This window comes from Dermacentor andersoni, chromosome 1 (genome assembly GCF_023375885.2).
Source record: "Dermacentor andersoni chromosome 1, qqDerAnde1_hic_scaffold, whole genome shotgun sequence".
Lineage (NCBI taxonomy): Eukaryota > Metazoa > Arthropoda > Arachnida > Ixodida > Ixodidae > Dermacentor > Dermacentor andersoni.
The window spans coordinates 230,070,550-230,142,638 of NC_092814.1; the positions used below are offsets into that span (position 1 = coordinate 230,070,550).

Sequence of the window (72,089 nt, forward strand, 5' to 3'; positions counted from 1 at the left end):
GCCTCCATACTTGTATCTCGTGGACCGGGGTTGTCGGTTAAAGCCACGTGAGGGACTAAAACTGTGCCGCCGGCGATTCTCGCGCAAAATTCCTCTGCAACGTCTATCTCACGGTGTTTTTGATAGAGAGCAAGGGCGTTAAAAGGGTGTCGTTGCTGGGGTCTTGAGCAAAGACCCCGTAGGGCACGCTCCACGCGGGACAATGGCTTGCGGGGGTCTAGTGACTCGCAAAAGCATTTCCATCTTTGATCCGCTAGCTTATCCATTCGGCGTTTTATCTTCTTTTGCATGTGCCGAGCTTCTCTGAGGTCAAGAATTGACTTTGTGCGCCTGTACCTCCTTTTAGCACGGCGACGTATTGTACGAAGGCTTTCCAATTCAATGTCATTATCTGTACGCTTTGACGAATGTGTGAAGCAACGCGTGCAATCTTGCATTGCGTCTGCAATTATGTCTTCTAATCTGCATGCGATATGATTCTTGCAGGTGTCTTCTACACGAGCTAGAAAGACTGACCAGTCGATTTGGCGAGATACATCCGGTAATGCGGTGTCTAGTCCATCGATTCTCACATAGGTCGGAGTATGATCACTTCCATGGGTTTCAATATCAGTGAACCACTGCACGCTCGAAGTCAGGCAACGTGACACCAAAGTCAAGTCAAGGCAGCTGCTGTACTTTGTTCCTCGCAGAACTGTCGGACTTCCGTCATTTAGAAGCGACAGGTTGTGGCCTGATGCAAAGGATATTAGTGACCTGCCCCTCTAATTTATCCTGGAGCTTCCCCATATATGGTGGTGAGCTTTGACGTCCCCTGTTATTATCCAAGGACCGAGAGTAGCAGCCATAATATCTTCTAGTCTTTTGCTGTCAAACTGACTTGTTTGGGATAGGTAGACGCCAATAATAGTAAAAGACAGCCTATTCTTTTTCACACTAACACAGACGTATTGGTTACCGTCGTGTGGTGCTACGGGTTGCGAAAAATACGTTAGGTCCTTGCGAATGTAAACCAGAACCTTACTATTACGGACACATGTGGTTGAAACAAAAGGTTCATATCCTGATAGTCTTATGGAGGTTGATAAGTTCGGTTCACAGATCACCAGTATAGGAAAGTGGTAGTCAAACATGAACTGTCGAAAATCCGAAATACGTGACCTCAGGCCTCTCGCATTCCATTGGAATATGGAGGCACTTGTGACATCATCCCGGAAGGATCGCTGTTGCTGTCGATGAGCCATGGTTCTGCTGTGGAAGTTCTCAAGCACTGGACTTCTGAAGGCTCGCTAGAACCGGATTGATGGCATCCAGCACTTGCAACGCACTGCGAGCTGTTGGTGTCTGTAGCTTGTCCAGAAGAACACGAATAGCACTCACCAGAGAGCTGATAATGACAACAATTTGTTGATCTTGGTCCGTCAGTTTATCAGGAACAGTCGAAGTGTCCCTTGCTGTAGAAGTCTGATTTCGCTCAGTAGGAACATGTAACCTAGGGAGTTCATGCCAAGCGTCAGCAGCTCGGCTGTTCGTTGCACCTTTGTCCTTTGAGCTGACTGCGTTTGGCCTGGGCGGAAGAGTGGGTGGTAATGTACGTGGCTGGCGCTCTGCAGAGGCTTTGGAGGTTCGTGATTGACGTCGGCGACGCGATTGTCGCCGCCTAATACATGTTGCTGCTTCTCGGTGAGACGAGTGGTCTCTAACCATTTTCTTCAATATTGCCATTTCCTTGCGAATTAAAGGGCATTCCTTCGAGGATGTATCGTGAGGGCCGCTGCAGTTCGTGCACTTCAGCACACTGGCCTCGCACGTGTTAGTGGTGTGGGGCCCAGTGCAGCGAGAATAGACGGTAGTGTTCTTGCACACACTACTCACATGCCCAAACTTCATGCACTTCCAGCACTGCAGCGGTTTTGGTATGAAGGGGCGAACTGTGTGTCGGAAGTAGCCCACTTGTACATGCGATGGTAGGGATTCGCCTTTAAATATCATTTTGACACACCGTGACGTGCCAAGACGAAACGCGCTTGTGATGGTGTTTTCTGTAGCTGGCTTGATTACGATCGACAGTGGTCTCGTCAACATCGTAAATTACGCCAATACTGACTTGTTTGCCCAGCGGAATATGAGGGCGGACTTTCATCCCGTCAAGTTCCGTGACACTGTGCAAAGAATCCAACGTAGCCGCGTGTTCTACGTCAATCGCTAGGACGTTCTTACGGGTGTTCACTCTGATGTCTTTGATTTCATTCGGAACCAGTGCCTCTAGATGTGAAGACACGGCATGCCTGTTGAGGCGTCTCAGGTTGTCAGTAGCGAGAACTGGCGTGAACAGGATGGTGAGCTCCTCGGTATCCCGCGAAGATCTCACGGTGGACTCACTCAAATTCGATGATGCGCTGAGAAATCTTCGCTTTGCTTTACGACTCCGCACCAGCTCGAAGGTGTCGCCGCAAGAATCTTCACTGCTGACATAGTACTGCATGGTGTCGTCACTGTCAGTGTCGCTCTCGGTGCCGTTGGGCTTCATGGAGGCTGCCGCCACGGGCACTGCCGAGTCTGGCGGACGCGCGTGAGACTCCATCCCCATCGCAGTTGAGGAAACAGCAGTTCACTGGCAAACTCTAAGAAATCCACAAAATAAGTAGAGCACGTTATCTAGTGAGGCGAGTCTAGCAGTGCTATTGGCGGAATTAGAGGGCAGTAAATGGCATATAATAGGGCTCAGTGAAGTTAGGAGGCCAAAATAAGCATATACAGTGCTAAAAAGCGGCAACGTCCTGTGCTACCGGGGCTTAGCGGAGAGACGAGAACTAGGAGTCGGATTCCTGATTAATAAGAATATAGCTGGTAACATACAGGAATTCTATAGCATTAACGAGTGGGTGGGAGGTCTTGTGAAACTTAATAAGAGGTAGAAAATGAAGGTTGTCGGAAATGAGCAGGAAGTCGAAAGCTTCTATGAAGACGTGCATTCGGCGATGGGTAGAGTGAAAACAAAACACACTATACTGATGGGCGACTTTAATGCCAAGGTAGGCAAGAAGCAGGCTGGAGACAAGGCAATCGGGGAATATGGCATAGGCACTAGGAACAGCAGGGGAGAGTTATTAGTAGAGCTTGCGGAACAGAATAATATGCGGATAATGAATACCTTCTTCCGCAAGCGGGATAGCCGAAAGTGGACGTGGAGGAGTCCGAACGGCGAGACTAGAAATGAAATAGACTTCATACTCTGCGCTAACCCTGGCATCATACAAGATGTGGACGTGCTCAGCAAGGTGCGCTGCAGTGACCATAGGATGGTAAGAACTCGTATTAGCCTAGACCTGAGGAGGGAACAGAAGAAACTGGTACATAAGAAGCCGATCAATGAGTTAGCGGTAAGAGGGAAAATAGAGGAATTCCAGATCAAGCTACAGAACAGGTATTCCGTCTTAACTCACGAAGAGGACCTTAGTGTTGAAGCAATGAACGACAATCTTGTGGGCATCATTAAGGAGTGTGAAATAGAAGTCGGTGGTAACTCCGTTAGACAGAATACCAGTAAGCTATCGCAGGAGACGAAAGATCTGATCAAGAAACGCCAATGTATGAAAGCCTCTAACCCTACAGCTAGAATAGAACTGGCAGAACTTTCGAAGTTAACCAACAAGCATAAGACAGCTGACACAAGGAAATATAATATGGATAGAATTGAACGTGCTCTCAGGAACGGTGGAAGCCTAAAAGCAGTCAAGAAACTAGGAATTGGCAAGAATCAGATGTATGCGTTAAGAGACAAAGCCGGCAATAACATTACTAATATCGATAAGATAGTTCAAGTGGCTGAGGAGTTCTATAGAGACTTATACAGTACCAGTGGCACCCACGACGATAATGGAAGAGAGAATAGTCTAGAGGAATTCGAAATCCCACAGGTAACGCCGGAAGAAGTAAAGAAAGTCTTGGGAGCTATGCAAAGGGGGAAGGCAGCTGGGGAGAATCAGGTAACAGCAGATTTGTTGAAGGATGGTGGGAACATTGTTCTAGAAAGACTGGCCACCCTATATACACAATACCTCATGACCTCGAGCGTACCGGAATCTTGGAAGAACGCTAACATAATCCTAATCCATAAGAAAGGGGACGCCAAAGACTTGAAAAATTATAGACCGATCAGCTTACTGTCAGTTGCCTACAAACTATTTACTAAGGTAATCGCAAATAGAATCAGGAACACCTTAGACTTCTGTCAAGCAAAGACCAGGCAGGATTCCGTAAAGGCTACTCAACAATAGACCTTATTCACACTATCAATCAGGTGATAGAGAAATGTGCGGAATATAACCAACCGTTATATATAGCTTTCATTGATTACGAGAAAGCGTTTGATTCTGTCGAAACCTCAGCAGTCACGGAGGCATTACGGAATCAGGGTTTAGACGAGCCGTATGTAAAAATACTGAAAGATATCTATAGCGGCTCCACAGCCACCGTAGTCCTCCATAAAGAAAGCAACAAAATCCCAATAAAGAAAGGCGTCAGACAGGGAGATACGATCTCTCCAATGCTATTCACAGCGTGTTTACAGGAGGTATTCAGAGACCTGGATTGGGAAGAATTGGGGATAAAAGTTAATGGAGAATACCTTAGTAACTTGCGATTCGCTGATGATATTGCCTTGCTTAGTAACTCAGGGGACCAATTGCAATGCATGCTCACTGACCTGGAGAGGCAAAGCAGAAGAGTGGGTCTAAAAATTAATCTGCAGAAAACTAAAGTAATGTTTAACAGTCTCGGAAGTGAACAGCAATTTACAATAGGTAACGAGGCACTGGGAGTAGTAAGGGAATACATCTACTTGGGGCAGGTAGGGACCGCAGATCCGGATCATGAGACGGAAATAATCAGAAGAATAAGAATGGGCTGGGGTGCGTTTGGCAGGCATTCTCAGATTATGAACAACAGGTTGCCATTATCCCTTAAGAGAAAAGTGTATAATAGCTGTGTCTTACCAGTACTCACGTACGGGGCAGAAACCTGGAGGCTTATGAAAAGGGTTCTACTTAAATTGAGGACGACGCAACGAGCTATGGAAATAAGAATGATGGGTGTAACGTTAAGGGATAAGAAAAGAGCAGATTGGGTGAGGAAACAAACGCGAGTCAATGACATCTTAGTTGAAATCAAGAAAAAGAAATGCGCATGGGCATGACATGTAATGAGGAGGGAAGATAACCGATGGTCATTAAGGGTTACGGACTGGATTCCAAGGGAAGGGAAGCGTAGCAGGGGGCGGCAGAAAGGTGGGTGGATGAGATTAAGAAGTTTGCAGGGACGACATGGCCACAATTAGTACATGACCGGGGTTGTAGGAGAAGTATGGGAGAGGCCTTTGCCCTGCAGTGGGCGTAACCAGGCTGGTGCTGCTGCTGATGATGATGATGACGTAGAGCTGGAAGACTCGGCGTTCTGCCTGAAAGGTACTTCATCTTCGTTCTATTCATAAACGGTACGGACTGCAATCGATACCAGTGATCTACCGCTTATCACACGTCATTGAAGTATCAAAACATTTATTCGAGTAATAAAACACAGACCTTAATAACACAAGTCCAACAAAACAATATTCGGCGAATTTTGTAAAACAATAACATGTTAACGATGTTTGTCTGTTATTATATGTACATTTATGGACCAAATATTTAGCCGCGTTGAGCGCCCCTAGCAGGAAAAGTACGAGTTAAAGTATACGACCATATTACAGTAGCTCCAGATAAGTGCTTCATACTGGAAGGCGCCGCGGTTGATTTTTCGGCCTCTGTGGCGATCGCTGGAACTTGAGAGTTTGCGGGGCCTGGTTGCATCTTATTCGTCGCCGTCGACCATGGGCTCCGGCGACGGCGTCTGCGGGTCTCTGACAACGCGAAACGCAGAGCGAGCGGCTGCAGCTCACTGTGCCGTCTATAGTGAATTGCCCGCCAGTCAGAGGCCAAGCACCTGCACAGGCTGCCATACCTGTTGCGACGGTGGTACAATGGCACGGTGGTGCAGCGGTTAGCGCGCTCGGCTTCGGAGAGGTCGCAGTGGCGGTGGGGCAGAGGGTCGATTCCTCACCATGGTTACTTTTTTTTAGGGCGCTACTCTTAGGCACCCATTCCTTCTATGAGCGTCGGCGGGCCTCGGCGCCGCTTCTAACGGCGCGAACGAGCACAGCGAGAGATGTAAGAGCGAACGCGGAGCGCAGTGGGGATGAAAGGTGTCGATGCGAAGAGAGCGCGAGAAGGAAAGCGGAGGAGTAGAGTATGGCGAAAGGTGAGCAGAAAACCGTAGGGCTGCGCAAGATGGGCTTTGCAGCGACGACCACTACGAGATGGCGCCAGAGTAGCGCACCATCGTCTATTCACCTTTGGCATGTGGCGAGTGCGTCGGCTGATACCATTTATTTATTTATTTACAATACTGGGCCGAAGGTGGCAATCTCTTACGAGACCAAAGCAGGAGGGCGTTATCACTACAATGCAATGAACACTACGTACCTGTATTTTGACAGGCGGCATAAAAAAACAGCACACATTTTGAAACTGAAAATAATAACGCTAGTTACATGCAAACAGGACGGAGGACCAATTTATGCACCACAATAGATACACACACCTAGAAAGCAGCCCAGTGGCTCTTTGCTACGAAGCAGAATACAGAAAAAAATGAAAGATACCAAAGACTAGTTACTAAACATATTTACAATTTTCGAGGTGAAATCCCGAAAGGATTCTATGTTAGTAATGGATAGGTCTAAACGATTCCATTCAGTGATTGTCAGCGGGAAGAAAGAATACTTGAAGCAATCGTTGTTATAAGCGTATTCTCTTAGGGTGTATGCATGTTTGTGTTTCTTAGTGTTCGAGATTTTGCAAGAAAGATTTATTTTATTTGGACGCATCGATCAGTCTGCGCCTGTGCAGGACTTGGTGCATAAACCTCAGACGTGCCAGTTTTGCTCTTGCCTCGAGCGTTGGCAGTACGGAAGATGCTGAAAGGTTAGCAGGCGACTCGGTTCGCTGATACTTGTTATGAATATACCTGACGGCCTTCCTTTGTATACCTGTTCAACTTTGGCTGAAAAGTGACAGTATTCGGAAACCATACAGTGTTAGCATACTCCAAGATTGGGCGCACGAATGTTGTGAGGTTAAGAGCTTAGTATGTATCGGTGCGAATGGTAGGCGCCTTCGTAGGAGAAACAGTTTAAGCAGAGCCGCTTCTGTGACGTTGTTAATTTGCTTATCTCATCTCAGATCCGAAGTCACGGTGACACCGAGATATTTCTGCTGTGTAACTCTTTGGAATGGTGTGTTAATTGTGTAAGTAAAGCCGGATGGTTCTTTTTTCCTTGTTATCGTCATACAGAATGTTTTTGATATGTTGATACACAAATCACTGCATGAGCGGAGGTCTGTCTGCGGCGGCTGCTGAGAATCCCGCCCACGCGTCACCCACTCCCAGCCTCTCGCGATCTCCCGATTCGAATGGCAGTCGCGCCACTCTACGCTCCGTTTGGAATGTGCTGCACGAGACGAATTGTTCGCGCCATTCAATATATCGAGAAAAGAAAATACGTATAGAGCTACGTTCAAGTTTCGCGTTAGGAAGTATCGTAATCGTTGGGGAATTTTTTTTTTTTTTTTTTGTTAGGTGAAGATGACGTAATTTGTGTGCCGTTTTTCTGCCACGGCTTTGTGTTGCCAGCGGGGTCGCATGATGAGCCAAATAATGCTCTCACATAAAAAAAAAAAAGTCACCGTTTTCGGTTACGTCTATTCGTAACGTTGACGCTCGCAAATATACCGCGACGGCAATTTCTGTCGGCGACGTCATCGGCTCTAAGCATTCACTGACGCTGTGGTGCTGGTTTGACGTCGTCGCGTCGGTCGGGAGACGCCTTCCACTCGAATTACAGGCCTGCCCAGACATTTACTGCGTGGCGGGGTGACGAGCGACGCACAGCGGCCTCGAACGAAGAACCAGGCACCTATGGACAAAGGGCACATGCTCCCTCGAAAGCGAAGCCGCGTCCGAAGCGAAAGCTCATTCTTGTTTCCGTCACGCGCGCGCATTTTACTGTTTGTAGGCGAGCCGCGTGCTGCCTCCCTCCCCGAGGCGCAGTCGCCTTTTCGGTCCTTTTTCGAGACCCCATGTCGAGGATGCTGGCCGACCGGAGCCCATAACTCGAAAGATACAAATACGCGGCACTATGACGACGAGAGCCGAACTTGTACCACAAAGACCGCTGCAAAAACTGGCGTGCCTAAGCTGAAATTCAGGATTTCAGAAACCTGAAAAGAATTCGCATGCTTGAGGTATACGGTGAAAGCAACAACAGCAGCAGTATCTGAGGCGATGAAAGGCGAAGCCCGTGAACAAGCACGCGCAAAAGAAACACAAAAAGAACCCCCAGGCCAAAAGGTAATCGGGCGCACAAAATTCGGTTTCGGAGCTACGAAGAAAAACCACGCCAAGAGTAAGCGCCAAATGTGAAAGGGGAAAATGTGAACCGTTCTCTGGACGTCTTTCGAGCGAATGCTCTCAGCGTCCGGGAAAGCGGGCGGGCGCGCATCGTAGCGCGTCGAGAGTGGACCGCGGTTATGGGACACCAAGGGGTCGCCGGCTCGAGCGTCCACTGCCGCAGACACGCGGAGCCCCGAATGTGAGAGACAACGGCGGACCGGAAAGAGCGAGAAGACAGACAGGCGAGCGAACGAAGGAAATAGCCTCAACGGTCGAGGCGTCGCGTCACGTCGTCGTTGTTTGACTTCGTTTTACGCCCTTCGATCTCGTAAAACAAACGCCCACGCCACGCGGGTGCAATACGGAAACGACCACACGGACACGAAGAGAAACGATGTCGAGAAAGCCTGGCGAGGAAGGATTTCGGCAAATCGAACGAAATGGAATAAAGCCCAGGGCGCGTACTGCGGGGAACAAGGGAGGGCGAAGGGCGCAAACCACGTGGAGGCCGCGCGAAAAGACAAAGGGAGTGCCGTGCAAGGAAGGGAAGTGCGCGTTCGGGGGCCCGGAGACAAAGTGGCGTAACCGGGCTCTCCAAGAGGGAGCCGGCAGTTTGGGCCCGTTTTACTGCGTCGGCGAACCCCGCGGATGGCGGACAGGCCTTTCCGGCGTCGTCCGTGCTTTCCCGGCCTATTTACGAGCTTCGTAAACCGGGCTCTCCCGCCGGCCGCCGCCGGGTCGCGAGGACAATGGCTACACAAGACACACAGCGCACGCACGCACGCCAGCACGCGCGGTCCCCGCCGCAGATAACAGCGATACCGCCGCCACTCTCGCTCCGTACGTTTCACTCGGCCGCGGAGACGATGCGGAAAAACGGCCTTCCAGGAGACGCAGACACGTAACGCGACAAGCACTATACGGCCGGCGTGGGGCTTTGTGCGCTGGCTGAGCTTGTTTGTTCCTCCTCCACCTTCCTTACCTTGCGCTCAACCATCCGCAGCTTGTCTTCTTTCTTGCACCTTCCGACCCCGCAACAACAACGAGCGGTGCCAGTGGTTCTCCGCAACGAGCGCTGGCGGTCGCTGGACGCGGCCGAGGAAACGGTTGTTTATGGGCGCTGCTCCGCGGCAGGCGCTTCGTTCCGGCCCGTTTGAGGCAATCCTCGAGAGATGCAGATTTATTCGCTACATTTATGCTTCTGTCCGTTTCTCTCCCGCCTCTCTGCTCCACCTACACTTTCTTTCCTTCTTCTTTTTCTCCAGCACGCCGTCGACACCGTCGTCTCCGCCGTACATTCTCCCGCTCAAAAAATAAAAAAAAGAAGGCTGGGTTGCTTTTTGTAACCCTGTCCCTTATGCTCTATTTGATTTTTGGCTCGCGTCATGCCGTCCCCGGTATCTTAGTTTTCTGCACAACGCGCTGCTACTCGTGTTGCTTCAGTTTCGTTTGTTTTCACGCGAAACTAGAATGCATGCTTGCAATAACGCCATACTCTCTCTCGTTACCGTAACTCTTACTCTTTCCTCCCATCCCCGCCTCCTGGCGGGATAAAATGACGGGCCGTGGTACAGAAAGGTTTGCATCATCGCTTTGGGTGTCAAGTCTTATAGCCGCCTTGAAAATGCCACGTTTCATTGCTTGTTCACCCGGAAACCCTTTCACCGCGCGGTTATTCTTGCGTGGTTGACCACCGAGTTAAGCTAGTGATGCATGTGCTCCGGGTACTTCAGCAGTGCTCGCCTGGAGTAGCCCTACGAAACACAGCGTTTCAGCTCTCCCAGATGCTGCACGTCGCTGACAACCGGTTAGTTTCTCGCGCAACTCGCGATCTGCTGTTTCCCTAAGATATTTTTTTTTCATATATCACCCGAAACAGTGCACAAGGAACAGCTTGCCAATGTCCGACTTTGTTCTTGAGGATCAGTGATCTATGAGTACAAACACCAAATATGATTTCCTATGAACTTATGGTATATATATATATATATATATATATATCACGAAGTCCTGCTACAAACCTTAAATTGTCCTCCTAGTATGTACACTGTGCATGTTTGAATAACCTTCAATAACTATAGCCATACCGAGTTGCAGATGGGCCAACAGTAATCCCATTAGGAACGGTTACGCGCAGTTCCGGTAGAAACACCCTTTAGATTTTTTTGCGAAGTATATATTAGTGTCGTGTTTATCTTAACGCCAAGGACACTTTTTACGCTTAACAAGTGATAGGCCCCGCTGCATAAGCTCCGTTGTCAGCTTTCTGGGGCAATGCGGCTGCCGCTGCGCGCAACATCGGAGGTTCACTGCTGTTGACACTTGCATTAACAGCTAAAGTTGCTGCACCGACTAAGTTATCTAGCATGAACGACATTTCTAACTACTATGTGAGACCCTTATATTATTACTTACAGCAGGAACAAATGAAATACGGATAGAGAGAGACGAACACGTTTTTGCCCTTATACCCTTATATACAGCCAAGATTTAAAAACGGGAGGTGCAGAAAACGACGTATCGACGTGCTCTTGGAGTAGAATGTAAATGTATCGATATAGGCACGCCCCCGTACATCTCCATCTAGAGAGTTCCTGCACCGTCCGGATGATGCAAGTCGGCTGGCGGTACACATGCTATCCGTCGCAGAAAAATGCCGTGACGCGCTTTTTGAATCCTGGTCGCGCACATGATCGCGTGTCACTCTATAATACTCGAATCATTGCTCAAATCTTGAGGGGCAACCCGGATGTGGTCGTATATATTATACTGACCACATGGAGCTCTCTGTCTCTCCAATGCAAGGCGGAGAATGGGAACATTTGTATAGGTCCTCCGCCAGGCACATTATAACGGATGAGACATTTGAACGCATTGATTCTTTCTCTACGCAGACGGGCACATCTACAAGCAGGAAGAACGCGCCGAGAGGTGATGCGTGTAGTTTTTAAAAAAAGCCTTCGAGAGCGCGCTCTCAGTTTTGCCCGCGCTTGCGTGTATGTATGAGCGTGCGTGCGTGCGTGGCGCACTGGCAATAGCGCCGGCTTCATAAAGCCACGCTGGCGTGTCCCTTCACGGCAGCCGCGTGCGAGCGCGGAAAGGGGCCATTAATTTCCCCAACAGCGGAGAATCGCACAAGAAAAGCCCGCTGAGCTCGCTGTCCAAAGAGGAGGCACCCTGGGGGACGCCCCGGTGAGATATTCGGCCCGCACACCTGGCCCTCCCCGCGAGCGCTGCGAGCCCCTTTGCGTGGCCCGCAAAGCAGACCGTGCGCTTAGAGAGAGATAGCAACTTCCTCCGCAAATGAAGTGTGCGGCTGATGGCGCAGAGATTGCTTCCCCCCCGAGTGGCCTTGCCAGCGAGGATGTCGTGCGAGAATTTCTTGTTTCTACCTCTTTGTTTTCGTTTCCACTGCGCCTTGTTGCTTATTTTTGTGAGATTGATCACTATCAACACGTTTATCGTGAGCACTCGGCAAAATGGCTATATGCGTGATCACTGCAGACAAAACAGAGTAGAATGCCACAAGCACAACAACGTCTCGCGTTTCCGTTATTTTTTTTTATTATTTTTTAACAAGATTAAATGGCCTTTGCTTAGCAACTAGAGAAATAACCGAGAGAGCCTAACAGAGGCCACGTCGTTCTTGAACATTCCATTTCCTTGGTAAATGTAACGAAAACAAAACAATAAGAAAAGAAAAACGAGTAACAAGAAACTTGTAGTTGCCGGTGGGGTAGAGATCGCTTACAATTACCTATTGCTCAAGTTTAAGCGTTATGCTGTGAGCGCAATTTCTTTGCACTGTTTCTGTTACACTCTCGAATATTCCAAACCATAAGAGTGGGAAGCTGAAACCCTCGCCGCTCGGATCTCGTAACAACCCCGCCTCTGGCTATGCCACTGTGCATTGTATTGCATTCTTTTTTTTTTTTTTTTTTTGGGGGGGGGGGGGGGGTTATGGCTCTCGTTCAGGTAATGACACTATTGTTGTCGAGATAAGAAATCATATAGAAAGATGGAGGAAGAAAATGTGTTTTCGCTCCTTTCATTTTTCAGAATGTTGGTTGTAATCACACATCGATCCCTAATGTGCTCTCACGTCGGGTGCCACGTTTGTTTTTGCCTGAAAACGCAGCACGCCATGCTGAAAGCCGTAGCTATGACATTACAGGTTTGAAGTATCAGTATCAAACTCATATTTGTCCTATTTTAGCACTTGTCAAGCAAGGACTGAAGCAAAATGTAACACATATGAGACGGTGGTATAGGGACGCGGCAAGGGTGCTATAGCACCCTTGACGCGTTATATATATATATATATATATATATATATATATATATATATATATATATATATATATATATATATATATATATATGTGTGTGTGTGTATATATATAATGCAGTTCTGAATATACCACGAGAAACCCTTATGGAGTCGCAAACTCGAAAAAATAAAAAAAAAAAACTGAAAATTATGGGGTTCCCAAACACTGCGGAAATCTGTTCAAGCGAAGTTTCCTCGTGTTTGCGGGAAACGATTTTTTCTTTAGCGACAATTTGCGAGTTTAGCCTGCACGGCAAACTTGGAGATATTTCACCAGAAAGGGCCTCGCACAAAAAACTTGTGACGCTCCGACTCCGCGTACACGCCTGACAGACGCTAGAGTCTATCTGACAAATAAAAATATGAAAAAAAAAGAATGCAAGAAACTCCGATACCATTCAATTGATACACTCGTGTTTCAAACCATTCTACGCTGCCTCTCGACAACTGCGGTGCTTCACGCTTCATGGGCGAAGCGTATAACTGAGCCCACCAGGCTGACCACCACTACCGCACGGCAAACGGCGATCCTTCATCACCTGTCGTGACCTGTTATGACCAGCAGGCAGCAGGCAGCACCCGGAAGGTGGAGAAGGCGAAGAGGTACTTTAATTTAATACGTTCAAGAGACCTGTTTTTTCGTGACCGTAAAACACGAAAACACAAAACAGCTTTGATGGTCTGATGTAATACCAAGAGGCAAATCTTAGGACCTAGAATAAAAGAGAAATTAAAAGAAAGAACGAAAGAAAGAAAGAAAGAAGGAAGGAAAGGAAGAAAGAAAGAAAGAAAGCAAGAAAGAGAGAAAGGAAGAACGAAAGAAAGATAGAAAGAAAGAAAGAAAGAAAGAAAGAAAGAAAGAAAGAAAGAAAGAAAGAAAGTCTGACAATATATGTGCGAAATTTTACAGTAAGTACTGTTGAATTTGGACTTCAGCAAGGCGATGGGCCAGCGGCTTTATTAATGTTCATGAGGGTAATTTGCATAGAGGGCTCCCCCCCTCCCCCCGCGAAAAAAGGAGAGAGAGAGAGAGAGCAGTGCGTAAATGCACGAGCGTTCTCACGGCGCCGGCGCGCACGTACATGCTGGCTTGCTTGTAAGTGCTCAGGAAAGCGCACAATAGGGCACTTGCATATTCACGGCACCACATCATTCAACGCCTAATTCGTACTCAACTAGACTAAAAAATGCCTTGCGAACACGGCGATCCAGACAAAGCCTTCATTCACGTGCTGCGCCGCCGGCTTTTGCACGTGCTGTAACGCGCAGTAAATTCCGCAGAGCTCAAAGGCTCTTCATGACCTGGAGCGAGCCATTTGCGGCCAGCGAACAAGTGCTGTTGGCCACGGGTCACGAGGCCTTTGTTTTGGGCACAACTGGAGCTGCGCGCCAGATGGGCAGCCGTATTGTTCGCACTTGCGCGCAGCCGAGCATCCCCTCAGCTCGTGCGCGAACGTTATGTGTAAATTAAGCTTCGCATCGTGGCTCCTCTCCTGAAGAATAGATATTCGCGGAAAGCGCATATTACGGTTCTCGGCACTCCTTGGAACCCATTCGGACAAAGCCTCCCCCGTACAGCGGTGCCTCAACACTTTTGTATACTTTAAATAAAGAACAAGGGCCGAATTCACCAAGATTCTCCTTCGTAAAGGACCTTAGCCAATGGCCGTCCACTTTCGCTAATTCTATATCCAGCATCATGATTGACTGCTAGGAATACGCGCTGATACGAACAATTCTGTAGACTACATAGAAGCTTGTCGTGAATCCCAGCCCACGTGTCTACACGTGGGTTGGGATCTACAGGTATACAGTGCCCTCTACAGGTATACAGTGCCCTCCCGTCCTACACGAGAAGTTCGAGACATACATTGGTAGATGCCGCGATAACTACGAGGGGCGAGATCATGAAAACCTTTAATGCTCCTTCTCTGTTTTGATCTGCCTGCCATAAATATTCAGATGCAAAGTTGGCGCCTCAGTCCAGGCTCCCGGGGCTGATTTCCCAAAGCTTTTCGTTCGTAAGTGCTCTTTGCAATTGGCCGGCGGCCTTCATTTATAATATCTGCAGCATCAGAATATGCTGCAATTTTCCTCATAAAACACTTTTAGGTCAAGAAGTTTTTTATGAATGCGGGCCTCCGGCTGCCGATGCGCAATGGTTGAAAAGGTACGTTATGTTGAGTGCTCCGCCAATCAGTCGTGAGAAAAAAAAAAGATACAAGGAAAGGGAAAGGGCATTTGAATGCTGCCATTTCATAAGAGTGTCACACTGCTTTAATCGTGCCGTTACCTCCTTAGTGGCATGTAAGCTGTAAGTCGACATCGCATGCCATTTAGCATTTCCGTATAGCATTGTCCCCAGCACGCGAGCGCAGGATTCCTTACGTAAGGCGGAAAGGATCCCGTACCAACGTAAAGGCGCAACGCTCATTAACGTGTCTTTCTATGTGCTTACTATGTGTTCTAAGCACCGGTTAAGAGAGAGAGAGGGGGCGCAACCGCCCATTCCTCGTCATCGACAGCGCCACGGTCGTCGCTGGGTTCAAAGGCAGGGTCTACCTATACCAGAACGCCATAAGACAAAGCTAAGCCGAAATCGAGAGCATAAGTGTCAGCTATCTATCAGTCCGCGACCGCATATAATGGCAGCCGACGGCGTTTTCCGTTAAAGCGAACAGACAAATGAGACATTCGGCGCATAGTTCTGAGAAGCACTTCGGGCGGAGGAGCAGGCGCCTGCGCGGCAATAAAGAACACGGCGTAATAACCCGAGCTCTCTATGATTGCCCCGTCGCCGCTGCGGCAGGAAAGAACAAAAGAGACGGATGGAACTACGGGGGTATGTGCATGTACGTGCGTTGGGTGGGAGGGTGGTGCTGTAGAAAAAGCAACAACTCAAATCCAGACAGCGAAGACGCGAAGAGAAAAGGCAGATGGCCGCGACACCTGTGCCATAAATCACGCCTCCCGAAATGACGGTGCCCAGCACTCGGACCCGGCGTGTAGACGATGCGCGGCAGTCCACCCCCTTGTCAGGGACGGACAGCTTAAATTACACGGCGCGAGATCTCTTCCCCTGCCGGCTCTCTGTTTTATTAATAATAAACCGTTAATGATCCGAACGAGGAGAGGCGCTGGCGAACGCACGCCATGAGGAAAGCGGAGACGCATATACGGCCGGTGCGGCGTGCGAGATCGCGACAAGACGATATCGCTCGCCGCCCGATTTTTACGTCCACGGGCGGGACGTGTAAAGTCCCTCGGTCGGCACATACGTAATTGGGCGTGCGTGGAGCTGCAAATGGTCGCGAGGCGCCGGCGCGAGGGCCGGCGTGCAGAGGAAGACCGCGCGCGCCCCATGAACCGCGCCGGGCGCGGGGTGCTGGCACCGAGCCATGATTAACGGCAATGCCGGTGCGACCCCGCAGGGAAGAGTGAGACTTCAGGTATGTGAAACGCCCTATAGCACGCTTGCTGTGGCAGCTTCTGTGCTTTGCCGCTTTCTGCTCGGCTGCTGTCATTTCTGTTTGTTCAGACACTTGAAAAAAGAAAAAGGTTGACAAAATAGCACACACACACACATATATATATATATATATATATATATATATATATATATATATATATATTAGCAAATGAGGGTTCCTGCGGGACTGTTTGACGGCGACAATTCATTCCTTGCAGCGCTAAAAGCCATACTTGCTGACTGAATTTCGCTTGCGTCTCAGTCCGAATCGACGGATGTTCGCCGTGGGCGCTGGAATTTGACGATCGCTTGACAACATCATGATCAGTGAAGGTGTTTGCGAGTGATAACTTTCGCACGGAGACGCCTTAGAATCTATTCAAAAACGTTCTTCTTAGTGGCAGTGCTGCGTGGGAAATATACCCTGCTCATCAACAATCACCAAAGTTCAGTGAACCTGCACCGACTTCGAAAATTGTCGCCTGATGCAAGAGCATACCAGAAGAAGGAAGCCAAACAGCGATTCATCTGTTGGCGAGTACTTGGAATTAATGAGATAATCTAAAAGAGTAATGCTGCCGGTCACGCTTCATTGAGGTAAGCAAGCGTTGGTTTAAAAAGGTCAAACACGTGTTAATACATGTTTGAAGCAGCTGACCGTGATAATTATATACACGCATATCTGCCGAGGTATTATGCACTTGACGTATGGTTTCTTCCTTTAGGAATTTCATACTTACCGGCCATATTGCACGCTATCGTTTCTATTCCGTTATGCTAAGCGCTAGACAACGTTTTTTCTTTCTTCATTTCGCTTTCCTTTTACACTGGAACATAGAAGAATTTGAAATAAATGACCTTACTTCTGTTGTCGCATTGGTGTCCAGTACACAAGAAGAGTGTCTTTCCTCTCGAGCACGTAGGAAATAATGCCAAATCAATTAGTAAAGATACCAACAGCCAGCACTTAGATGGTCTTCCGTTCAAAGAGAAGCCTTTTTGTTGAAAGTCCAGAGTCAGTCCGTGTCTAGCGCCTTTTCCTTCTGTGCGCGTCCTTTGTGCTTTGCTGGTACCCCTTTTTCAAGTTCGAGAAGCCTTTCCATCGTTCACAGACGACAGGACACGAATTGCCCACGAAGCGATCCATTCATACTTTGTGGTGTAGCAGAACAACCAAACTACGCTGGGAAGAAGCAGAGAAGTGCGAAACCTATTAGACGCCGGAAAGCATGTTTTCTTCGCAGAACCTTGTAAACTTCGCGGGACACGTGTCATTTTCGCTTTCTTTTTCAAGTGAAAGCCTTCAAAATCCATGAAGACATTTGCAGTCGGGCACTCCAACGAGAGAAGGCGAGAAACTAGGGAACCACAAGCGGCACTTGTGCAGCTCGGCAGGCTTCTCACTCAGCGGACAAAAAGGGGGAAGCGGCTGCAGGCTCCCCTGCAGGAGCACGCATGCAAGAGCTTCGTTACCGCGAACACTGCGGGGTAATGGATGGCGAGCAGAGGCGGCCGCAGCGCCGGCCCTCCCATCTTTCCGCAGAGACGCCGCGAACGACGGGCCCCATCAGCGCGGTCGCGGGGAGCGGCGAAAACCGCAATCGCGCAGCGGCGGCACCTGCTTCCAAGTGAGCGCCGCGCGTGCGTCGATGGGAAAGAAGACAGGGTCCGCGTGTTTGCCGACCAGAAACAATGACCGCGGGACAGCGCCATAAATTATTCAGCACCGATGCCTATCCGTTCGCTCAGCCAGCAGTGACATGCGCGGGACGCTCGCGCACGCACGCACACAACAGTCGAGCGGCGGCATGATGAAGTGGCCCCGTATGCCAATTAGGCGGCACGGCCATCTCCCGGCCTCGGCCAGCGCGCACCCCGACGGCGCGAGCATTGTGGCGGGCCGCTGTAAAGCGAGCCGGACCTAGCAGAAACGCCGAGTCACTTTGATCGATGGAGATCGAGTGGTGCCCAGTCACCTTCTGCCGCCATCTTCTGCTCCATCTCTCTGGCTGCTGCCAACTTGCTTTCTTTCACCGGCCTTCTCCTTGGGCTGCGGAGGGCCCTTCTTCGGGGGGAGGCGTTCTCTCCCGTTTCTGCCCTCGCCCCCTGCACGTCACGCTGTCCAAGCCGGCTTCTGCAGCCGGCAGCCTGTAATCACGATGAATATATGCGAGCAGGACGATGGAAAGCTTCGCGCGCTTCCTTTGTGTCCGCTCCAAGCAACGCGTACGACAACTCAGCTAGAGGATCAAGAAGCAGAAAAACGCGCCAGAAAGAGCAGAAGCTGGAGCGAAAGAAAACGAAAGGGAAGCGGTCCGCTCCATCGCCCATGCAGCGCGGCGCAGAGGCGTCAGGACCAGTGGGTTTTCTCGCCATGATGGAACGGAGGGCGGGCGCCCGCTCAGCCTTGAAGGTCCGCTGAAATGTCGGTCTCGAGGTGCAGCGCGCGCTGGGCTGCTGCCGTACATTCATCACGCTCCTTCATTTCTTGCCCTTTTTTTTTGTCTCCCCTCTGAGAGGCGGCGACGGCGCACGCCGCCGGCCCGAAGTTCGCGTGCAGTGGCCGCGTCATTCGTGAAAAGGCTTCGCGCGATCCCGCCTCGGGACAGGTCGACAGGCATCCATAAGGCGGGCTTCCCCCCTATTACGTGCGACAGCGTTTCTGACAACTCTCTGGAACGAGGAGAGATTGAGCCTGCGCTCCATGACGGCGCTTCATTCCGCTGTGTGGGCGTTCGAAGTCCGCGCCCGGCGCACTCGGAGAGCATTTCAGCGAGAGCGCTGGGACAAAACTTGACAGCCGTCAAGGATGGTGCGCATGTTTGCACACAGCATCGCAGATGCTTCCCTAAATAAATTCGCGCAGGTTTCCCTGTCGTGTCACCACTGGTCAACGCCCAGTGTCTTATGTTCGGTGTTTACGCGAGGACTCTGCATCTATAGACAAGGACGTGGCCTTGCTTGCTGCTACAAACGTATAACCTGCGTTGTTCCACAAGAAAATGATGCCTTGCACTCCGTATAACACATTCGCTCCGATGTAGACAGCAGATAAACTGCTCTCAAGAAATGCGAGCACAAGACGTATCCTTAGCAGGCAGGAGATCCGATTTCTTAGGACAAGCCTGAAATCCCGAGTTGACGACGGCGATTTTATGAGGGCAACTGCTGAAAACAGTAGCAAATTGAGACAAGAAAGAAAGTTACATTCTACTTCAGAGAGCGCACAACGTGGTGCGCCTGCGTCTTCGGCCACTAATATTTATATCTTATGTTCCCAGCTTTTTGTACCGTTAATGAGCCCTCCTATGAGCCGTCCGATTCAAAGCAAACGCTGATGATATGCATGAGGAATGCCTCACTCACACAAACTAAAGGGAAGAAACAGCGATCCGGCGTATGAAAATATCCGCTCATTCAGCGTGGTTTGTTTGGTCCGTTTTTTTTTTTTATTCTCCTCTTGCATTTTATTCTGTCTTTATGTAAGTGGTTGAACGCTGCAGCGAGGTCCCCGAGTTTTCACCTCGAGCCGCGCATTCATCTCCCTCTTCGTCAAGAAACGCGCAACCATCAATCTAACTATTCAACCTGTCCACTTCTCTCGGGAATCGACGCAATTTGAAAGTTGCGTGCGCAATTCCCAGCGCAAAGCAGGCGGCGCAGGGAAGGCGGGCTCGACTCCACGGCACCTTCGTTCCCAAGAGGTTGCATCGCGCACAAAAGAGAGCGGGACTGGATAAAAAAAAATAAGGGATACAAAAAAAGTAAACATATGGAAACAGATGAACCCAAAGCAGAAACGAACGCCACGCCACCTTTATAGGCCCGTATATGTGCCGGGAAAAAGGCGATGCGCTCGTGTGTGCGTATACGTATGCCGTATACCACCCGAGAAATAGAAACCCCACTCTCGTTTCCCCACGAGGAACGAGATCAATCCTGCAGTTTACAGCGCACCGCCGCGCGCACTCAAAGATAGATGAACTGACAGTCGAAAAGATGAATGTAAATAGATGGAGGCGCGCCGCTACGGATACATCTATCCATATGCGCGCCTGAGGATGGAGCGTGCGCGCGTGCTCGCTCACTCGCTCGCTCAGTCTGGCAAAAGCGAGACGCACTGCAGCCGCATGGGCGAAGAGAGATATGCAACGGCGAAAGAAAGCATCGTGTGATTGATCGCCGAGCCCGAGCCGCTGCTTGGCCTGGGAGAGAGAAGGGAGCCCCAGTATTAAGCGCTGACAAATGATCTGGTTTTCGGCAGTGGCCCCATTTTCCAGCGCGCTGATGCTTCGTCTCTGAGAGTCGACGAAGGAAGAAAGCGATTCCCGACGCTGCCGGTTGAGCGGGCGCGCGATCGCCCCGGCGTTTTCTTCTGTCTGCCGCGGAGAGATCGCAGCGTTGGAACTTCATGGCTCTGCGACCGATGCATTGATTGTTATCTTGGCTTTTTTTTCTGTTATTTTGTTTCCTCTTCACTTGCGGGCTCCGCTATTGAAAAACAGTCGCCGGGACAGACAGTGAACGGGGAAGTGCGCGTCGTTTTAAGAGGAGGACCTAAATACCCGATGACAGTGGCCGTGAGAGAAAGGATTCCCGGGCTGCAGAAAAGAAGAAAAAGCCGAAGGGAAACAAGAACCATGTTTTTTTTTTCTCTAGTTTTCCGTAGTAGTTTTAGTACTACGGAATTTTAGTAGTTCGTTAGGAACTTGACGCTGCTTGGGTGACTATGTGGCATGGCTTCATCCTTTCCCAAAGGCACTCAATTATAGTATACGATCAAATTTATACCTATTAGGATGAATCCTTAAACGCCCTCCGAGTTCTTCCTCTGCCAGCTGTAATGCCCATTTTCCGACAGATGTTGCACTAGTTATAATAAAGGTGATTTTGGCCATGAGTATACCCAAAGAGATAAGGCCCGCTGTTGGGAGAAGGAATGACGATGTAATGTTAAAATGCCTAGGCTCTGATCCGTGCGGGTGCAATATTTAGTCGTGCGCGGAGACCGTAGGCCACAGTAATACCGAAGTCGCCACTACGGCGTCTCTCATAGCCCCTGTGCTAGGATTGATGCATTAAACCTCACGAATAAATCATGAAAGAAGAGAAGAAGAGCAGGCACACTGCACTCTTAAGCAAACTTACACGCTTTGGGTCGTATCTTGCCACACAACGATAATCGTCATCTGTCTTGCCCGCATTTACTTTCTTTAACGCTGCGAGCCCGGTACTTCCTTGTCACGAACGACCTGCGCGTTATCAGCATTACAGTGCATTCTCGACAGGAAAGTAGCGAGCGCAGCGTTTTCAAGAAAGGAAACGCAAGCAAGAGAGATGACGATTGTTGTTGTGTGGCAAATATACACCCCAAAGGGTGTACATTTGTTTAACAGTGCGAGCGCACGAAATCTTCATAACAGCATTGCATTATACACATCGTATATAAGCGCCACCAAGATGCTACAATGGACGTGTTGTGCGCGTGTGTTGCGCGCGTGCGTATGTGACACGCAACCCGCGCTGCTGAAACTGAAGCCTATTTCCAGAAACAAGTGAACATGGTGCCTTCTATTTGGAAACTTGCCCGTGTACCTTCACATTGGACTCAGTGTTGCGTATATTCCAGTGTCCTCAACGTGCGGCACATCAGCCGACTAGCAGCTTTAGGTGCTTCTATTCCCTGTAAGCGAGCGTTGATACATCATTTGAATAAGTATTTGTCGCACTAACTACGCCGTGGATAAAAATTATGCTTGCGTTTGATTGAAAAAGCATTAGGAATTGTGCAAATTGGCTGACGCCCTCGGTTACACTGACCGAGGGCGTCAGCTCTCGTTGTCATGCTCTTGTCATGCTCTCGTTGCACGCATGAAGAAAGCCTTTGTCTTAAAAAAACGTGAAGAAGATTGCGGACACAAACCAAGAAAAAAAAATTCCTGATTATTTTCATAGCCGCGAGCACCTAAGCTCAGATGGAAGAAAGAAGCTGCAAGAGACTGAACGCATACTTGCAAGATTCAGCCTCTTGCAAGATGCAAGAGGTTGAACGTATACCGATGAGTATACGTACTTCCGCGTAAACCTAAGTGAATTACTAAGCCGCCGTGTCGGAGGCATATCATTTTCAACAGACGTTTAGCTTGAACAAAACCAGATGAGCAAGTGCAGGGCACTTAGGACTGTTATCGCTTAGGTAAGTTCAGCGCTTCGGTCATTCTCACATACAAGTGCTGCATGTTAAAAAAAAAAGGCGGGATTTTACGTGCCAAAACCACTTTCTGATTATGAGGCACGCCGTAGTGAAGGACTCCGCAAATTTCGACCACCTGGGGTTCTTTAACGTGCACCTAAATCTAAGTACACGGGTGTTTTCACCACATAGGAATGCCGCTGCCGTGGCCGGGATTCGATCCCGCGACCTAGTGCTCAGCAGCCCAACACCATAGCCACTGAGCAACCACGGCGGGTATGTTAAAATGTTCTGTTCACTCTTTGCAATAGTGCTTATTTAACAAGGAGCAGTGTTGTTGTTTATTATAACAAGGAGGAGTGTTGGCCGTCTCGTAAAACTCGACATAATGTAAATTTCTTGAGGCGTGGGTGCTTGAACTGCTTTTCTTTTAATTTTCAGTTCGGTTTTATGGCTAAGTTTTGCTATTGGATTCGCAAGTTCCCTTAATTAAGGCACTGCTTTCGCCCAGTGTCGACACCTGCAGTGTCGTCGTTCTTGCGCCGTACAGCTAGGTCGCCGCCTAAAGAAAGACATTCTGCAGCCATTCCCCTTCCGCCTATACATTTGGGGGGCCGCCAATATTTCAGACGTTCCGTCCCGCAGCCTACGCGATGGCTGAGCGGAGGTAGCGGATATATATGCGCCTAGGCGGTCAAGACTGATCATCGGGCGCAGTCTGCGAAGTGGTGGGGGAGTAATCCCCCTGCATCTCTTCTACTTTCCTTGGAGCGGTCCTCCCATCGTATATATACCTGTCGTGATCGTTTCTCGGAGACGCGCGGCCAAACCGCGGTCTCCGCTCTAAACGTTGGCAAATCAGTCACGAGTCGTGACTTGCGGCGGCGGCCGCCACAGGGGTGGCCGCCGCCTTTTGGCAGAAAAAGTTTCACCGACGTTTATTACCTGTACGCACCGTTTGAGCCCTTCTCGAATAGAGAGCGAGTATGAGCGGCTCAAGGGCTTGCTGCAGGAATCAATCATTATTTACCGCGGCAGCTCCGCTTTCCCGAAGAAACGGTGCGTGCTCCTTCCCCATACTGTTTTGTTTTATCCCTGAGCCCATGGTGCAGGGATCACACACCTCTCCAAGTCACTTTCATGTTGAGTAGGTGCTGTTTACGCACTTTTTTTCTTCTTTCCGAGAAAGGGGATTGAACCAAAGATGGGCAGCCGTGCTCATTGCCCCTAGAAAAGGAACGGGGCGCAGTTTATCTGTATCTTATACGTGCTCGATCTTCAGTTAGGCTTGAGCGTAGCTATAAGACTGAACGATGACAATAATAGTGATTGCACGATGAAGCTCCCCGTCCCAAAACTTCACAGTGAGATAGTAGACACATAAGTCCGCGACTTCGCCATAATTGTGAAGTCACAATGCCACATACTATCAGCAACAGAAATTTGGATGGTATACCTTTTAGTCAGAATAAATGATATCACTCAAGAATAAATTGATCCCTCTGAACAAATGCAGACTTTTCGACGTCATAACAGGCCTAAACTATTACCGTCATTCACCTGTCGTTGACCTTGCTGTCATTTATCCTGCTGGTATATGTCTTTTGCGTTTCTTTTTCAAGAGAACCTAAACAAAGCCAAAGGCAACACTGTTGCCACAGCGCCGGCGCTGTGGCAACACCACAGCGCCGGCTGAGCTGGAGGAAGTAGCCCAGCCGTCGGGATACTGTGGTTGTAATTACTGTCCCTTCGATAGAAATAGATGAGCCTCAGTTGTTGTAGTGCAGACTTCTTATGAATTCATGGAGTCGGTGCACTTGATAGGCAATTACTGAAGATAGAGAGAGAGAGAGGCAACGGAAAGACAGGGAGGTTAACCAAAGATTATCTTCTGTTGGCCAGCACGGAAGAAAAGACGTTATGCAAACATGGTGAGAGCCCGATGTCGGTGTGAGTCCACGGTGTAAGCCCAACGTAACAAAAAAAAAATGTGTGCGAGGAAACAGTGGCAGAGAATGATCTGTGTGGTCTTCTTTTAGGTATATGCCTGCGAGATCATGGTAAAGCGAGTGGGCACGACGTCGCACATTTACTCGCATGATCTCAACGGCGATGTTGGTTGTAACCGAGTTTACCTCAGCCATAACTATAACTGAGGAACTACTATCTTCTGCCGTTGGCGCACTGTGTAGCCAACCAGGACAGATTCGAATGGCCCGAGCATGGATGCTGTCGAATGTAAGCAGGTTCATCCAATGCAGTTCCAGATGGTCGGTCGGGTCGGGGTGGTTGCTTGGTTTACGGCTCAACCAACCACTATGGGGGAGAGGTGAATTGGGTGGTAGCACAAAAAAACAGAAGAGAAAACTAGAAATAAATTTTATAAATAAAGAGATGCTAATAAACTTATAATCGTATTCATTAATGAAATATGTTCCGGCGCCCATACTGTTAATTTCGTGTTTATGTCTTCATCTTCTTTACCGCTCTAAACATGCTTCATAATGTCATTCCACACGTATCGGATATCACAGGCAGGATGCACTACATGAAGCTAGCAAAAAGTGCCGATTACAACTGCAGCAAGATCTATAGTGTGCTTCTGGTGCCTTTCCGCCAAGTAATTTCAGCGTATTGCAAATTGTCCTCGGGTTCCTTCTTCATGTACTTCACATGGAAACTACTAAAGAGATCTCTATCGAATACGATCCTTAAGAATGTCTGATATTTCTTGTACGGTATGGCTGGGCCAATGATAAATATGACGTACGGTGTTATCGCCTTCTCAGTCAACGCGATGAGTGTTTTCTTCTTTTATCGTGAGTTGCCAGGAGGAATAATGTGAGTATAAACTTAAATTAAAGCATGCAATACAATTTTACGTAGATACCGCAGGAGTGACATATAGGATGTGTTGTACATTAGCGATGGCTCATAATCGCCAAGTTGGTCAGTTTACCTGCCTATTGGTGGATAGTTTGGCCGCAGTAAATGTTTGTAGTAGATGATGCGCATTTACTTCCTAATGTTCGGACATTTGCTCGTGGTTTGCGGACAGCAGACCTCAGGTACAAGTCATGGCGAATGCAGGAATCACCACAACCATAATGAGGTCTTTATAGAGAGACACCCTCCACCTGGGCAAGACTTCGGGGAAGGATGCAGACACGATGGCGATGAGTGCCCGCATAGCTCGTCGAAGGAGAGATTTTAACGCGACAGCGTTAAGGAGCTCGTGTCGCAGAAAAGCCGGTGTTCGTCGGTGTCGGCGTCAGTGGCGTTGGCCGTGAGCGATAAATCCCAGAAGGCGCTTCATAAATAAAAAAACATCGTGCAAGATGGGCTGGTGGGAATCGAACCAGGGTCTCCGGAGTGTGAGACGGAGACGCTACCACTCAGCCAAGAGTTCGTTCCTTCAAAAGGGGACAAAATCGCCTCTAGTGAACGCGGTGTTGCCTTAGAAACTTGCCGTAGAAAGTTATACTGCGGTGTATATCGGTAATTATGACCATGTAATTTACAGAAGTCGCAGTTTCACGAGTAGCGAAGTACGTTTCCGCTACATTTCATCTGCGCTCTGCGCACACACAGAGCCATCTTGCGGCAAACACATAAGACCCCCTCCTCGCAATCTACGGCGCTGCCCCGACACGTGGCGCGCTACTCGCCCCATGATCGCGTCCACCTTCATGGCGCGTCGGGGCCCGGCTATCTGTGCCGATCGCGACGTTTGGCTGGTGTAGCGCGTTTGAGTAGGCGGTGCGAACTGGGTGCGATAACGCTCTCGCGTTCCACTCTTGAAGGCGAAGCTTAAGCGTCCTCCAATTTTTTAACAACTATAGGGTGGAGCAAAGATCACAGAGAAGGGATAATTGGAGGGATTGGAAGTACCGAGCACTAGTGACCATTTCGGTATGCCAGGTCATTATATAAAGGCCATAACTATGTACCTGCACCGAGTGGACTGTGATGTTAACACGGATATTTATTAGTCCTATGGATCTGCTCACAAATGCGCAGCATTTTGGCACCGCATTTAAGGTGATTAACTGCGCTGAGTGAGTGAGTGAGCATATATGTGAACCTCGTTGACGAACTGCAACTTGACAACAGGCTTTAGTCGTATTGTGTACAGTCAGCAGCTGAAGTATAACGGTTCTCGAAAGTGTTAGCTATAGGGGTATCTTAGGTTCCAGTATGTGTTGGGCTAAACAAAGTTATTTCTCATTTTAACCTCCGCGCCCATGTATACCATGCGCTGTCCCCTTGGCACGGCGTGAACCGGTTAAATACGTCGGCATCACACTTTCTTTATCAAGTGATATCTCCAAGCCTTGATTGAGAACGTAGAACGATGTCAGGGCGTCTGCCTTTTCAAGCTGTCTACACAATTGACGTCTTGCCGCGCCCGACGATCAAACGCAGACGTCGTTGTCGTACACAAATACTTGGGGCATGCTTGGTATGTAGTGAACACGTCCAGTGAGCGCAAGGTTGAATATCGTTGTACTCATAACTTCTAGCTGAGCAACTCTTTGAGTACTGTAATTGCACTGAGGAGTTGCACTATCTTGCGTAAGCACGCAGGAAGGTCTCATGTATAAGAAACTGCGGACCCAGTGGTATATATCTCTAACACATCTAACGTACTAAAGGTAGACAAGCTTTACGTGAGACGTCGTCATGAGCTCTCTGAAACTCAGAAAGGTGGCACTAGGCAATCGTTTGCAAAGATCTAATGTTGGGCGTATACATAGGTCACCAAATGAATAACGTATGGATGGATGGATGGACACAACTTTCTTGTACGTCCGGCAAGGTTTAACGCGACCCGAGCACAGGTCTCCCATGGGGAAACGTCAAGGCCCTGCCTCAACGCCACCTCATGGGCCTGCTGGACTGCCCACGTCTGGATTCCGAGGTCTGAGCTGCGCAGAGCGGCGGCCCACCTCGACGACAGGGTCCCCGGAGCAACTGCCATCCTTCCTATAACTACATTGCACTCCCACAGCATGTGTTTGAGTGTTGCTGGTCCTTTCTGGCACAATTTGCACGTGTCGTCCTGATGCTTATCTGGGAAGATACGTTTCAGACGTAATGGATTAGCGAAGGTGTTCGTCTGGAGTTGTCTCCAGGCGACGGCCTGCCTCCTGTTCAATTTAGGACTCGGCGGTGGGTAATTTACAAAGAAACGGCCCCAACCTAAGCCAGCCATAGCCTACGGGTAGACTCTGAATTATTCATCGTAATGCTATGTCTCTGACGCCGTCGGTCACGACGTATCTACGGTATTGCGCCGCTAGTCATTTGCAAGAGACTCTTGCATGCTCGAAACGGTTGCTGCGTTTAAACAGCACAGGTTGTGCAAGAAAACTTCACACAAGCTGCTGGACAAATTATAATGTTACGTGTGGAAAGACACACACGAAATATGCTATTTACACGCTATTTACACTGGAGCCAGGCAGCCAGGCTGACACTCGCTCGTGCCAAGGGCACCGACCAACTTCTTCTTCGTTCTCGCGGCGGCTCGTCTATTGAGCATCGCTCAATGATATCGTAATATTACCCCCCGGCGGCTAAAGCACCGTCACGGTGCTGTTAAATATCCAAGGTGCATGGAGAGTTGTAAGGATTGAGTCGGGCAACGTGGACAATGTCACTGGTTGTCACAGCGGAGGACGTAGTGGGCGTGGCTAGAACGATTTCATAGGTGACATCGGTCACTTTGCGTATCACGCGATATGGGCCTGTGTAACAGGAAAGCAGTTTTTCACAAAGGCCGACTTTACGCGATGGTGACCAAAGCAACACGAGGGCGTCGGACACAATATGGATATCACGGTGACGGAGGGCGTAGCGTTGTTTCTGCTTGTCTTGAGACATTTGTAGACGAGCGCGCGCAAGTTGGCGAGCATGGTCAGCATAAGCGATTGCATCACGGGCACAATCGCTAGTTGAAGCTGTGGCAGATGGAAGCACAGTGTCCAGTGGTAGCGTCGGTTCGCGGCCATACAAGAGGTAAAACGGGGAAAAGCCAGCAGTTTCGAGACGGGAAGAGTTGTATGCAAAGGTAATGTAAGGTAGAGCCTGGTCCCAGTCACGGTGGTCGTCTGAAACGTATTTGGATAGCATGTCTGCAAGGGTGCTGTTCAAACGCTCAGTGAGGCCGTTCGTTTGGGGGTGGTAGGAGGTGGTAAATTTATGCTGTATTGAGCAGGCACGCATGATGTCGTCAATGACTTTGGCCAAAAAGGTGCGGCCGCGGTCTGTAAGCAATTGACGCGGAGCACCATGCATCAAAATTATATCATGTAGGAGGAAGTCCGCAACATCAGTTGCACAACTGGTCGGAAGAGCACGGGTTATGGCGTAGCGGGTCGCGTAGTCCGCCGCGACTGCAACCCACTTGTTTCCTGATGTAGATTCCGGAAATGGGCCGAGAAGGTCCAAGCCGACACGATGGAAGGGCTCGGCAGGGATGTCGAGCGGCTGCAGGTAACCAGCGGGGAGCTGGGAAGGCTTCTTGCGTCGTTGGCAAAGTTCACAAGCGGCGACGTAACGTCCTACGGAACGGGCAAGGCCCGGCCAAAAAAAAACGGCGATGTACACGGTCATAGGTTTGAGATACGCCGAGGTGTCCTGCCGTTGGTGCGTCGTGAAGCTCTTCTAGAACGGTGGAGCGGAGGTGTTTAGGTACTACAAGCAGGAACTCAGAGCCATCCGGATGAAGGTTACGACGGTACAGAGTACCGTCGCGGAGGACGAAGAGGCGTAGAGCAGCATCGGCCGGAGAGCGTTCAAAACGGTCGATGAGTGCTCTGATGTAGGCGTCACGGTGTTGCTCGTCGGCGAAATGAAGCAGCTGGGATACGAGAATACGCAAGAAGCACTGGCAATATTGGAGGAGTCAGAATCGTCAACAGGGTAACGCGAGAAACCGTCAGCGTCTTGGTGCAGGCGGCCAGACTTGTACACCACGGAATATGAAAATTCCTGTAGCCTCAAAGCCCCTCGACCAAGCCGGCCTGTAGGATCTTTTAGCGATGAGGGCCAGCAGAGAGCATGATGGTCAGTGACTACGGAAAAAGGGCGACTGTAAAGGTAAGGACGGAACTTCGCAACCGCCCAGACAACAGCAAGGCATTCGCGTTCTGTAATGGAATAGTTGCGCTCCGATGGTGCTAGAAGGCGGCTCGCATAAGCAATAACGCGATCCTTGCCACGCTGGCGCTGGGCTAAGACGGCACCTACGCCATGATCACTGGCATCTGTACGTAATTCTGTAGGGGCATCAGGGTCGAAGTGGGCGAGAATGGGTGGTGAGGTTAGAAGAGTGACGAGACGAGAGAAGGCGGCGGCTTCTGCAGTACCCCACGAGAATTGTACGCCTTTCTTCAAAAGATTAGTTAGGGGCCTAGCAATTGTCGCAAAATCTGGAACAAAACGACGAGAGTACGAGCACAGCCCTACAAAACTTCGAACGTCTGCGGCTGTCTTTGGAACCGGAAACTCTCGGACAGCGCGAGTTTTGTCGGGATCAGGCTGTACTCCGGAAGCGTCAACGAGATGGCCCAGAAGAGTAATTTGTCGGTGGCCGAAACGACATTTGGACGAGTTAAGTTGCAGCTTCGCCTTTCGAAATACATCAAGTATAGTTGTGAGACGCTCAAGGTGAGTGTCGAACGTTGGCGAGAAGACGATGACGTCGTCGAGGTAGCAGAGGCATGTGGACCATTTGAAACCTTGGAGCAAGGAGTCCATCATACGCTCAAAGGTGGCAGGGGCGTTGCATAATCCAAATGGCATTACTTTAAATTGGTATAGGCCATCCCCGGTCAGCGATCCCCGTCCTCACCACGGAACTCCGAAGTGGTCGGCACACCGAGCTTGTCACCATGCCTCCCGGTGACGAGCCCGCCTCTGCAACGGCTTCGGCTTGTCCGACTGCTCCAATCGTCACGGTTGCCCCACATCGTGACCCAGGTGTGTTCTCTGGCCTGGAGGGACAGGATGTCGACGACTGGGTCAATCTCTATGAACATGCCAGCGCTAATATCAGGTGGGACCCAACGATTATGCTCGCCAATGTCATATTTTATCTCGGCGGCACCCTACGCGTGTGGCACCAAACGCATGATGACGAAATAACCAGTTGGGACAGTTTCAAAGAAAAGCTACGGGAACTGTTCGGCGACCCCATTGGGCGCAAGGCTGCCGCGAGAAAGGCTCTTGCGTCTCGTGTTCAGTCATCTACAGAGCCATACGTTTCCTACATCCTCGACGTCTTGGCTCTATGCCGTAAAGCTGACGATAATATCTCCGAAGCAGATAAAGTGGCACATGTGCTAAAAGGCATCGCCGACGACGCTTCGAATTTGCTTGTTTTCGGCAACGTCTCGACTATCGACGCCATTATAAAAGAATGCCGTCGCCTTGAACAGGCTAAGAGCCACCGTATCTCACACCACATTGCGCGGCTACCCAACACTGCTGCTTCGTCGACATGTGAGGGTCGACCGCGTCAGACCACCACCTGTGACGACGTCACCCGTATTGTTCGCCGCGAACTCGTGGCCGCCTGTTCGCCAGCCTTCTCCACGACGCCTCCCGATCCGCCAGCAACCACCATTGCGATGATTCAGGCCGTCGTCAGACAGGAATTTGAAAACACGGGTCTGAACACCGTGTGTTCCACGTCTCGACCCAGCCTTCCCCAGTTATCTAGCGGCCCTCCTCGTCCCCGGCAGTCCTTTTCTGCTACATCTCGCCGCAACCCGTCCGAATGGCGTACCTCTGATGACAGGCCGATCTGCTTCCACTGCTGTCGCATCGGCCACGTCGCCCGTCACTGCCGCAACCGATGGCCTCCACCTCCTCGGACTTACGCCGCCACTTATAGACCGTTTCATCGGGCGAGGAGGATAGGGCGCGCGGAGAGCCTTTCCTCCTCTCTGGCTTGGGCGATCCGGCGCGGCGCTGCTTGAAAGTATTGCTGTCGCGTGCTCCGGAACGATTTCGAGATGTTTTAGATCGTACTTTGTGAAATTTACGCCATGTTCGTTCATATAAGGTCCTCAGGGAAGCCTTTCGGTGCATCGGTAACAACTATAGGCGGAATTATGTCTTGGGGCGCAAAAATGTGACGCGCATAATGAGCCGCGGTGTACGCGCATAATCAGTCGCTGTGCGTGTATGGGTTCTTTACTATTTTGCTTATATCGATTTTAAATCAATAAAGGAAACCAGCGTGTCTGTATTACCATCATTAAATGGTAAATCAGCTCACTGTCTGATCGATTGGCGTAGGGAGTAAAACATGAGAGCGCGTGCTGTGCACGGCCAACCTAAGGCAACCATGAAATATCTGAGCGGCAAGCGCTATCAAATATTTGTGATACACTGGCATCGTTCTCACACATTTCAAGTCTAGTATGCTTGAAATTACCATATGTCTACGCTAGCCTTGCTGCATGAGGCCCATGGCGCTGCTCAACACGGCGATCACTACGGTTGGTGAGCCAGCACGATACATATATAAGCTGTGTGCTTCGGCATTGCCTTTTTGGCCTGTATACAGCCATAATATATGAGAGGGCTCGCATAAAAAGAATGCGATGGTTATTTTTGAGCGCAAAATTTCCGTAACAAGTGTCAGTGCGTCGTAGAGAAATGAACGAACACAACCGAAAAAGAAAAATTCGGTTATCATCCTCTTTCTCTAAAAAGCAAGAGAAAACAGGCTAACGCCACACAACGTTTATAAATATATACCTGCTGATGCCGTATGCTTGGACCATGCGCTATACAGAACAAAGATATCTGTAATCCAGCACCTACTACTGCTTAGGACGCTCGCGCAGTTCGTAAACGGTCGCTTTACTGGACAAGCTTAATACAGACTGTAAGGTATGCTGCTATTACTAGCCAAAACTATTTTATTCATGGGTGGAAACCTCATCCATCCAACCAAGTAGTCACGCAATGTAACCTGCAGCGAACACTTTGAACGCTTGTCAAAGTATAACAGCACAGCTCCTATCGTAGCAGAACGATCGCCGCGTATGTTTCATGGCTCTTAAACCGCAGCTTAGAAATAAAGGATAATACTGCAATAAGGTAACATTAGTGATTGGAACATTCAGAAATACACAATTGATCTCCGAGGCTGATTGTAGGCTCAAATATGCGCGCTCACATCGCGCTGGGTCTTCCGTCCACCTCAACGCCAGCAGAAATTCCGGCCATGACGCCTTAAACCACTTCAGCACGTCTCACTGAACCGTTTACCACGTAGAAGACGCACGTCATACTCAACAGACCGCACGACCGCGAAAACAAACGCCAAAACCTACCGCCGAGCGTACACCTCCCATGCAAAAGACCGCTTTCACCCAAGCCAGTATGGCGCTGCTCATAGGCGGCGCCACTGCGTTCACAATATGGCGGCGCCTACGAAAAAACGGTCTATACCCCGCACCTCCACCAGAAATATTAGGTGTGGAAAGACACAGACGAAAGATGCTATTTACACGCTATTTACACTGGAGCCAGGCAGCCAGGCTGACACGCACTCGTGCCAAGGGCACCGACCAACTTCCTCGTTCTCGCGGCGGCTCGTCTCTTGAGCATCGCTCAATGATATCGTAATAATATATATATATAAGTACCCATACATACTTGAAAAGCACTGCCGTGGCAGTCGTGTGATGCAGTGGACATAGTGCCTTGCTGCCACCATGCAAAGGTTCGCAGGTTCAGCAGGTCCCGGTACTCTACGAATATTACTTATTTAATTGTAAAATATTTGTCATTTGGTTCAACATGCGTTACGGGGTTCGCAAACATGAGAGAAGCACGACGCGCGTGCGTTAAGCATTTCGCTCTTGTAAGCCTGTCAAACCCCCTAAAGGCTGTTGACCTCGTAAGGGTGCTTGTATCGACATCTTACCATTGCTCTACTGGCGACATTCATTGAGTCTATATACGGATTTTACTAGAGTGAGAGAGATAAAGAAGAAAGGCAGGGAGGTTGGACAGATGTGAGTTCCCGGTTTGCTACCCTGCACGGAAAAAGAGCGCAAAGAGGGAGAACCAAACACATTATGCAGATACAAAGTATTTCTTGGACTCTATGTGAAGCAAAGATTTAAGGCGCAGCTCTAGGCGCCCGTTCCTACGGCGAGCGTCGGCGTCGGCGGGGTCGACGGCGTAACCGAGCGAACGAGCACAGCGAAAGATGAAAGAGCGAACGCAGAGCGGGATATGAAGCACTTGAGCCGCGAACGGCGGAGACGTTACGTGCTCGCGGGAAACTGGTGTCATGCGGACCCGCACAACCGCTCGATGCGTACTCGTAACAGGTTTCAGCCCGACCACTCGTTTGCAACTATAGTCTGCCCGCTTCAGCTCTAGCTCTCAATTGTTTGGTTTGCTTGGTTTGGTCTCGTTCGCGCTTGGTTCGATTGACGCGAATTGTGTAGTGCTTTCTGGATACGACGCGGCACCAGAGATTGAACTGGAACCTTCGACGAGTGATGTATAAAAGCCGACGCGCTTGACCCGCAGGTCACATTTTTGACGATCGCCGACTGTGCTACATATCTTTCTCAAATTCTTTGTCTCACTTTATTGCGAAATAAAAACACGTATTGAGCTGCGCTTAAATTTCGCATTAGGGACTATCGTAATCGTCGTCAATTTTTGTAAAGCGGGTAATCAAATGCTACATAAACCATTTAGTAAAAAACTAGCTAAAATAACTGGCACAGTAGGTCGTGTTAGATATAATGTAACTTCAAGAATAAAACTACTTGCGTATGATTTAGTGTTCTACTCGTATCTAAATTATTATAACTTGTATGGGGAACACCAGCATATTATAACTTGCACAGAATTCCCTTGATTCAAAAAAGACGTGTTCATTCCATTTACGATGCAGCATATGGCTCACCAAGCGCTGATCTTTTCGGAAAATGCCGAATGATTAGCGCACATAACTTGTAGAGATATCGGCTAAGTGTAAAATATAAACTTAAGACGCAAAGAAACATTTATAATCTGGAATGTCTGGTACACTTCGAGCAAAATATACTGAATTACCCAACAAGACATGGGTTTTAGGGCCTTGGGTTTTACGTACACCTCATCTGAATTTTAGCAAATAGTGTCTGCGCTTTACATTGCTTTCGCTTATTAACAACTATCATGCTAACAACTTTGATACTTTTGCTTCCAAGTGTCGCGAGCTACTCGAAATGTATACATTATTTTAAATATTACATATTAATAATGTTATTGTCTCATGAAATAACGTACTTTGCCCATCGATTTTGCTTCTGCTCGTTCAAGCTATATTTTACTGCTTGTGTAAGCTGACCGTGTGTTAATTGTGTGCGCTGTATCACGCTGATGCCAAAATGTATTTCATTAAGGGCTGGGGGCTCGTCAAGCTCAACTGCAGCTTTTATCTGCAGTCGTACCACCAGTTTGTTGTACGTGGTGGCAAATGAACTCAGTTCATTTCTACAAATTTGCCGGTTTCATGCCTGTGGCGATAAAGGAAACTGGCGCGCGCGTACGCGAATGTGCGTTCTCGTGCACTCGTGCGTCGCATTGTGACCCACGCGGCGAGCATCTCAGACATCTAGCTCGTGTTGGCGTGCTACAAGCATACGTGCGATCGTGGCCTCATGGTTAGAGCATCCGGCTGCTGTGCCATCATCAGGATCGTAATTAACTTTTTTTTTTAAGTGTGAGCAGTTCAGCAAGACGCCAGCAGCACTCTGCGGCGCCACGGTTAAGCGGGAGACACATGGTGCGATTTTCTGTGCGATCTGTCGTGCGGCGCGTCGTGTGCGACTTGCCGCATGCGGCGATTCGGGACACATGGTACGAATGACCGAGCGGCGGGTAGCTCCGCCCAGAACCGGCGCCCCTGCGTGGAAGCTCGGAATGCTGCGTAACTTCGAACGGAAAGTGAAAGCAAACGTATTTGCACAGCTCTCTTGTTTGAAACAAACGATGACAATATAAACACGCCTATGCAAGCACTGTAGACGTGTTTCCACAAGGCCGCGTCAGCAGTAACGGCTCCTTTGACAGCCGCCGATGGCTATAGGAGCCGGCAGGCACAGCTCGCTCGGCCATCGAATCCGACACCGGTGGCGCTTGTGACACGATCGCTTGCAGCTCGTATAACGAAGTGTCTATGTTAGTCGCCACAACGTGTACACAGTTATCGTACGCTTAATTTGCAGCACATTTGATTTCATTGGCGCCGACGGAAGCGAACGAGCATGCCAGGCGAGCTTGCGATCGCTGGGAGACTGTAGGCCTAGCTCGCCGGCCGGCTATCCGAGGACGAGGGCCCATGCCGATGCGTCTGCAGCACGTAATAAAGCGCCTAAATTCATCAGCACAATCAATGCCTGAACATTTATGTTTCTCTTAAGTGAAAATACGGTTAGTTTTCTCGGTGCCGTTAGTAGCGATGAGTAAGCACGCCAGTCAGGCGAGCCGCTTCGTATAGACGATTGCTGGCGCATCTGCGCTGACCGCGTCCGATTGCAAATCGCGCTAAGTATTTACTATATCGCACAACGTTTTATAACATGCACTCTTTCGAGGCCACTTTATTCTATCAGTTATTTCGTGTCAGAAACAAATTGCAGCTTATTTATTATGTGCCGCCGTCAACGGCGAAAAAGGCCTTCGTTTCGACCAGGGAGAAAAAAAACAGACATGATCGGAGCGGCGAGGCGCTTGCTCGCCGGCCCCGCCCCGTCGGGTCTACGTGGCCGTGACGTTCGCGCTACCCGCGCTGTCATTGGCTGCGGCCGCCCGACCGATGCGGCAGTCGCACGACAATATTCAGCGAGTTGGTCGCATGCGGGGCGTGCGATTCGGCGCCGCGTGCGGCGGATTTGGTTGAAAACCTGTTGAGTGCGGCTGCCGATGCGAATGGTCGTACGACCGATCGCACCCAAAATCGCACCATGTGTCTCCCGCTTTATGAGAGTCCAGGAGAGTTCGCAAAGAAAGCTTCGCTTTAATAGAACACAAGGCATTAGAGGCGTTGATACGTGTCGACAGATTACAAGAAGCGCAGTAGCGCCTGCACGGCCTTCTGATGCGATGATAAGTCCCGTCGATTCGGCATAACTCTTTCTTCCGACAGAGGTCGGTCCTCCAACTGGTTGAGCCCGGCGGAAAGCGATTGTCTCTATACGCTGTGCTGCGGGCACTGACACAGATCATGACGTATTGTTTCCTCATCGTCGCAGTGGTCACAGGCTGCGGTGTCGCCCGTCCCTATGCGGAACGCCCAACCATAGCCTACACAAAAGGCGCGGGTCTCTTCGGGGAAGTCTTCATGAAAATAGAAGGCTTAAGGTAGCATCCAGGGAACATAAACAAGTATACCTGAAGTGTGGGTCATTCTATGTAGATGTGATGCATTGGTGTGCAAGCACGTGGAGCTTGCTTGAAGCGTCTGTCCATAGAAAGCGGCATTGATAGGCGGCGGTCTTCTGCATGGGCTAAACGTGTAGTTTGAGCGGTTCGTTCATTGCCGATAACACCACAGTGACTTGGCAGCCATTGAAGAATGACTTTGTGTCCTCTCTCGGTCAGGAGGTGCCTGCGTAATTTGCAAACACCAGCTATCCATGTGCACCGCGCCGCAAAGCTGACAGTAAACACTGCAGTGCGGCCTTCAAGTCGCAGAAAATCCACCATTTGTGTGTCGGTTAGTCATTAATAAAGCGAAATGCGACGCAATGCGCTGAAAGTTCTGCTGCTGTCAATATTGTCAAGTAAGAAATTTTTAACTTGACAGTGGTCCCCTCAAAATACCTGTTGTCCGAAAAAAAAACACATATCTCATCGCCGGCTCTTAAAGAGCTTACAACATTGCCCTTCTTACATGAGAAGTACCGAGACTACACAAGCACATATACACCGACGGCTCCGTGCTGTCTAGCAGTCTACCGTAGCTGTCGCCATAAGGATCTCAAAATGTTTGCAGTGCATCTGATGAGACGGTAGGGTTGCATGGAGGCCTATACTTGTAGAGCACATATTCAGCGCCAGACTCTCCGCACTGCTTGTAGTGCGTTGAGAATCGAAATCGTTGACGTTGCCTCGCAAGGAAGTGTTCGCAAACCTAGAACAGCTCTGCAATGCGAGATATAGGTTTTCGGCGGCCCAATGAATGGCAGGAAGTCATCCGTAGTTGAGACGCCAGCTGATCCCCATGGCGCTGCACCTTCTCCGTTGCGCTGCTGAGCTCGAAGGCGTCGGTTCGATCCGGGTCGCAGCGGCCGCATTTTGATGGGGAAACGCTGATGGGGAAACGCTGATGGGGAAATGCGGAAACGCTCGCGTACCTGGATAAAGGTGCACGTTATAGAACTCCAGGTGGTGAGAATTATTCCGGAGTTCCGAACCATGGCATGCTTCATAACAAGATCATGGTTTTAACAAGTAATACCCTAGAACTTAATTTTAGTAATTTTAATCTTCTGCATGACTCTGTCAACTCTGAAGCGATAGACGTTCTGTCTATATGTCCGTTCCACGCGCTAACGAATCGCTTGAAGGCTCTCTAGAACGATGACAAAGTGTGTGCACCTACATGTTTGCAATAGTGACTTTGTGGTGTCCTGCAGGGTACATTTGATGGCGTCCTGGAGGCCACATCATAAACCATCTCGATGTCGATCTTCTGTCATGTGCTGAATTGACGGTATATCAACAGGTCTAGTGGCACATGGTAACCTAAAATTACGCAGTGCTTCTAACCTCAGGTAAGTTGGCGGTGGGTATTTCCATGCATGGAAATGCCCCTCGGCAATCGCACCTTCAGAAAATACAGAGCAAAACAACTGCCAAGTTTAGGCAGCTGCAAGTCTGTATGCCGAACTATGTAGAGAGATGAGGCTCTCAATGCTTAGATTTATAGATTTATTTATTCAGCTACCTCACAGGTTCCCGAAGGAGTATCGCGTGAGGGGAGGATACAGCGAAATAGCAAAAAGAAAGGAGTACAAAGAAATTATACATTTTTAGCGAGTAAACATGAAAGAACAAATATCTTACAATATAAATAACGCGATAAATGAAACAAAACGACTGTGTGAAGTAGCAAAAAAGGAGTACCAAGAAATTGTGCTGTTACACGCTGACGAAGAAGGTGTTTTCAGCTTGGTCGGAAGTAGACGACGCTCTGGGCTTCGCGCGCTGTCTACCATCTTGTCAGCTGCTACCATCATTGTAAATATCCTGTAAATATACGTCTGACTGTTTTTAACCCCGTAAGATTTTTGGTGGAGGATGCGGGATCATTATCAAGACGGATTTACGCAGCGGGCGCTCCTTGGCTGCATCTACAATACCAGCATAAGGCGAGGATGCTTCGGGCCCGTCGGCACCCATGCCCACCGTCATTCTAGCAGAACCACGCGACAAAGGAAGCTTTTCTGGCACCCACGACACTGATGTTGAAGACTAGCTTCAACTATATGAGCGGGTAAGCTCCGGCAACCACTGGGATCAGACCATCATGCTCGCTAATTTGATATTTCACCTCGCGGGCACGGCACGCGTCTGGTTTCAGACCCACGAGGAGGAACTTACCAGCTGGGACATTTGTAAACAAAAGCTCAAGGATTTGTTTGGCAAGCCTGTTGGACGTCAGCGCGCCGCCCAAAAAGACCTCGCTTCGCGTGTCCAGACGTGCACTGAATCCTACCTCACGTACATCCAGGACGTGCTCGCTCTGTGCCGCAAAGTGGATCCAAAGATGTCCGAACCTTATAAAGTTACACATGTCATTAAGGGCATAGCAGATGATGCCTTCCACCTCCTTGTGTTCAAGAATTCTTCAACTGTGCAAGCCATTATTACCGAATGCCAGCGGTTTAAAGAAGCAAAGAGTCGCCGCATTGCCCAGCCTTTCCAACACGGCTGCTACGTCCACCTGCGAAGACCTCCGCAGTCCGGCCACGCCCAATCCATCTGATGACATCCTACATATCATCCGACGTGAAATAGAAGCCGCATCTCCTGTCACAACCCCAACCAATAGCCCCGACAATTGCCAGGCGACCGTATCACTGATACAGTCCGTCCTGCGCCAAGAATTGGCCAACATTGGCTTGACCAACGTCTGCTCAGTTAATCGGCCTGACTACACTCTGTCCAGACTGTTATACGCACCCGCAGCCTGACTGCCCCAACGCAGTATCGCAACCCGGCCGAATGGCGCACTCCAGACGACAAGCCTATATGCTTCACTTGTGACCGTATCGGCCATATTTCACGTCAATGCCGGTCTTCGTGGAATTCAATCCCCTGGCCCTACCTCCCATCCCACGGCCCTCACGCCTCGGTTCCCCCCGCAAACGCAGCCAGTAAATTCTGGCGACACTTCTCTTCCTACCCGCTCTAGCCGCTCTCCTTCGCCACGTCGCCGCTTCTCCCGATCGCCCCCATTTCGTCGATCAGCGTCCCCTAGCTCCTTCCAGCGCACCCTTCTGGAAAACTAACGGGTGCAGCACCTGTAGGTGATGCTGCCAAACCGACCCGACGCAAAAATCCTCTTCTGACGTTGCCCACAGAAGGGAACTTCATTAAACTGAACGTGGATGGTGTACCTGTTACGGCTCTGATTGACACTGGCGCGCACTTATATGTGATGAATGCTCAGCTTCGGAATCGTCTCAAGAATGTCCTCACTCTTGCCCCGTCGCTCGTGGTTTGAGTCACCGATGGTCGAACACCAGCCGTTATTGGCATGTGTCCCGCTCGCGTGAGTGTCGCCGGACACCATACTTCTGTTTTATTTTATGTTCTAGAGCACTGGGGAAAGGGGGGTGGGCTCACGACCTCATCCTGGGCCTTGACTTTCAAGTCTACACATTCCGCTTTGATGGAGTGTTCTGCTGCTGTTGTGCAACTCGCTCTACCTGCTTCTATTGACCCTCCCTATAGTGCTTCGATACTGCTATGTTCCACAGAGCATATTCACCTCCCTCACCGTGCCGTTACCTACATAGGTGTCTTCCCCGTTCAACCTATAGCAGACGGTGACTACATCATATCCCCTAATCCGGATGTCCTGCTCTCGAATAACGTCGCTTTTCCTCACACCGTCATTACCATTTCGGACAACACGTCCTACCTTCCGCTTGTGAACTTTGGACTTTGTACGCAAGTACTCCCGCGCGGAATATCCCTGGCGCAAATAACGCCGGCCAGAGACTACGACATTTCGGCTTGTAACAACTTGTGACTTGGGCAACTTGTAACAGCTCCTCGTGCTCAACTCTTGCTTCGCCCCCTTTCCTTCAGACTTGAATGCCCTAACGAAAATGATTGCTCCCGATCTCTCGCCCCAGCGTGCTCAAGAATTACGTTGCCTCCTTGCCTCATACTGGGACATATTCCACCTTGGAGAGCGCCCTCTAGGACAAACATTTGTCGTAAAACATCAAATAAACACCGGTGATGCGAGCCCCATCCATCGGCGACCCTACCGCGTCTCGCCTACTGAGCGACACATCATCCAAACATGAAGTTGACAAGATGCTTTCTCGAGATATCATTGAACCTTCTTACAGCCCATGGGCATCCCCTGTTGTACTAGTTAAAAAGAAGGACAATAGTTGGCGATTTTGCGTGGATTATCGACACCTGAACAAGGTAACAAAGAGGGACGTCTATCCGCTACCACGCATTGACGATGCCCTGGATTGCCTGCATGGAGCACAATATTTTTCGTCCATCGACCTTCGCCCCGGCTACTGGCAAATTGCCGTCGATGACATGGACCACGAGAAGACAGCTTTTATTACTCCCGATGGCTTGTATCAGTTCAGAGTGATGCCTTTCGGTTTATGTAATGCCCCGGCCACATTTGAACGAATGATGGACGCCCTCCTACACGGTTTCAAGTGGTCCATCTGCCTCGGTTACCTGGACGACGTGATCGTTTTTTCTCCGACTTTTGCGAGACACCTCGAACGCCTATCGACGATCCTATGTGTTTTCCGTCAGGCGGGGATGCAACTAAATTCGTCCAAGTGCCACTTCGGTCGTCGTGAAATTTCTGTGCTCGGGCATCTCGTCGATTCTTCTGGCGTACGCCCTGATCACGATAAAATACGGACAGTAAAGGACTTTCCCGTGCCAACATGTGCCAAGGATGTTCGCATCTTCTTGGGCCTTTGCTCCTACTTCCGTCAGTTTGTCCGAAATTTTACGAACGTTGCGCGCCCTCTCCTCAAGAAAGGCGCTGCATTCATTTGGGGCCCTGAGCAAGCTGGTGCTTTCACCGAGCTGATTGGGCTGCTTACGTCCCCGCCAATTCTCGCTCACTTTGGTGCGTCAGCTCCAACAGAAGACCGTACCGATGCCAGTGGCCACAGTATTGGAGGTATCTTGGCACAGAAACAACAAGGGCGAGAACGTGTTATTGCCTACGCCAGCCGCATTCTTTCCTCTGCTGAGCGCAAATATTATATCACCGAACGCCAGGGTCTGGTTCTCGTTTGGGCAGTGGGTAAATCCGCCCCTATTTGTACGGCCACCAATTCACATACATCACTTATCACCACGCTCTGTATTGGCTTTCGTCCCTCAAAGATCCTTCAGGGCGCCTTGGCCGCTGGGCTCTGCCTTCAAGAATACAACTATCCAGTTGTATACAAAACTGGCCGGTTACATCAAGATGCGGACTGCTTGTCGCGCTATCCTGTCGACCCTCCAGACGTTGCTGCGGCCGGAATACCTGTCGCCGTTCTCTCACTGGGTGCTTTTCGCGATATTTGAGCCGAACAACGTCGGGACATCTCCTTACAAGACCTTATTCAACGGCTCACTTCAACGACGCCTGATCCTTCCCTTCGCATGCTTGAACTTCAAGATGGTATATTGTACCGCTCTAACATGGGCCCGGACGGCCCTCACCGACTCTTCATTGTGCCTGAGCATCTGCGTCAGATTGTTCTCGCCCAGCTTCATGATGTACAGACTGCAGGTCACCTTGGCGTGTCATGGACTTATGACCGCGTTCGTCGGCGCTTCTTTTGGCCTGGTCTATACCGTGACGTCTGCCGTTATGTCGCTGCGTGTGACCTTTGTCAACGACACAAAAAGCCGACCACACTCCCTGCTGGTCGCCTTCAACCAGTTGACGTACCATCAGAACCCTTCTTGCGTGTAGGTGTTCATCTCTTAGGCCCTTTTCCTACGTCTGCTTCGGGAAACAAGTGGACTACGCCACCCGATATGCAATCACACGGGCTCTTCCGACAAGCTGTGCAACCGATGTCGCCGACTTCCTCCTAGAGAACGTCATCCTTCACCACGGCGCCCCTCGACAGCTCCTCACCGACTGAAGCCGCTACTTTCTTTCTAAAGTTGTCAATGGCATTCTACACTAGTGCGCGACTAAACACAAACTTGCTGCTGCTTACCACCCACAAACGAACGGTCTAACCGAGCGTCTTAACCGCACCTTTACTGACATGCTGTCCATGTATGTCTCCGCTGACCATCGTGACTGGGATGTTGTGCTGCTGTTCGTTACCTTCGCCTATAATTCGTCTCGCCGTGATACCGCAGACTTCTCTCCAATCTTCCTCTTGTTTGGCCGCGACCCTACGCTGCATTTCGACACCGTTCTGCCTGCTAGTCTGAATTCCACATCCGAGTACGCCCGTGAAGCCATACTCAAAGCACAAGAAGCACGCCATATTGCCCGACGTCGACTTGTGGAGTCGCAGGACAATCAGCGGTGCTTATATGACGCCCGCCATCGTGACGTCCATTACACACCGGGCGCCCTGGTTCTCCTTTGGTCGCCGTCGCGACGCGTTGGCCTCTCGGAGAATTTACTTTCATGCTACTCTGGCCCTTACCGTGTCTTGCGTCAAGTAACTGACGTCACGTACGAAATCACCCCTCTTGAGCCAATCGTGGCTCAGCATCGCTCCGATGTGGTCCACGTCGCGCGTCTTAAGTTGACGAAGCTGACGAAGAAGATGTTTGCAACTTGGTGGGAAGAAGACGATGCTCTGGGCTTCGCGCGCTGTCTACTGTCTTATCAGCTGCTACAATCATTGTACATGTCCTGTAAATATACGTCTGAACGTTTTTAACCCCTTAACAATACAAATGGTTGCTGGTGAAGATGAAAGAACAAGTCTCTAACAATGTTAACGCAATACAAAAAACACTATACAACTTCGCTAAAGGTGCGCAATAAGGTTAGTTGTGATGAGATATGGAAATAATACGCATAAGCGTGCTTTGAAGGATACAGGGTCAAGAATGTCAACTATGTCGTTCTATACCTATTCTTACCTATTAGTGTTCTCAAGTTCATACCTATTAGTGAGAGACCATGACGTTTCGACCTCTCCAATGAAACTGCGCTTTCCTGAAAGAACCGCTGGGCGTAAAGTGCGTCGCAATTTATCCCCAGGAGAGGCGTCGTGACGTCACCATACCCTGAAGTCCACTCTAGTCGAATGTACTTGAAGGAGACATGCAGGCTTTCAGAGGTATAAACAAGAGCTTCTTTTTTTTTTTTTCAGTGGGGCATACATACTCATTGTAACCTTAAGGTGGTAAGCTGATGAACAAACACAAGAGCACGGCGTATGCTCACGGCAATGAAGAGTACATGGCTCTGAGTATGTCTGGCACTCTGTCTCCGTTAAACATAATGTCGTCAGAGGTATACGCAAGGACTAAGGTCGCGAGGAAGAGCGAAAACCTTGTACTCATGCGCCTTGTAAATACACTGTTGGTTTCAGCGGAACAGGATGGTGATTCGAATAGAGGCGCATATCTTTGGAAGAGAATTCACTTTCCCCTACATACAAAAGCCTGAAGCGCAGATGCCGGACCAGAGAGCATCATCCGCCCACGCATGCAGCGTCCCGAAGGGTCCTCGAGGCTGTTGCATATCGAGTCGTGTGGGAAGCGAGGAGCCGCCGCTGATGCGCGGAAGCGGAGCGCCGGCCGGTATAGGCGGTGAGCCTGACGTAAGAGCTTCGGGATTACACTGTCCGGAACAACGGTCCCGCCGCCCTGATCCGTACTGGCTCACACGTGGCAGAGACACGTGCTTGCTTCCCTATACTTTCTCGCAGAACGAGCGTCATTGGCGAACGACACGGGTCGGATCACTCGCAGGATTAAACCGACACGCGGAAAAGAGCGCACGCGCTTGCTAATCTTGCCGTTAATGCTTTTCTATCGCTGTGTTTCTCGTATCGTAACAAAGGGACGACGGGGTGACGCAAAGTGGACTCTTGTCTCCTACCGAAACAGCTGTTGAACGTACATATCTTGCAAAGCATATGCCCAGTGCCAAGGATTATGCGTGAGCTGTTAATAAAGTAACGGTAGTGTCGAGTACTTGCAACAACGTGTGTCGCCGGAAGGAATATAATGAAGCATACATGGCGTATGAGAGCCACTGTTGAACATGGAAGCGCGCGTGGCTATAGAATGCATTAATGGATTTTTGATCATATGGTAACTCTATCGGAGTACAAAGCATTATGAATGTTAGTCGAATACGCCAAGCTTCCTGTAACTGATGTTCATCAACAAACTGGCTCGGGTAAACTGCAATGACTGTAATCAGCATGCCATGCTTGTGTGGTGGCGTGTGAAACAGTTTGATGTTGATTGAACGCTATAGCCACCTGGCAGTCTTGTCTTCTGCTATATAAGCCCTTGTTTTCGCAGCAGTACAGAGAAGAATAGAGTAGACGGAGCATGTTCTATCTCAATCTCTCCACAGCAACCTACGTAGCGCAAAACAGAGATTGTCCTGAAAATTATTCTATGCACGCTATAACGACATGGGTATATGTGACCTCATATATTTACACACCACGTAGATGAACGAAGTTATTTTCTTTCTGCCCACTGATATAAATGATGATACTTTCCTCCCAGTGATAGAATAAGTAACAGTAAGCTACGCTATAGTAAGCCACGCGCAAGCCACGAGCGGGTGCATGCACAACACGACCCAGAGTGGGGCTAAGCCCGCTTCTTTCGTCTATCTACTGTGGGCGGGAACAATACTCGCCAAACATTACTTAACTGCAGCTCGGAGTGCGAGTGTGTAGCGTGACGGGGTAACAAAGCTGAATAACAACGTTCCCTGCGGCCTTTTCACATTCTGCATAGTTTGAATTTCGGTATTCCCGTGTCACGAGAAACGCGATCGACCCCAAGCCTTGTCCGCGAACGCTGAGCGCAAAGCTGAAGCGAAGAAGAAAAGTCGGAGGGGGAAAAAAAGAGGAAGCAGCAAATTCACCATAAAGACGGACGTCGTGGTGGAGCGGCGGGCCTCAATTTAGCAAAAATTGCGAGCGAAAAGCGCGCGTAGCAAACGCGCCAAACACCAGCAGGCGTTCTACTACAGGCGCAGGATTCCGACGTACAGGGAGCGGCGTGGAATTCGGAGGGCTAGCGGGTTGCTCGGGGCCGAGCAGGGAACGACTAGGAAAAGGCCACTGTTCTTCAAGTGTCCGCGGCGGTGGTGGCAGCGATGTCGTGAGGCACGCCGCACACGCCTTGGCGGGAGAACGGGGCGACGCTGCGAAAGATCAAGGAGGGCCTGTAGCGGGTGGAGTGGGAGGACAGGAGCAATCACTCACGCGGAGCGACGAAAAATTCAATTTAAGGAGCCTTCACGCTGCTGCCTGTCTCTGGGAACAGATTTTAATTAGCCGCTCACGCCACTTACCACCGTTCGCACACTTATCACGCAATCACACCGATGCGTTTCTGTCTGCCTCTATCGCTCTCTGTCATTTTAATCTTTTACGTAAACTTTGGGTTATACTTTAAGGAAATTTACCGAGCGTTCTTTAAGAACGAAAAATATGCCTGTGGTCTAGTGCGCAGCTCGCAGCAAAACAGTATCGGGCGTGCATGGCAACCAGCACGACGTGGTAAGACCACGCGTCAATGTAATCAGCCGCTCTAGGCAAGCTTTTCTATTTTTCTATACACTTACCTCTGCTTTACAGTTCTTTTTTAGGCACCTAGAATGTTCATTCGGGCGCTCATTCACGGAAGCACTAGCGACGTTGTGTGGTTTAGGCAACACTTCAAATATTGCACGATGGTCGCCTGGAAATGGTTTCTTGACGAACACGGTGTGAGGCAGGCAAAGGAAGCTTGGCTCACTAGAAAAAAATTGAATTAATTTAGGAGGTAAGGTTTTCACAACGCAGATTTCTATAAATCGTACGGGGTGCAATTCACAGCTTTTGTTTCCTTGTTACTTCGCCTCTGGATTTCTTAGTTTCCTGCATTTTATGTTCAGCGAAGTATAAAAACGTCTTCTTAACTAATAATAACCGATTTTCCAATATTTTCTAACTAAATTTCTTTTCTTAGTTACTAACAATAACACGTAAGTCCAAGCTATGCGCTCTAAGCCTCTATGTATACTCTCTCTGCTTTGTTCTTGCGCACTCATCCGAAAGCATATCTACATATGGGAGATCGCAACATGACCAGATATCACTTTTTTTTCTCAATTTAAGATAAAATTGCACTTTCTAGCATCAAGCGTGCACCTCTTTCAATAAGTGTAAAAAAATATGCTGTAAACGATATAAATTACGTATCGAGTTATAGAACTGGATAGGAGGCACTGTGAGCTGCTCGCGGGACTACTTATTCACCGCCTGTAAGAAATTCACTAAAATAACGAAATACCGACGCTCGTGAAATTGAAGCCGTTTATAGTTACTGTGACCATATTGTTGAAGCGACGCGGACAAGAAGCGACAAGGACGGTGTGCTACAGCGGAATATAGCACGCACCGTCCTTGTGCTTCTTTCTTGTCCGCGTCGCATAAGCCCTATGGCCACAGTAGCTGCATAAAACCTATGTAGCCCCAAAAAATATGTTGCGAGTCCATTCATGGCATATTTGGAGCTTACTTTCTTTGTTCCTCTATTCCTTCCTTCCTTCCTTCCTTCCTTCCTTCCTTCCTTCCTTCCTTCCTTCCTTCTTCCCTTTCTTTCTTTCTTTCTTTCTTTCTTTCTTTCTTTTTTCTATACCTCACTGCGGTAAAGCGTCGTTTAATTCACAGGAAGGTAACGGAGGGTTTTGCTGCGAGTTAGACAGAAGGCTTTGGAGACGGTGGCACAAACGATGCGGTGTATATGGAGACTTTCCGGCACAGGTACTGGCCTATGGTGCTGACATTGTTCGAGGGCTTATTCCGGCTACAGGTTAACGCTAAAGAGACACTTACCTCACTAGGGAGCTTCGAATGTGGAACTTTCGTAGTGATCCACTCTTAGCACAAGCTCCCTCTCCTTCCTGACCTAGCTGCCACTGGACATGTTTTCTAGATGTCCCAAAAAAACTACTTTCTATTCTATGCCCTTTATCGAATTAGCATCGAGCCATAATATTTATATACATTTAGCCGTCTCCTTCCATGGAGTCGCTCGTTGCCCGTGTCGGTTCGCTGTTCACGGGAGCCTATGCAAGGGGATATGCTCGGAGATTTCTGTACGCGGAGAGGAACACGTTGCGCGCTTATACAAAGCTTAACTACAGTGCACCCTGCTGAGCTGCATAGGGTGGTGGGACTTCCCTACAAGTGATGAGCAAAAATCATCTACGTAGATAGCGTCCTCAGGCTTCGGACGGCGAAGTAAGCGCTCTCGCCGCTATCGGAGGAGCCGACTGGTACGCTCAAGAACTCGCTTGGGCCGCGGACCTCTGAGCCCATGGTGTAACTCTTTCATGACAAGTTGAGATTACGGACGACACTCCTGGCGTGAGATGGAAACCTCGCTCGCAGATAAGCGTTCACCTTCTCGTGGGCCTCAGCAGCAACTTAGCCAGTTTTTGAGACTAATCCGACAACGAAGGTCAAGGCTTCATCGTCGCGTCGTCGGCGCTCAATCGCCGTCAGCTGACGCAGGCGCTGACCGGCTTCGTTTTTCCCCTCATTTTTTTTTTCGCTGGCCCCGTACGTGGGCCAATAACGCCGAAAGCAGAAGCAGGCGGACGGCCGGCGATAACTCGGCAAGATGGACAGCGGCCAAAAAGGGAGGGCAGAGAAGGCTCTTCGCTCGCTTGTCGCGGTGGCAGTGGCGGCCGCTTTTGATCAATGCCGGCTCTGACCTATCCTTCTTCTTCACGTGTCCCCTGCGATACCTTTCGCCCCGTGCGACTATCCGTCATCCTCCGCAAATGACCGCTATAAATCACTGGCGGCGGCAGCGGCGGGGCGCAGGCCGTGTCCGCGGCTCGAACCCCGCTGCCACCCCCCTTTTTCCCCGCCGCCCACCACTCACCCCCGCTTCCGTTTCGCCTCGGACGGCGTATACGCATTACTACTATGGGGACGCTGTATACGACCGCCTCTCATATCGCGATGGAAGGGCCGGCACGGCCAAAACCTGCCACGCACAAAGACAAAGCGTCGGCAGCGTCACGTACCAAAGCCGGAGACTCCCGTGTCGGTCACCCAGCACCCGCCCCTTGCTGCCTTGCTTTTGGGGATCGTCACGCGTGACTACCGCCGGAGGCGTAGCTGCCTGCCGCGTGGGGAGACCACTCACTTTTTGCTGGCGATCATATTATACGCCGGCCACATGTGAACGACGTGAAGAGCGGAAGGTAAAGACAAACGACGCCGCTGGAGCGCGTTGTTGTATAAGAAAAAATAATAAAGACAGAAAGGCGCAGTAGGAGGCAATAAAAGGACACGGGAAAAACTTTGCGGGAACGAACTAAAAGTGATGCCGTGAGCCGGGAGAAGTGGAGCGGGTGCCATGATCATCGTAGCTTGCCCAAAAACGCGAATCTGACGCGATTTAGTGAGCTACTAGGACGACCGCAATGAATAAAACAGAAGGCAATCGCCGAATACAGCAGAAGGAAAAGATAAAAACCAGAACGAGCCAAAACCTGGTTGAAAGCAACGTACCGGTGCCTAGCGAAATTCAACGAGGTAACTCAAAAAGAAAGCCTCGGCGATCGAAGGCTTTGCAGGAAAGGCGCATTTTTGTACCTGCCCAAAGAAAGCTTAGCGCTTAGAAAACACCTACCCGCAAGCTGGTGAAATTGGCCCGTGTGGCAGGAACCGACCGGGGCGCACGAGAAATCACAAGATACAGACTTTGACGTCACGGGGCGCCGCGTCGCTTCTTGCTGCAACTGGGCTTCCGGTTCTGGCGAGTTAGACCTAAATTCATTCAACTAACGCTATTAGCCTGTACGCATAGATATCGGTATAGATTTTTTTCTATCTCTAGAGCTGCGCCTGTAATCCTATATCTCAAAATGAGTATGCAGTCATCCACGATTGCATGTTTCGAATGACTTACGTGTTCCGGCGAGATCTGATTTGTTCAAAAGGCAGCAACAAGTGAAATATGGCTTTGTGCAATATTCAGTTAGCGCAACGGCATGCTCCAAGAGCGTAGCGCATGATCAATGATGGAAGAATGCAGCTGGCGATTACCGAACATTTTTATTCCAATTCAGACATGTTCATTTGTCTAGTTAATTCAAAGTCTCACCTAGTGAATTAGATATATCATTGCTTCTTTCACTTACGTTATATTTTATGATGATTCAAATGAGTGACCGTTGAGTTTTCTTAAATGTGCTTCCGGCTCTTACTTACAGTGTTGCATGGCTGCAGCTGTACACCTTCAGTATAAATTTAGACGTCAGTTAAAAACAGCAAATAAAGAAAGGGGGAAAAAAGCTGATGGCAACGCCTGTTACATGTAATTACATGAAAAGGCGACTTGTACGCATGCTGCAGTGCCAAGTGTTACACTGTTACAAATGCAGGCGAACTTGGAAACGCAACATCGCAAGTATACTCCGGCTCATTAGCGTTTTAGATTATGTTGGTAGCACCTTATACCGCTCTTTAAATAAAGCTGGCAGACACGGTGGCGAGTTTGTATTCCATGTATGAATAAGTTGCTCTAAATACAGGTTATGGGAAAACAACACAAATGGTAGACGGAACAAGACATGAAACTCAGTGCCATTAAAAAATATTACACTTGCACTGATACCCCTTACTTTAATTGTTAGGTGCAGGAAATACAATTGGTATGTCGTGCCTGCTTGCCACGATCTTCGCGACGTTTTCAACCTTCCACACGTGGTTTTGTGTCTCGTTCCGTTTAGCACTCGTTTCGTTTTTCAGTAAGTGTGCAGCGTAGCTTAATCGGACCATGCCCTTACTTCCACGCCACACGGGCCGCTGTTCACACTTTCATTTACTTTTGAAGTGATCGGGAAGTTCATTTACTTTCTCTTGCCAAAATGAGTCTTAGATTCGCGCGGAAGGCATGAGAGCGATCTTTTCACGTCAATAAGATGTGCAGGGAGGTGTACATGGCTTAAGGTTTAGCGATACGCTCCATTTCACGCACACTTCCAGAACCAACTAAACTAAACAACAAGGCAGTACAGAACCTCGAAATATACAGCAGGCGTTTAAGACCATGCAGAAAAATTCGCCCGTATACGCGAAGCAGTGACACGATAGCTGGCGGAATATAATGCGCAGTACGTAATAGACTGTTTCGTGCGGTATTTGTTGGAGTGAACACTCTTAGCTGCGAGTGAGCAATCTCCTTTCAAGAGGTAAATGAAGTGCGAACCCTATTCGCTTGTGAAAGTTGCGTCTCCCTGTGGTGAAGTGGAGCTACTTGGCTTTTCTTCCTCACCTATCCGACTTGGCCACTGGTCGCCCCTAAAACCAACCCTTGAGCTTCCTACTGCTTGAATCGCTCGGCTTTCGTAAAATTTATATTTGCGCTAACCTATTATTGGGCCTCACGCGATCCTCGAGAAAGCAAGACGATGTCAGCGCTATCCAACCAACATTAGAAGAAGTCGAGCGCGAGAAGAAGTCTAATGAAGACGAAGCAGGCGCTCTCAAGCATTGTCATCACACACGGGGAAGAAGAAAATGTAATTTAGGACTGCCTCCACAACTGGGAAGGCGACGTGCGAGAACTCGAAAAAAGCGCCGACGCCAGCTCTATATCCAGTAAACAGATGTTGAGCAGCCGTTTGTCAATCATAGGAGCTGCTGGCTCAATCGGGCTACGCAGGATCAGTATTGCGCACTGCTGTAGCATCGGCAGAAATAAATACCGTGAAAGAGAGAGAAAGAAAAGAAAGGCAGATTGGCTGAGAGGCAGAATCCTGAACTGCCAATCTGTTGGTCGTATATAACTTCGAATTCTCGAGCTACAGTGAGAATATTACTTTGTAATTTTCTTGCAAACGATTTTGGGATTCCAGCAACGAACACCGGCGGACATCAAAACGACCACGGCAGTGAGCCCATAACAGCTATCATCGCATTATCGTACAAAGAGAGAATAGTCGTGTCTCTGGCACTGAATTCATCCAGTAAACGAGGTACCCCTGCCCCTGCCAACGAGGTATGTGGGGCTATCCTTAAGGGAAGGCGTAGTTGGCGCATATAAATGAGCTTTAGGCAGACGTATACAGATAATAAAATGACTTTTTTCATAAATACCCGCATGTAATAAACTACGAACAGTGCTGGTGACGATATGTTGTCGGATTAGGTGGCATTGAAAGGTGCAGAACTCGGCTTATCCGTTTACATGAAAATTTCAGCAGTGGCGTAAGCTTACTGAATCTACATTTAATTTTTCCTTACCGTTGTACAGCACAAGGACTCTTCTTGTGCATTCTTGTTGAAAACGGTATCACAATTTGTCGCCCCACAAAGCGCTGTTGCTGGCTACGTCCTGTCATTTTTCTAATACATTCTAGAACTGGTACAGCGCAACATACAAAGGAAGAAACAAGCCAAGCCGGCCAGATAAAGGAACAGAGCACTGACTTCCAACTGGTTTAGTGGCAAGTTGCACGAAAATATATACCTATAAGAAAGCATCAGGACATGTCGTCACAACACTTCACAAAACGTCACACCGAAAGGAGGCTCCACCATTATGAGTCACAGAACGCACAATTCTGTCACGCAAGGTTAAACTGATCAATAAATCTTGCTTCCTGTGGAGATAGGCACAAAGATGGCGCGCTAACGCACGTGCTGCAAGCCCTTGCTATGAGATCAGCTTCAATGATCTCCCGCGTAAGTTGTGATGGGTGCTTTTTTATCATTTCACACCGATAAAAACTCGGTTTACATCCACAGTCGCGACAGTGCATTCCTAAGTGCCCCTGTATAGCCCGGTGCACATTGTAATCATGTTCTTTTAGCCTTTCATTAAGGCAGCGACCAGTTTGACCTATATATCTCTTCCCGCATGATAGTGGAATGGAATAAACAACTCCAACAACGCAAGACTGAAAACGCTCCTTGTGCATGAACGCATTTGTGCTGAACGCAATGTGTGTGAACGCATTTACGACAGTACAGAGCCTGCGTAGCGCGACCGGCGCAGAAAACACTACTTCCACGTTACCCTTGCAGCCAATCTTTTTTTAATTAATCTCTGAGAGACGTTATGCAAATATGGTATGACTACCGGACTCTCGTGATCATTATTTCTTTGATGGGCTTCGATGTCACTGTCCTTCTTTAGCTGCTTTAACAGCTTTTCAGCCATGGCCGACAGTAGTGTGGCCGGGTACCCGGCACACAAATGTCGATCAACTTGACCTGCAAAGCTGCGCTGCATGGTACGATGACAGGATTTCCTGAGGGCATTTGTGGTGTTTCTGCGCCGGTTACGCTACGCAGGCTCTGTACTGTCGTAAATGCGTTCCATCCGCGCACTACCGTCTGTTCGAGTATGGAGAAGAGGCGTTTTCAGTCTTGCGTTGTTGGAGTTGTTTATTCCATTCCACTATCATGCGGGAAGAGATATGTAGGTCAAACTGGTCGCTGCTTTAATGAAAGGCTAAAAGAACATGATTACAATGTGCACCGGGCTATACAGGGGCACTTAGGAATGCACTGTCGCGACTGTGGATATAAACCGAATTTTTATCGGTGTGAAATGCTAAAAAAGCACCCATCACAACTTACGCGGGAGATCATTGAAGCTGATCTCATAGCAAGGGCTTGCAGCACGTGCGTTAGCGCGCCATCTTTGTGCCTATCTCCACAGGAAGCAAGATTTCTTGATGAGTTTAACCTTGCGTGACAGAATTGTGCGTTCTGTGACTCATAATGGTGGAGCCTCCTATCGGTGTGACGTTTTGTGAAGTGTTGTGACGACTTGTCCTGATGCTTTCTTATAGGTATATATTTTCGTGCAACTTGCCACTAAACCAGTTGGAAGTCAGCGCTCTGTTCCTTTATCTGGCCGGCTCGGCTTGTTTCTTCCTTTGTATGTTGCGCTGCACCAGTTCTAGAATGCAATACCAACTCGTCCAATCCTCAACCTTAGTGAAGTTCTCTAATACAGCGACGGTGGCGTGGCTACGTGAGGCTAAAGCTGGATATTTTAAGTTGCTCTTCGCGTTATTGGGCAGAATCTGTGTGTGTACAAGCCCATGAAGCCACACCGTTACGTCACAGATGTGCTTATACTGAAGAGACCGAATCCATAAGCACTGATCGCAAATTTGAAGAAAATATAAAAAAAAATAGATCGACAGTTTTTCTTTTCAGTTTTTTTCTCTTCACTAACCTACAGACTGGCAAGTTTCACTCACATCGTCACAAATAAAACAGCGCACTAATTCTTTTATTTGGCCAGAGGACAGCCTTTTTGAAAGGGTGCTTTTCGGCAACTACAGAGCAGCAGCCTTCCATGGCGGTATTATTGATATAATCTGTCGTCGGTAGATGACCTGAGAGTGTAACCGCAGTAACGTGCACGCGCAGGACCTATAAACAAAAATCGGAAGGTTTTGCATAATCTTGCTTGCTCAAGAAGCATGTGGCAAAGCGGCAAGCGTATTGACGCACTCACGGCTTTGTAGATAGAACCTCAAAAGAGCTAGTGATTAACTGAACAACTGAGAGTGAAAACAGCAATATAAAAGAAAATGGGTGTTCTGATGAGTGTCTGCTTTTTTAGTATCGTCTGGAAAACCACATATTTTGGCATTAGAAGCTGTAAGTGGGACGAGTGAACGAAAAAAAAAGTGATGAGAGGTGATGGTGCTATCTTTAGCAATACTTCGGCATTGCTAAAGCCATCAATTAACAGCTGCGTCTTGTACAGAGTGTAAATGGCCTTTAAAGCAGCTGTCACACAGTAACCATGAGCCCGAAATTAAGTATCCAAGAGAAGTCAGCTGCCAATGCGTTCTAGACCAAAGAACAGCGTAAGCACTGTTCGCACGTCAGCGGGACAGATGCAAAATACGTAGGGTTTCAGGCCATTGGCAATGTTAGCAATTAGTGTTATCCGCGGAATGATTGCATCGGCAATAGGACTTAGTGAGCGCGATCTCGACACAGACGCTGTGCACCAAGCTGATTTTCATTTCCTGGCAGATGGAGAAACCGAAGCGGTCCAGATGAACCCAACCAACCGACCAAAGCTTGTCGCCTCAGCCATCAGGATGACGCGGCGATGGAAGCCCTATACCTGCCATGGACTTTCCCGGCAACCATCAATAATCGGGGTCACCAAGCCGCCAAAGCTGGAGTCAGAACTCGAGGTTCAAATGGACAGCGAAATGACTAAATGGCATTTCAATCTGGATACTACAGTTCTGCTTCCGTGGAGGTCAAATTTATAATGTGGTACGAGAAATGCGATGCTACCCCCCCCCCCCCCCCCCCCAACCTCCGTAGGCCTCGAAGTAATATTTATGTAAATAAAGACATCATCATCATGAACATCATCTCACTAGCACCACCAACACCACCTAATATAAGCTGTCTGTTTTGCTGCGTAATGAAAACTGCACCATTAAAATAACATCGCACATGCAAGTCCATGCCACAAGTGTCTGCACATATACGACCAAGAAATCGTGCATTGCAAGCTAGAGTGCAAGCGACCATTCGCCAAGCCTATTATCTACAGAACTGCTGATGCCATAGTGCACGAACACGCGAACCTAAACACACGAACCAAAAATTTCCAAAAAGGAGAAACGAATATGAAGTCGTTGCCAAGCAAACGAGAAGTTGGACACGTGCGCAAACGCGGCAGTCAGGTGGGATTGGAGCGACAGACGCCGTCTCATCTCTCTCACCACTCTTTCTCTCTATATATTAACGGCAAACCTGGAACAACCACCACTCCGCAAACAGAAATGGAAGCCAAGAGACGGAAAGGGAACAGCAGCGAACACGCCGTCAAAAGCAGCTTCCTTGTCGGCGGCAGAAGCAACGGCGGCGCCCTAGAAGCGAGATAGAGGAAAGGAAGAAGGGTTGAGAGGGATAAAAAGGGACAAGCTGAGGACGATCTCAGTCGCGGAAGAAAAATGGTGCGCGTCGCTCCGTCTCCAAGCTCCCGTGAACAGAACAGAAACCTTTAATCTGTTCGGCGAGTCCTTCGCGAAAGCCCGACGATTTATCACGCGCCGTTCGTCGGTTCCACCGTCGAAGGGCTTCTTCTTTCCCTCGCCTGTCTCCCACGCGCAGTCGTTTCGTTTCTTTTTCTCCCGCGGGAGGCGGCGGCGCCCAGCTGAGCAGCCACGGAACAGAAGAGGATCGCGTCAGTTGGGGTGGAGTGGGATGGGGGGACTCTGGGGCGAGCGAGGCAGGGAAGCTCTGTGCAAAGATAACGGTGCGTGTAACGCCGCCGGCACGCCGTTGCGTTTGCCGATGCCCTGCGTTGTACGTGCCGCACGGGAGCCATAGAGGCCAGAACTTGCGCTAGGGTAGACCGGCGCGTCACATTTGAGTGATTTGTTTCTCGGCTTATGGTGGTCATCGCTGTCTCGCGCATCGACGAAATCAGAATTGCCGGGAACACTGCTATATTACGCGTTGTTGCGACTCGAGGTGACGTTTGGGGCAGGAATCCTCCAAGCCATCAACGAGTACGTGAGGTAGTAGGAATAAAGGAAAAAGGGTTTATTTTACATTATTCACACTGGCTCGAGATACGGAAGCCGACTCCATGCAGGAGCATATTAAATGTCTGAGTTCACATCAGGACACCTCAGCCCCTCTACACCAAAGGTCACTGCTTTTAATACCGTCGTCTTCCCTAGGTAACCAGTCTAGGGAATCTGACGACTGTATAGCGGCCACTCACAATCACTCAATCGGTCGCAATATACCGCCCATGATATCGCACCTTTCCGCCGAACTCTGCCTCCGATGTTGTACCTTCGCCCCCGCATATTTAGCAAGCGCGTAGTAATCTGGGTATTCGAGGTCGAAACTGTTTCCGCGGTAGCATTCGACGTTGGCCCTTTTCATCATCAGTTCAGGTAGTCAGGTGCAGGTAGAGGGTTCTTTTGTGGACCCGTCAGCAGTAGGTGTCAACGCTGCGTTGACTTCTGGACAGGCGCTGATGAATGGGTGGAGTTGCCTCGTGGTAAACGTCTAATTAATGCCCTTGGGCATGTTGAGACCTAACACCGTAAGTGACACACCCATACTACTTCTATGTATTCCGGTTGAGCTCCAGTTAACCGCAAGTGCCTCATGGCGACTTCACATGTAGAATCGAATATCTGACAACAAAGTAAGTACCACAGCGCCAACCAGGATCTGCTCGCCGTTTGGTCAGAAGCTCTCCACATAACTGTTTACACTCAGCCATGGGCCGCAAGCCATCAAATGAAGAACACCGATCACACCTGCTGAAAATGATTCGCGATAACAGACGAATTATTTCCAGGTGCTTGATTTTTCCGAGTTCCTCGTACGGCGCAGCACGTAGAGAACGGGAAAAAAAGATAAAAGATGTGAGACACTATTCTTCGAAAGTTTCAGCTGTTGCGTGTAGCACAATCTAAATAAATAACTAAGTGAGGTATATAAATAAGTTTTGCTCGCTTGATAGCGTTCACCCATTTAGTCATTGGATTCTATAAGCAGAAAGTATACCAAGATTTGTTCCAGACAACAGATTTATATTGCCTATACGTGATGTGGAAGGTGGGGGGGCGGGGGGTGTATCCTTTACATGCATTGAAATCTGGGCATACCGTATTTTACCAAATTCGCTGCCATCGCTACGCAGCGACGCCAGGGGGTATGGCGACGCTGCCACGGCTACCATGAACCGAAATAACGACCTTGGGCTTAGGCGCGCAAAGGCATTCTTCGGCGGTATACAAATATTGCGAGGTGTAAAGTATATGTTTTGTCCTGGAAGTACAAAACAATGGAATCGTATTTGTTTCCATGCAGAAGCTGAGCACCAATACATGTTACACGTTTAGTTTCTGGTATAAGAAACAGAACACCATATAGGTCGACCGACACATATAATCGAACGATACATATAGGTGAGCCGACACACTGTGACGTCATTAGTGTGTTACCATTTGTACGTTTATATACGGCTGCTGAGAAGAAGTAAATTGCGATTGAAACCATTTCCGATTATTATTGGCCCGATACCTTGCTGAATTTCTGCTGGATGACCATGAAAGCTTTTCTTTCAACTACCTAATTCCATAGTAATGCAGGTTGCCAGGCTGTTGTATGACGTTATTTATTGTTTTATTACGCAGAATACAAGTGGGTTTACTGGAACTATATTGCGGGTGGGTTCCGTGATTTATAAGCCAGCTTGGAGTGCCCTGTAAGCAAAGAAAGCTTTGCTTTAGAACTGAGGCTGACGCCGCTGATCCCCGCCGCACACTGCCCTTGCGATGTCATGCTAAAACGCCCTTTAAGCTTCGCGGCTCGCACTTAGACTTTCCTACCTTTCTCAGCTCTGCGATGCGCTCTAACTACTCCTCCATTCAACGGCGTCTTCACGTTCTGTCGCCCTCTTCCCGTACCTCCCTCAATATGAGAGGCTTTCGTATGCGGTTATAAGATGAACGACCATGTAATCGATAGATCGATATATATATATATATATATATATATATATATATATATATATATATATATAGAGAGAGAGAGAGAGAGAGAGAGAGAGAGACAGAGAGAAATACCCTTGGTAAAGCAAATTCTGCACTGTTACCCGCGTATTCCAGAATGTTCCTCTACAGGACACTACAGTTCGACTCAAGTACGCCGTCTCTCGACTGCAATGGTCATCGAACCCAGGAATCCGGGACATGAATAACCAGCGCCCGTAACGCACACGAGGACACAGGCACCGTTCATATGGGAGAGCATTGTTAAATATATATCTATAAGAACACATGTCATCATTAAAGAATGTCGATAGGTAATAGGTTCTACAAGCATAGCGCTCATCCCAAATATGAAGATTGGCACGAAACCCGACCCAAATTTAATGCGAAATTTGAAGTATGGGAGTTACGAAAACCGCCAAAATTGGGAAGCGTTCCTCGCAGCGAATTGCGCTTTCAATTGAAATATTCCTGAGGTCTAACAAAGTTCGAAGATTTCATTTTCAGTGCACTGTAAATTGTGGAAACAACAGGACGAAGGCAGAGAGGACTACACACTGCGCTGAACATCCAAGAAGTTTTCGTCGGCAAAGCGCACGAAAATACGCAGGGTGCGTCTTTCTCTTTTTCCTTTTTTTTCTAGACTATGCAGATATATTATAAAAAAATTGACCGCCCTTCCACTACTGTGAAGAGGGGTGCAAGCGAAGGTCAGGATCCGCAGCTCTTCGTTGTCGTAACGCCTCGGCTTCGCGCTACTTCACGGCGAGGTCGGCACGTCCACGACGAGCCCTTTCTCGAGTGAGTTCACGGCGGCGTTCATCAAACGCCACCTGTTCTTCGACCGAACGCACGACGCGCGGCCAGCTCCCGCTGCCGTTCCTTCAACGTCGCCTACTCTTCAGCAGAACGAACCAAACGCAGTCTCCCCATCTGACTGCCGGGCCTGAACTGGCGGCAAACGGTGAACGCGAGGTGAGCGGACACGCGATCACATCCTTTCCCTCTTCCGGAGGGAGGGGACGCCTGCGATTGGCTCGCGCCTTGCGCTGGGTCTACTTTTTCATGCATATACGACCACGCTTTAAAGGGCGCGTGGGAAGAACCGACAGTGGCAGTTAGAATAAAAGTAAAAAAAAAAAAAAAACGACAGTGGCTGAGTCGATTGCCGGTGGTGGTCTAGCAACCCGGAGGTCGGTGGTTTGAATCCGCAGCCCGACAAGCAATTTTTATTTTCGCGTGGCTCGGGTTTTTTCGTGCGGCAACACACACACGGACGCCGACACGAGAGGGGCAATACAAGCTTCGCTTGAAAAAGGTCTGAGTTAGCGGACATGGCGTTTTTGCAGGGGAGTTCCTGGGCGAGGCGGACATACTTTGCATCTAAATAATACATGTTTCGGAACACCAATTAAAAATAGTTCATTAACTTTTCTATTTGAGCCTTGGGGCATTTGCTTTTTTTGCAAATATGGGGGCAGTCACATTTTAATGCCCTCCGTTTTCCTAATGTCTCAAGGATCGCACCTAGTTCGAGGTATTGATCATCGAATTTCAATGCTCAATCTTGGCAATGACAAAACCGAGCTTGCCCCACTGCTACGTCAGACGGGAACGCCCCATGAAGAAAGTGTCTGACGAAGTTTGAAAAATGGCGTGCTGCAGAAAATATTGATACGGCCCTTGACAGCAAAACGCCTACCAGGCAAAACGTGCCATATTAGTACCTGAAACGGCTGGCCGCAACTTTCGCTTGCGAACTTCGTTGTGGTTTTTTGTCACAGGATGTTTCCGTCTGATATGATAGCGGAGCGGCCTTTGCGGCGCTCCCGACGCGCTCGGTTTGGATAGTGCGTAGACTGAGCGTTGAATTCGCTTATGAATATCTTCCATTAAGAGCGGTTTTCAAGATGTAAAACCAAGAATGCGGTGCATTAAAATGAGACTGCCTCCAGATTTTCATTTTAACAACTGCCCCCAAGGCGCGAATAAAAAACTTAATAACCAGTCAGAAACACATTTTTGTTTATTAGTATCTTGAAACCCACCTTCATAGCGGCAACGTATATCCACATCGACTAGAAACTACTCTACAAAATCGTCGTGTTTCCTACTCTCACGTCCCTTTTATTAAAAAGCTGTATAGTTGAAAAAAAAAATAACACCCTGTACGCAGAAGACGATTACCGACACCAGCGAGACGTCGCGCGCCAGAACCTATTTTCCAACATCAAGAAATGGCTATCAATACCCATCGTAAGAAAACGCAACATCTGCTCTGATAGCTAAAGCAATCGACAGTGTGCTGACACAGGCAATAGAGCGTGCAGCATTTTCCGCTTCAATTATTTCTCGCGTCATGCGATCCCTGTGTGTGCTCAGAATGGTGCATTTATTGAACAGAGGCAGGTACACACGTGTTCTGGAAAAGTCTGACATTGACGCTTGACATTATACTAAGGCTGCAAGTCAAGCGTATATACGAAGGCATATACACTGACCGCCTAGCTAGCCCAGTGAAGCTCTGTTCATCTTCATTAGTGCCTTGTGGAGGAGTAGGGTAAAATAACTTATTTTAATGAAGGAAAAGATAGGAAACACGTAAGCTGGCTTGTGATGCGCCTTCTTGTTAGAATCGTTGCTAGATTCCATTTCTCTTGCTATATTCATTGGCGCAAAACTTGAAATTTGCGCTCCCTGACACAAAGGTTGCATATTCCTTGAACTGTGCTTCTAAGGTAGTGCTTTATGTATAGGCAGCCTTGTGAATGAATGCTCTCAATACGTCATTGACGGCATACTAAGGGCATGCACTGTCCTAGAAGGGAATTTCTCGATGTTGGCATTTCGGTGATGTTTGAACCAACTGTGCATCAGCAAATTGGTTATGGTTTCTGCAGCACAGAAAGCTCCAGAGGTCGTCAGGTGAAGTATATCTGCAGCCAGCTGTGGAGTGCCCAGGACCTTACCCCGACTTTCAAACAGCTTCATGTCAGAGGAGCCCGCAATCTCAAGGTGTGTACGCTGAAGAGTGCGCGCCGCAAATTAACGCTTGAAGCAAGAGAGAGAGAGAGAGACATTGAAAGAAAGTGAGAGAAACTCTCTGAACAGACGTTCTTTTCTTCTCGAAAAAATAGCAAGTTCAAGCTGAATAAAGCAGAAGAAAAGCACTGTCGAAAAAGACCTCAGACATTTTGCTCAGTGTTCCCGACGTCTCACCGAAAATCTTATCCCAGAATTTTTGAAAGCGCGTCAGTGCAGCTGCTTCGAACTAGGATCGCGTCTTTATTTTCAGAAACAAATGGAAGCACGTTACAATGACGAAAAATACATTTATTTCACTCTGACTGTTTTAGATAAATTTCGTAGGCGGATTCAATTCCGAGAGAGGATCTTTACAGAAGTTCTTGCTTTGGAAGTCGGGGACCAAGTCTCAACGCGTTTGTGTTTTATGAATCTTCGATAGCAATGCATGTCCTGCGATGCTCTGATAGCATTTGAATAAAGCAGACATGTGCACTTGAAGAAAAAACAGAGCTAGAAAGACGCGATCTAAAAGAAGAACATGTACGACGGACAGGCGCTAACTTCCAACTGAATGTTTATTTGTAGAAACAGGGTTTATATAGATAGAAGCCCCAATATTACCACCGTGACATCACGAACTCTCTATCGCATCAGAAAAGCAATCTCTTTTTCGGCAAGTGCCCCTGACGGGCAGCCAATGCACGTGCCCTCGGCCTTTGCAATGTAAAATGTTTCTAATATCTCTCTTTCTAGTCTATCTCTAGAACGTACCAGAAACTTGGTGCCACGAAGATACGGACGGCATTTGTGATGTTTACACTGTTCAGCCAGATGACCCCCCCACATTGTTATCTACGGCCCAATTGTGCTCTCGCGCCCTTTGATTGTAACACCGTCCCGTTTGCCCAATATAAACCTGGTTGCAACTTAGGGGTATCTCATATACGAAATTTCTAGTGCATTCCGTGTACTGCGTTGCATGCATGTTTCTTAGAGCATGGTACGGGTTTTTCTTTTGTCAGCATAGGGCTTATCTTGGCCAATTTACATGGTGCTCTGAAGACAAGATTACCATTGTGCCTTGCGCAACCTTCTTGAGGTTGTGAGCGCTTTGTACAGTTGAAGCAAAGAACGCACCGACGGTCCCCGTGCTTTTCCAGCAATGGCTTTGAATAGGTGACTGATTGAGAGGAGTCTCTTTCTTATGTGGGATACATGGGGGCTCCAGGAGAGGTAGCGGTCGACAATCATATCTAAAGATCGATGGGTTCTCTTGTACAAGATAGGCTGGCCATTAATAGACATTAATAGACATTAATAGAATGGTATACAGTCATAGATTTTCGCGTGAAGGCGACTAATGCGCATTCAGTAAGGCTAGAAGCAATTGCCGCCAACTGAGTTTCCTCAGCCATGCGTCACGGTAGTGAGTCGTAGAGCAGGCAGGAGGTCGATTTAAGCCGCCTTTTAGCGTCTCACACAACTGCTTCACAGCTTCCCAGAGTGTGTCGGGTGTCACATTGCGCAAGTTCATAATTGAAAGATTCCGCTTCGTGATTCCCCAGGCATCTTCAATGATCTTAAAATCAGCTCCCTGAGGTAACCACGGCAGCTTCATAATCCCCATTTCCTCAAGGTGTGCCACTTCACAGCGTGCGCTGTGTGGGTAGATGAAAGGTCTTTCTGGAAATAAACATAACCATCCTGAAAGGGCCATCGAGTAACTGGGGTAGACGCTCGCTATCAATAATACCAGTGCAACCACTGGAGCAGAATCGACCCGGAATCTGACAAATAGGCCCGAGCCCGTCCTTTGCGACAACGCCTCCAGCCGCTGATCCTGTCGCGACCACCTTGACCTCACGTCCTGGGTGTAGTGAGGGTCATACCTACAAAAGTATAGCAATTAGCTTTGATATTGAACTCGTAACCAAGTTCTTGTAGCCACAATATAGCGAGCTACATACTTTCTGAGAGCCGGACGGTGAATCCTTTGCTTTTTCTTCCATTCATGCAGAAGGTTGACTCGCCTGCAATGTCACTCTATTCAATGTTGTTGCGCAAACAGCAACCTTGCTGACTGTCGTGAGCCAGGGCTTTTGGACTTAATTCCTATTGATCAGGCCTTGCTTATACGGAGTCGTACTAGCAAGTTCCTAGTGTCCAAGCCGACAATGTCCTTTATCTGGCCCGCAGTGATGAAATTAATCACAGCGGGCTAAAACAACGATGGTAATGCCCTGTTCTGTTGTTTTCCGGCCCCAACATCGAGCAGCGTCACCAATGCCGCCTTCGTCAAGGAATGCCTGCATGATCACATTAACCTTTCGTCGCCTGTGTGTGAAATAGACAGTTTTAGTTCGGCGTCCGCAGGAGCTCTGCGTACGCAGCAAAGCCGCGGAGGCGTCAGTGCGCATGCGCAGTACATAGGAGCATGCACGGTATCTTGCGTGCGCCCGCAGCTTTTCAAAAGCTGCATAGCGTCCGCTGCGGGCTCAGCGGGCTGTGCGGGACGCTATCGTGTGTTCTCGCGTGTCCGCGAGAGCGCGTTTTTCGATATCGCTCTTACCGAACATATTACTCCGATTTGTGTTTCGACTTAGTGGCGGCTGATGTTGGCTACACAGTTTCAGAAGGTGGCATATCGCGGCGCTGAGTAGCACACTACTGGTTCCTACTCATGCAAGTCATCAATCCCCTTCTCAACTTTCGCGTCCGGCCAACTACTGCCGTATCGCGCGCGCGCGCGCGCTTCGCTACGCGCGCACAACCTCGCGCGCTGCGCAGGTACGTGGGTGGTTACGGACGCCCAACTAAAGCTGTCTAATCTCTAGCAATTTCTTAATTCGATTTGCATGCTAGCCAAAAACTACACAGGCCCTCGTTACTTCTGATATGTGTGTTGGCATGTTTCTTGCCGCTATACGGCTACGAATGAAATTTCAGCCAAGAGAAAGCAATATATTCAGGATCTCAACAGTGACGTCATGTAAGACATATCGGTAATCTCATTGGCTTCTTATGATATGACTAATAAAAATCGGGCCCTCGGTTTCCTTTCTTCTCGTTCATTATATAGCGAGGCCTTGAATCCGGCAGTATTGGTGCCTTCACGTAACATGTGTAGGTTTATTAACCAGTTGCCTTCACCCAAAAATATCACGTACACTTGACGCCTGCGTGAAAAAAAAGAAAAAAGAAACGCACGCAGCAGCCCACGTTCTTGCTACCTGCAGTCGGCCGGCTAGCCATTGAATTAACCATGGCAGGGGCTGCAAGGAGCGATGTCGCGCTTTTAGATGAGCCTAGCATCTCTTAGGGTAAACTTGGCGCGAATGCGCTTATTCGCGCTGGTATCGTCGCTCCGCGCCGTGCGCTGAAATGCCGGCCGGTCGACGCTCCACGCGGTAACGGGGCGTGCTAATAGCAGTTTTTGAGAACGAATCGAATAGGAATCAAAGAGTGCCACATGTGAATAGAATCGAATATATAATATTTTTCGAATAGTTTGCGAATAATGTATAACCTTCTCACCAACAATTTTCGCATCCTGGTATTCACAACAAAGGAACGTTTCTGTCGTTACACTACACGTTTTAAAACACGCTTTATTTAAAGCCCAAAGGGAGCATTAGGAGCAGCTGAGCAGATTGTTCACAAATTCGGGGCTCTGGGAACATATGCCGTCATGTAGTTTCATATAACGTTTATAAAGCTAACATCATGATGGGCAATGAACATGCCGACGCAGCAGCATGATCTGCACATGAGGAGGGCTTGCAAGACTCCATTCCATTCTCAAGAACAGACGCTGCAATGAAAGTTCGTGTGCTTGCAGATGAACGCATCAGAATTTATGGAACACACCAAGCTTGAAGCACACACGCCTACACCGACTGGACCCATCCCTTCGACTTCGACCCCCATCTGGACTCTCTCGACTCGAGACAGCAGCACTTTGCCGACTGTGGCTTGGTGTCGCTTGCACAAGATCTTTCGCCTTCCGAGTCGGTGTGGACGAGAGCGAGGCTTGCAGTCACTTCGGCGGCGAGGACACTATCGAACATGTACTTTGCCACTGTCCTCGATACAGTGCGCACTGACTGTCACTAGCGACCGCGTTGACACGCCTTGACGACAGGCCACTTTGAGCTGTCGTCGCACCGAAAGTCGGTCAACGCTTTGTTGACCTTTTTACGTGACAATGGCCTATTAGAAAGACTATAATGATCACATTCCGTCCCTTTTCCTTTTTTCTGACGCTTTTATTTTTGTCAGGCTCTTCTTTTCGTGTTTACTTCCCCTTTCCCTTCCCCTAGTGCACGGCAGCAAACCGGAGGTTTTAACTCTGGTTAACCTCCCTGCCTTTCTCTCATTTGCAGCTCTATTTTTCTAAAGCTAACATTGTGAGTCAATTTATATCCGTGTATATCGCGACCAAACGAAACATGTCTGTCACCTGCGACAATGACCGAGCGGGGAAAAAAGAAACGCACTTTTTCTTCAGTTGGAATGACCGCGGCAGATAGTGCGGCTATTGTATAACGCATGTTGCGATAAAACGTATTCTGATTTAATCAGATGAGAGGGGCCGACGCAGATGCTGCATTTATATGTAGTACCAAACAATACCAACAGCTAAATGCAGTGCCTAACCAGCATTTTATTGCGCGTGATCGTGTTAAGCCCGAAAAACTGGTTATACGATCGGCGCAGCACGCTCTATAGTACGTTACGTCCACTGTGGATGGGATAAAAATGATGGCATTTTCGCTTCAATTCCATGCTGGGTCGTGTATAGCCAACAACACAAAGGATTCGAAAAGTATGCGTAGAATTTTTGTTTTTTCTAGTGTTCGCTATTCGATTCCATCGCCTAATCGAATAATGGCAATTCGATTAGAAGATCGAATCGAATAGGGCAATATTCGATTCGTTACTCAAAAGTTTCCAATATTCTCACAGCCTTATAGAAGGCTTTATTCATGTTTTCCTGCTTCCGTGAGAGCGGGCACACAAGACATATAAAGCGTGAAAGCTAGCAAGTAGAGCGCAGCCAGCGAGCCTCAGGCTGAGTGAAACCGAGCGAACCTGGGGTTGCCTGAGCGCGTAACTAAAGAGGAAGAAACAAAAACAAGGAAAGCCTATCGCGCACAGGGTTCGTTCCAATTTTGTCGAGGTGTGCGGCGCATCGCGCTGCCGTGCAAGTGGGGCGCCAGTGACAGAGGGCCCGGGCCGTCGGCGGTGCCGGGACGAACGGACGGAGCACAACGCCGAAGGCCATCCCGGTGGGAAAGCAGCCGCGACTGGGAAGGGAGGGGGGCTCCGGCCGCAGTGCCGGCGTGAGTAATGCCCGCGGTGTCAGCGCTGTCCGGGCGCGCGGCGAGCCTGCGATCAATCTACCGAGAGCGCGGACCAAATGGGATTGGAATTAAGTCGCGCGTTGTCGCGCTCAATCTGTCGGCGCCCTCTGGTGTGGAGGTGGCAAACTAGGCGGGGCTAATCCGCGGTTGATCTCTCGGTCGACCGGAAGCGCCCCGGTCGAAGAGGAGCGACCGACCGCTGGCCCCACAGCTCCGGCCGCGGCGCGGACAGTGGCTTCGCGTTTGCTCGTTCTTCACCCACGGTGGCTCTCGGGAAGGGAAGCAGGCGCGCACTGGGGCTCATTCTTGCGCGCCGCAAACCACAATGCGCGACACACCTAAGACCCTCACGTGAGAGTACGAACGCGCTGTACCATCGCTTCGATACAGCACTTCGCCCCTTATATAATGTGCGTCGACTGTGTCAGCCCGCCGAGTCGAATGAGTTGTAGAGACAAAGAGCCGCGGAGGAGCGATAATTACCGCACGCGTCTGAAGAGGGACGTTTAAGTCCAGTTAGGTGTTATGCTGATATGAAGTGATACGAAGCCACGCCCCGAATGTCTTAGCAGCCGCTGCTCAAGTGTCCTACCTTGCCTTTATTTTTGGTTTTCGCTTACTTGCCGCAGTCACGCAGAGAAAAAATGGGTAAGGCGATACAGAACGCATTCACTAAATGGGCTGCTGTATTTTAATCATTTCAGAGCTTTTATTGCTGCAGCAAGACTCCTTCCATGGGTCCTTGCTGCTTTCATACGTACCAACAAGTGCGTTTGAAGGATTCAAGTTTTGTTGTTTAAAAAGAAGGTTGCAGACTTCTGCATGACGAAACGTACGTGATATTAGGGTAGAGATCTGAAGCATCCACGCAGTTGAGGAGGAAGAGAATTTTACCAACACAACTATATATATATATATATATATATATATATATACATGTGTGTGTGTGTGTGTGTGTGTGTGTGTGTGTGTGTGTGTGTGTGTGTGTGTGTGTGTGTGTGTGTGTGTGTGTGTGTGTGTGTGTGTGTGTGTGTGTGTGTGTGTGTGTGTGTGTGTCTGTGTGTGTGTAACTGTCGAACCTCCTAGCTGGGCCATCAAATGTAATTTGCCTAATGTTGTTGGTCTACATTACCATACCAAGAACGCGAGTTGCAGTTTTACCCGCGCGCTGGGTACCTTAAGACACCCCTAACGAGCACCACACCGACAAAATCTTCTCATGGCATCAACTGGCACTCCGGTGGCCGAACTTGATGCAAAGTGTTTCAACCTCTTTCTGTAGTAGTTCTGACGCCCGCAAAACTGATGCCAATCCATCATGACGTCACGAGGACACCTTCGTTCTTCCACTGCAGTCGTTGTCATTTTCTAATTTTGCGCCCTGGTTCGGGGCTGCCTTTAATAATGGAGCGCCCTTGCCGTCCGCTAGGAAACCGACGCGGCGAAGCTCGTTAATACAAAGGGCTGTGCCGAAGCACGCGGACGTGAGAGTCGTGACTAATTTTCCAGAGGACTAGGTTGCACAAACTCGGTGTAAAAGTTCCACTTAGGTGACTACGAGTTAATGTCCCTGCGTGGGACGGGCCCTTCACCGAACACGAAGGCACAGACAAAAGCGCAAAGGCCGGCGCTGTACTACAGCAAGCGAGCCGTCGGGTGGAGGTGCGTTGTAGTCACGACGTGCCCGCTCCCGAAAGATAGAACGCCGAGGCGCGAAACAAAACAGCAGCGCGCCTGCAGCGGGTGCTCCTGCTGGTGGCACTATGAGTCAAAGAGGACAGGAAGTGCACTGGTTGTTGGTACCAGTGTCGGGAACACCGGCAGCTGCTGCGCAATGTCGACTTCGGAGAGAGATAAAAAGAAACAAGCAAGGCAGGACAGGGTGTGAAAGGTACAAGCGGAAACGCACGCGGTAAAGCAGCGACACGTTGTGTTATACCCTGGCCCCGGGTTGTGAAATAGCTGACATTTGTAGAAAGTCAATTACCAGAAGCCTCTGGCGCACGTATACGCTGAGCTACAGATTTTACACCCAAGGGTAGAGAAAAATAAAATGGAGTGTCAGGACTATGCCTGGACAGACGAAAGTGCATTCGTGCAGCGCTTGTATCCTCAAAGTTAAAGCGATTTGTCAGTGAGAACCAACAACTACGCATCGTGGTATTATCATAATTACTACAAGGGCGACTCCGCATTGAAGGAATTCTGTTTTCAGTCGTGGCGTAGAATTGTGCTAAGAAATGAGTCTGTTGCGTCGTCCTTTCGGCAAGCCTACAGTGGCACGGAAGAACAATATTTGGCGTAGTGCAATTTACAATGTGATAAAAATGTTCTTCGGTATTTGAGAACGTAGATAATTAAATATAATTGAAGGATTTCAACTTGGAGAATTCAAATTTCAATGCGAATTGAACAAACTCATTATAAAGCGTTGTTTAAAGCGTAACACTTATAGCAGTTATGCTCAGAGTAAGAAAATCATTTAGATTAGAGATTCTCGATTCCCGATACGCTAGAACTTACGTTGTTGAAGGAAAAAAAACGAAAGCTCAATCACTGTACTTTCATCGAGAACGCCATATTTACTGAGAACGGAGAGGTACGACATATATTTTAGTATTGCAGCTATGCTAGAGGAGTTTGATGACCTCTCCATCGTTTAGACAGTCCGCACACTGCAAATCCCTCTTCGAACGGAGGACAGAAGGGCTGGCGGTATCCTGTGGCGGTGTCTTCCTAACATCCTCGTCACGTTTTCTGAGCTGTTTTTGTGAGCACGGTTTATAAAACGTGATTTCTGACACAGGAAATTAGTTTTGCCAGCTAATGGTAAGTGGTGGGACAAAAGATGCGGGGGTGATTTAAGGGTTCATTTGTAACTCTCCGAAGGGGACAAATAAATAGGTTCACTAGCAAGTTGAAAGAGTATGGCCTCTACACAATTAATTTTCTCCGCCCAACAAACGCTAATGCTGCTGACTCCATGCGAGCCACAATGTGCTCATCGAAACCTGATTCACAGCCGACAAGTGCTATTGGAGACGTGGCAGCCAATGTTTTTTGCAAAGTTCAAACGCGTACACACCCATCTGAGGATGCACGACGGTACGCGGATCGGGCTCTCGGCACACTGCTGGGGGCAAGGTGTAGCGAGCACGTGCTCCAGATACAGAGCACACCCGCTCCCATCGAGCGCTCGGACAGCAGCTCCCCGGCGCACGGGGCTGTTCCCTTGATGAAGATAGCTGGGGAGAAATTGGACACGGGCACATGATGGATGCCGGCCACCATTAGAACACCCCCGGGGGACTTTGGCGACGCACGAGGCACGCACGGCGCCCCTGGTGTCCGCGCCATAACTCATGGCCCTAATTACCGCCCTGCCGCGACGTGGGTAATATGCCGATCGCGCCTGCAGCCGCCAACCAGGAAGCACTCGTCGTGCTGCGCGCATGCGCACGTGGCTCAGAGTGCTCGCGTTATGAAAAACAAACAAACAAAGAAACAAAACATGAAAAACGAAGTGGCACGAACAGCCTGGCTGGATAGCGGGCACACAAACATGGAAGGCCTGGATGAGTTTGCTTGTATACGAGGTTCGTCCTTGCATGGCCACCCTCTGTCGTTCATTTGACCCAACTTTGAATTTGGGCAACCTCTTTCCTCACGGCCTTGAAGCAGTTAGGAAGAGGTTGCAAAAACGGCGTTTGTAGAGGAATCCGTTGCGCCGCACAACGCCAGTCGCTGATGAGTAAAGAGGATGTTTGAAAACGGGCAATCTTACTAGAAGTGTAGCGGCGTCGCCAGGTTGAACGCTTGAAATTAAGAGGCTGGAATCGTAGCGTCAACGCACCACGCGGACGCTCAGTGGCGATGGGTTTCCGCTGTTCAGCACAAAGCAGCAACGGCGGCACCGTATCAGTGGCGACTGAATGCAAAGGCCTATGTTCAACTAGCCTTAGGTACACGTTGAAGAAACCAAGGTGGTCAATCTAGCTAGCCCTGCGTTCACTATCTGGGCTCAACTGAATCCCTCCACTGCGCGTCCTTCTTTGCCAACAGTGCGTCTTTCGGACGCAAATATTCTAATTAACATTTAACGCTAGCTTCGAAATAGAGAAATGACCGGACATAATTTACCTCGCACTCGTAGTGGCAGGAGACAACGAAGTGCTTCTACAGTTGATCAGGTTTATCCCCCTTTATTTCTTACGCAATTTTTTCGGAATTTCTGGAATGTCCCACGTCCTCTTTCCCTGCGACGGAGGTGATGTCATCCATGGAATCCTCAGGCCTGCTGTCGTCGGTTGGGACAAGTTCAAGAAAAGAGGCAACCAGTCAACTGATCTGGACAGCGGGGCCACTGAGATGGACTGCAACACTTACGATAACTCTTATGACGAAAAGTTCGAGCCAGTTTTTGGGACAAGTTCAAGAAAAGAGGCTACCAGTCAACTGATCTGGACAGCGGGGCCACTGAGATGCACTCCAACAGTTACGATAACTCTTCTGACGACAAGTTCGAGCCAGTTTTGTCCCGTGCGACTAAGCGAAGACTTCTGCGGCTATCATCACCAGCAAGCATTAAAAGTGCCCATCGGAGCTGGCCGTATACACTGCGCTCTTCATGCCCGCGGATCCGTCCAACAACTGGCGGCTTTTGAACACGCAAGTCATCTGGGTCATTTTCGAGGAAATTGCATCAAATTAAAACAAGGACACGCCCGATTCAATTCCAGAATGCAACCTCATTGGCAGTAGATGCATTGCTTCGATTGGCATAGGAAAGTTCACAGAAGATCACCAAGCTAGATAAACCCACCGTGCCAACAGACGGCGGCAGCAAAGCTGGTATCATCTGGGATGTTGATGTCGCCATTGTGGACGACTTGCCAATTCTTACTAGACAGAAGGCACTCTCATCCCGCATGTCTCCCGACTCGGAAACACTTCTTGTATGAAATTGGTATTCGAAGGAAACTACCTTTTCTTCCACGTAAAAGTTGGTCACTTCCGTTCACCCGGTTCTACTATACATTTCTAAGCTGCTCCGTACGTTTCAAATGCCTAAAGGCTGACACCGTAAAAGGCGCCTGTGTGAACACATCAGCATGTCCACGTTGGGCTGAGTCCCACTCCGAAGGCACCTGTCAGGCTGCTGTCTTCAGAGAGAGATAGAGAGAGAAAGAAGCAAAGGAGAGAAAAGC

The 72,089-nt window shown here is 49.0% G+C and overlaps 1 long non-coding RNA gene across 2 annotated transcripts; it reads left to right on the top strand.

Moving 5' to 3' along the window:
* Positions 1-14,545: 14,545 nt before the first annotated feature.
* Positions 14,546-55,269, top strand: LOC129380995 (uncharacterized). 2 transcript variants are annotated; one of them, XR_008609227.2, is made up of 3 exons: positions 14,546-14,841; positions 38,154-38,291; positions 54,984-55,269. It is a non-coding gene; the product is annotated as an uncharacterized lncRNA (long non-coding RNA). The 2 variants fall into 2 exon arrangements; XR_008609226.1 differs by lacking the exon at positions 14,546-14,841 and adding an exon at positions 15,989-16,269.
* The last annotated feature ends 16,820 nt before the right edge of the window (positions 55,270-72,089 follow it).